At 38.8% G+C, this 63,103-nt stretch overlaps 2 long non-coding RNA genes across 2 annotated transcripts in view; both read left to right on the plus strand.

Moving 5' to 3' along the window:
• LOC137503046 (uncharacterized) overlaps positions 1-21,801 on the plus strand; it is a 31,753-nt gene extending 9,952 nt beyond the window's left edge. Inside the window, exons 2-5 of the long non-coding RNA XR_011019016.1 lie at positions 1,079-1,111; positions 5,531-5,557; positions 20,430-20,450; positions 21,581-21,801. This is a non-coding gene — a long non-coding RNA (uncharacterized lncRNA). The remainder of the gene's footprint in view (positions 1-1,078; positions 1,112-5,530; positions 5,558-20,429; positions 20,451-21,580) is intronic.
• A 19,998-nt stretch (positions 21,802-41,799) lies between these two features.
• On the plus strand, positions 41,800-56,235 carry LOC136885995 (uncharacterized). The gene is made up of 5 exons (XR_010861665.2): positions 41,800-41,885; positions 46,596-46,628; positions 51,621-51,647; positions 54,860-54,886; positions 56,014-56,235. It is a non-coding gene; the product is annotated as an uncharacterized lncRNA (long non-coding RNA).
• Positions 56,236-63,103: the final 6,868 nt, after the last annotated feature.

Raw genomic sequence — 63,103 nt, forward strand, 5'->3', positions numbered from 1 at the left:
ATAGTGTTGTATGTATTATATACAATTTATTTATTTTTTGGCAGAGACTGAAAACATGTATAGTTACATTTCTTCTTCTTCTTCTTCTTCTTCTTCTTCTCAAACTGCTTACCCCCCAGGGTTGGCTTTTCCCTCGGACTCAGCGAGGGATCCCACCTTTACCACCTCAAGGGCAGTGTCCTGGAGCTTCAGACTCTGGGCCGAGGGGATACAACTGGGGAGGATTACCAGTACCTCGCCCAGGCGGCCTAAACTGCTATGCTGAACAGGGGCCTTGCGGGGGATGGGAATATTGGAAGGATAGACAAGGAAGAGGGAAGGAAGCGGCCGTGGCCTTAAGTTAAGTACCATTCCAGCATTTGCCTGGAGAAGTGGGGAACCACGGAAAACCACTTCCAGGATGGCTGAGGTGGAAATCGAACCCACCTCTACTCAGTTGACCTCCCGAGGCTGAGTTGACCCCGTTCCAGCCCTCGTACTACTTTTCAAATTTCGTGCAGAGTCGGGAATCGAACCCCGACCTCCGGTGGTGGCAGCTTATCACACTAACCACTACACCACAGAGGTCGACAAAGTTACACTTACAAAGTAGAACTAGAAAATACATCTTCCTTCTTAACAAAATAATGCTAGAATAATTCAAATGTTCGAAAGGAATTATCGTATCAAATTGTTTTGAATTGCTAGTGATTCCCATGTCACAGCGGACATTCTTCAAATAAAATACTTACAGCACGTATTTATACAAATAGAGCAAGTTAGGAGAAGGAAGGTGGCAATACAGATATAATCTTGTGACGGGTTTTGAACCGCTAGAATATACATATATATATAGATCAAGTTAGGGCAAGAAATGTGGCAAAATGGCACTGTAGTACACATTTCTAAATCTTTCCACCTGTTTTGCTTCCGATCACTTCAGTTCCAGTTTGCTGGTTTGAACAGATTCAGTCTTAATCGCATGTTTTTTCCAGTCAAGTCCTCTCTTTATTTCTTGGTTTGAAAGGGAATTTGTAGTATTTTGTCAGTGGAAAAATATTATAAATACCACAAATATTTCTTTGTTTTGTTATTTCAGGCAGTTGCCACGCAGCAGAGTTATGCAAAGCCGGTAAGTACAGTTCATCCATTATGATAGAAATCGACACAGTTCTCAAACGTTAATACATGGCACACAATGAACGGAGATCAGATGTGAAGCAGAATGTTACCAACACATGAGATCAGCTTATACATACAAATTAAAATGCATACTCAACGTGAATCTACCTCTTTCAGAACTCATAGCGCGGGTTAAGTAGATAATTTATCAAATATGAACTTTGTTCAGAAACGTACTGATCGCATTTCAAGGGGGGAAAACTACGTGTTTAAACATATCCCGTCTGCACCGACCATGTGCAGTCCTTCTGCGTCCAGTTACTAAACATGTCTAGGTGGAGCCCACCAAGTGTAATTCTCCGGCACACTCACTGAGAAACACGTGTTACTCCAATATCCGCCGCTGCCACAACCCACACAAGGCGTGTAATACTCCGGCACACTCACTGAGAAACACGTGTTACTCCAATATCCAAAGCTGCCACAACACACAGGGCGTGTAATACTCCGGCACACTCACTGACAAAAGACCTGTTACTCCAATATTCCCCGCTGCCACAACCCGCAAAGGCGGATCTTCCTCTCCCTCCAGGACGGAAAGCAGACGTCAGAAGTTGTCTGCGCTAATCTCTGAGGCAGAAGACGGGGGATATTTAGACGTATGGCGCTGACTCTTTTGTGGCGGGGAAATGGTACGTTTTCTGGTAAGTGCTCGTGGACAATGCATTATCTGCGCACTTTTTAGCGGTAGATTTACAGCCTAGTGCTGAATCGGTCGACCTCGGCAATCTTCGAGATTCGTACTGACAACCTTTGTAACACAAACTATGAATCGCTTATGCATCGCTGTGCGACATCTGGAGTACACTTTACGTACTGATGCTTGTTATTTTAAGGGATGTAACATCGAAGGTCATCGGCCCACTTTACGTACTAGTACTGTTGTTATTTACACAGCAAAGTCAAACTATAGAATTTACTCTAGGAATACGATTCGTATCGAGAAATGTTGTATAATATTATATAATGTGTGTGTGACACAGTTGTTAGCGTAAGATAACAAAGGTTTAGAAAATTCATATCGATCGGTGATTTGATCGATTCACTTCAGATTTCATTTCCATTCGTTTGGTAGTCCTACCAGCACCGAGAGAGCTCCCTCCTTACTCCTCAAATACGGACACAAATCTGTCGCTAAAAAGTGTGCAGATTATAGTATCTACTCGGTCTTCCTATAAGCCTTTAAAGTGTGTAATAGGAATTTTAGGGCGTACCTGATTTAATTTTAACGAATTTCACACACGATAATCCTGAAAGACATAGAAAACATTTATATGTAGCAGCGATAAGATATGTCTCTTTTAGAGAAAATAAGGCCATTGGTTCTCAGAGCCATTCCCTTAAAGCAAGAATCAACTTTATTCACCTACTTCTTGGAGAATCTGGGGGTTACTTTTGAACTGTGTCCTAACAGCAACGTTATTCTTCTCTAAATCCATATCTCTAATGTTTCCAGTTGCTGTCTCCTGTGTTTCCCCGGTGTGCAGCTTTAATATTCATATGGAAGTACGCTCCAAATGTCTACTTGTTTCAATCTTTAGGTATTTGCCGCCTTGTACATGTTCCCTTGGTTCTGAAGGCTATCTCTTTCTCATATCATGGATACATCCGTTGTGAATGGCGAAGGCGCTTCCAAGATAATAAAGTTCGCTAACGTGATCATTTCAAGCATTGCCGATATTTTTTCTTTTACATGAGTTATATATAACCTCCCTTTAGACTTTACTTTGAGGTTCCTCTTAGAGAGGATTTCACCAAATATTGTCTTCATTGTCTTCGCAGTGTCAGCAACTATTAAAATTTCATTTGCTTATCTTAGGCAAATCTCCTGTTCCCCATTCATTTTATTACTAATTGATTTTCTTTCAACACTGCATTTTTATCAACTTGGTATAGTCGCTCCAAGTTTCATATGATCCTCGCATTTTTATTTTATCAAAAATTAAATTATCATCAAAATATAATTCACCTCCCATGCTGATACCAGCCCAGTGGATACGCACAACAAAGTTTATATTCACAGGTTCATTTGTTCTTGATACAACTTTTACTACAACGTGCACTAATTAACTTACTGAGCAACTATACGCTACAATTACTAGCTGCAGTACAATAATATGGAATGTGCAAAGTTATCTAAATCCCCAGCTAATTTCCGCCAATATTCATCCCTGTTATTTTCCTCGACCCACACCAGCAATCCCATTTATCGGAGATGAATGGCAGAAGAAGAGACAAATCGCATCACCACAATGGTCATTGTAATATTACTGTCGATCTGTTTTATGAGCTCTCGTTATTGTACCCTTTAACATTTCGTTTTCTTTTGACTGTGTTATATTAGGGCATCTAAAGTAAAGGCAGTCCTTCCTTCTTTGACGACTCTCTCTTGTATTATCGTTCACGTGATCGTTCCTTAATCATTTTTCCTATTATTATAATCAATTTCACAATTTCCCTTGCCTGCAGTATATGGACCGATGACCATGCGATTTTACGCCTTAAGATAATCACGACAAATACCATCGCCAATTAACATGACTGAACAATATTTCCACGTTAGCAATACTCGGAGCTGATACGGACTAACCAACAAACGTCTAAATTCATTGAATTATCATAGTTGGTATGTTAAAACTGTATGAGATATAAATGATAGGAACACAATATATCCTCTATAACTTTTGTTACGGTAATAATACCTTTCAATAGGACCAATAGCGTACGCTTTCAAACAATTAAATTTTAGGCACCTTCCCCTAAATTACATATTCACCCGGCGTAAATAAAATTATTCATAGCCTAAACTCTAGTACCTTATTTCCAGACTTTACATGCAAAAATTTCATTAAATTCTATTCTCCCATTTTCTCGTGGTTCGACCTCAATATGGACTTAGAAACAAAAAAAATAAATTCATTAATATCTCTGTTATCATAGCCGGTATTTACGAGACATAAATGATCTGAAATGTAATTGTAGGTAACTGTAGTTAGGACCACTAATAACATCAATATTTGAGAATTACATTTTAGGCATTCCCCTAAATTACCATTTCACTCAACATGAATAACATTATTTGTATCGTAGATTGTAGTACATAATTTTCCGACTTTAGATACCGATTTTCATTACAATTCCCTTCAGCCATTTTCGCATGATATCCGAACATACATACGTACAGACAGACATATGACGGAAAGTTAAAAAGTGCATTTCATTGAAACTGCGTACACGGCCGATACAACAATTCTGATTAATGTACAGAAACTTTATATTTATATGGAATTAAGGTGACTGCCTTCCGGAGCATCCTTGTTTTGGTACGTTTCTTGGATCAGATCTCTTTAGCTTTAATTTTCTGTTGTTTGCACGCATTCAGTACAAATTATTGTCCTTCAAGTGAGATGCTACCGCTTTTAAGTTTTGAAAGAGAATCTTAAAACCTGTGACAATTAAGTTCGGTTAATGAAGTCAGAAGGGTCGATCCGGCAACACATGTGACACACAACGCTGCACCTGCGTAGCAGCAGGTTTTGACCACCTGCTCCCAACGTTATTCAGTTGAGCATCGTGTGTGTGCCGTGTATGACCTGTTTGACCCAGTGCGTGTTTAGTACGTTGGTTCTGAACTGCGAACAGGTACATGAACGACCAAAAGATCATTGTACAGTTTTGTTTTAAACTTGGCAAGATACCGAAAGAAACGCATGCGACCTGGTATGTTTTTATGAAGATCAAGCACTGCCCTTGATGTGTGTGTACGTGTGGTTCGCCCGTTTTCAAGGAGGCTGGGAAAGTGTTTCTGGCAACCCCCGTAGGGGAAAACCGGCGACCGCCGTCAGTGACGATAACATTGAGAAGGTGAGGACATTAATCACGAACGATCAGCGATTAACTATGCGCATGATAGCAGATGCACTGCAGATTAACCGTGATTCCGTGCGGCAAATCGTTACCTTGAAGTTAGGGAAGAGGATAACATGTTCTCGTGTTGTGCGACATCACTTGAGTGACGATCAGAAGCAGGCACGTTTATAGGTTTCACAGGATTACCCACGACTCAAACTCGCGTTGAAAGGAAATAGATTTTTACGATATTCCTTACATCCAACGAATCGTGACGATGCTTTTGAACACCATCCCAAAGGAAGCCTTCTTGCAAAGTTTCCAGGACATGTATCGCCGATCTCAGCAGTGCATAGTTATGGGAGGGGAATATTTCGAAGGACAGTAAGGTCACTGTCGTGCATTGTTCACCTATGTTGATAGTACAGGACTATTCACCGAACTTTATTGTCACAGGTCGTACAACCCAACGTCAGTATGAAATTTAGAAATAAAATGTTTGTTTGTTTTAATGTTTCAGGAAGAGTCTGCGAATCCTGGTGGCAATGTAAGTACAGCGCAACAATTACAATAAAAATCGTACTGTAGACTAAACAGAGTGCTATTCCCGTAAGTTAAGGTATGACGCCCAAGAAACTAGGTTCAGAACTGAAGCATAATGTTGCCAGCGTATTAGAGGGCATTTATTAGACTCATAAATTTTTGGCATTAGAGGAGTATCAAGATAGGCACGTGGCAAATGACACACATGAATCCACACAAAATTCACATTCATTAAATCACAAAGCAATACTATTGCTTAATTAAAAATTAATGGCTGTTAATTAACTTTTTGTCTTTGAAATCACACCTGTACAAATTTTTCATTGATTTTGTCGTCGATTCCTTTCCCCTTGAATTTCCATGCGACAGATTACGAACTGGAATTCAAATTAAAATGACATTTATTGGATAGTAACCTAAATAACATATTAAGTTTCCTTAAGATTCTAAATGCTTTTGATTTTCATCAAAATTTGTTAGCTTTCTCAGAAATAATGTCTCAGTTCATCACAGCATGATGCTTGACTGTATCAGAATTAATAAACAAATCAAATCTTCGATTTTCCACCGAATCATTCCTTAATTTGAAATTTGAAATTTAAATTTATCTATCTGATATTATTAATATGCCTTTGCTGGCAGGACCTAGTGTTTACAGTGCACTATGTCTTCTGGTATAGGCTAGAGTAATTTTGTTACTTTCATAGATGTGTCTCTGTGTTATCCTTGGCTTTGACAATATGCAAGTGACTGGGGTGTGAGCGATATTAGTAATTCCAATCCTTGTGCAGCCAGTCCCTGCTATGAATGGTGTTAAAATGTCGCTCATAGGGTCGGTTGGAGTATGCATTTCAGTGGGCTTTTCAGAATGATATGTAATAGCAACTCTGTCTCGGTGAGGAAAGCAACGGGAAACTACCTCACTCCTCATTTCCCTAGTACGCCTCTTCAGTGATGCCTAGGCCATCTATGACAGCTGATGGCATAGCTTTTGAGGATTCCACCAGCGTTAGCGCTGACGGACTGAACATACATACATATTATTAATGATATAATTTCACTGATTTTCAAAATTGTACATTAAATAAATCGTAGTTAATGGTTAACATCACAACTCATATTTTCAACATTCATGAATTTATAATGTAATCAATTCTTAATTAATTAATTGAATACTATTGCCTATTTCTTATTTGTTAAATTTTATTTCACATGATTATCAATTACATATTCTAATATTTCTTATACTTACGTCAATAGTTAACTATCGGTGTTTATTATCAAAATAATCAATTAAGAATTCATTATTTCAACGAATTATATTAGCCCAGTTTATCTTAATTGATTATTAACCTCTCTAATTTTTTTGACTTGATTATTAATCTTATTTCGGCGAATAACATTTTTATATTAATGGTCATTACCACCAAAATTTAATACAGGCTTCTCATTACCTTCACTTCATTTCATTCTAATAGGAATATCGTCTTAAAATAGCATTGCTTACTATCGATATCCTGGTTTAAATAATACGTGGTTATTAATTTACATTTTCTATTACAACTATATAAGATTTAATTTTTCTCATTTTTCATTGCCTTCACCTTTGTTTTCACTGCACTGTAACACGGTATTCAAATGCTCTCAACCTTACATCTACAAACTCTCCATCAGTGTAGCTATGCAATGTCCATCATTGGAATGCAATCAATTTCTTTTACCTCCCAAAAATTCCTATCTTCAACATGATCTGAAATCTTCCACCATGTCAGAACAAGTGAAGTTGAGAAATTCCACATAAGAACACATGGCAAATGCAACAACTGGTTATCCAAAATCAGCACACTAACAGCATTCATTTTGCTCATAGGTTCGGAAGATGCATGCATTTCAGTGGTCTCGGCGGATTGATCTGTAACAGCAACTTGTGAATCGGCGAAGACAGCAACGGGAAACTACCTCATTCCCCACTTCCCTAGTACCCCTCTGTAGAGATGCCTAGGCCATCTCTGACAGCTGATGGCGGAGCTGTTGAGGATCCAAACAACCGTAGGGCTGACGATCGAACATACAATAGTATTCACACACAGACATGCAAATACGCATATATTAACGGACTATTTACTTGGACACTGGTTTATCTTTTTTATTTATTCATTGATTTATTCTTATTATTCCAATCTGACGATCTTAAAGATGACAATAACTTTTGTATACCTTAGTAGATTATTTAGACAAATCATCTTGTGACTGATTTCTACATATCATTCAGTAGAACTAGTCGTTGAATCCCGAAAACTCTGACATAGGAATTTATGAGGAGAAAATCAATCTCCTTTCCTTGATCATCATACAGTTCTTCGGGATTAAATATCTTAAATTATTTATACTTTTCAAGCAACATACTGTAACAGTAAATTGTCGTACTTTGTCTATGGCGAGCATAAGACCAGACGCAGGACGTGTATGGGTTCTGAATGGAGTGTTTACAGAGGGAGAGAGGTTTCCTTGAAATGATTCTTAAGTTCATTTAAATTTTGAGTTTATTAACAAAGTTCAAAATTCATATCATCTCTGTACAGATGATATACTCGTAAACGTTCTTTCCTCGTCCTGGGCTGGTGATGTACTCGAAATCCGTCTGTTCTCCTCGTACTACCATCAGTCTCCTCTCTGCACCATGGAACCACGATTTCTCCCACGATGGAAATTCTAGAGGTTCTCCAATATCTATTGTACCAGGAAAAGTTTTTGGGTAAAGGGCATGAGTAGGACCTCAGGGAGTGGAACTTGGTTTTGGAGCCGATACAGAGTAGGATAGGCTCGCAGAGCGAATAATAGATGGTTTAAAAAAATTTAAAACAATTTATTAATTCTTCACCCTGCAATATGATTATTGGACTCAAATCTGGCATTGAAATTAAAAGTTTGAACGTAATCTTCCTGAATTCTGTTCATGAAAATTAAATGAATATCACTGATTCCAAAGTCTTTCATATGTGAGTTTATGAGGTATTGAATTTCCACCTAAAGTATTTCGAAACATAAGCACACACTTGTAATTGCAAATTGATATGAGAAATTAAATTTCTGTTAAAAGTTTTCAGTTTTCAGTTTGTAAACCTTGATATATAGCACACTTGAAAAGCCTAAAGTCTTTCTATGAGATATGAAAATTAAATTTGAAAATTAAATTAATCACTTCTGAGAAATTATGAGAACTCTGAAATATTTGTTCACACGCGGCACTGAAGTTTCCACTGTTCAAAACCAATGAGAAAATTTTAGTCAGTTTGTTACTACTCACTTACTGAAAGAAATGTTGCTACAAATGTCGAAGGATGGACATCTGGAATGTTCCGTGTAGAATCAGGATCGGCGATGTTCCCTTAACACACCATGTTGACGTTCCCCGATGAGGTGATGATAGCTGGAACTGGATCGTGTAGAATTTCAGCTCGTTGAGGTGATTTTGCACACACGAAATATTCACTTGGTGCGAGTAGTTATCACTGACACTGTCATTTACTGTTGAACACAGTTGAACTTTAAGACGTTAAATGAATAATCACAGTCCTTTCTGTATGAAATACTACTCAAAGTCGTTACTGAAAACGTCCATAACAACACAGTTCACACTTGAAAAAGGCAAATCATAGTCTATAATCATAGCCTTTGAACACGGTTCATTAAGTCACTAAGTATTATTTTCTGATTAGCTGGTTATTATAACGTCATGTTACCTCAGAAAAAATTCTTAGTATTCACCCAGATTACTATTGTAAGTTCTATATTAATATGGCATGAACACTATGTGAATAAAGAAACACAGTTCGATGCTCGAAAAGAAATGAGTCCTGGTAATTCTACACATTAGGTTCTGTTCATGTTAGAAGTTCAATATCATGTGAAGTAAGCTAAGTCTACACGTAATGATATATTCTGCGAACGTTAAATATTTGGTATTTGCACTTCAATAAATTCACTCGTATTACATTCTCAAATGTCTTTAGAATTAGACCGTAGTCGCGACGTGAGATACTAAAGACAGTGCGACGTCTTTTATAATTTTGTCGGCGATATAACTTCGTGTTCCGGAAATGCGACGGCAAGTACTTTCACCGTGACTGCGCGGACATACTGTACGAGTCGGTCGCTAGTCTGTCTCGCTCACACACACATCTGTGTACTCTTACTTGTACTGCCCTGCTCCGCTTGTTAGCCTTGACATATATTCTGGCGCTGGGAGGGGTGGTTTCTCTTCTCCATGTGACCGTGAGTGCGTAATTTCTTTTAGACTTTAAATTATTATAACTCAACAACCATGGGATGGATTAATTCGAAATTCACAGGGATTAAGTTTTATGACGTCCGCTACAATTCAGCGTTTATCTCATTGAAATTGGTTCAGGCGTTGAAAACTTGCGAAAAGAAAATTATTTTCGAGAAATATCTCTAGGGGAGGTGAGCTTCGAACGACAGGTGACGTCACTTGACTCCGCCTAGTGCACTCGTGGAGTCTGGCACATACTGGAACATTCTTTACTTAGATGTTCGTACGTCGGTCGGATCTTTTATGCTGGAATAACGTTTTTTCGAATGATATGGACCAGGACCTAGGCTTTCCTGGTACACTAAATGACCTCTGGGAGATCTGTACGTCGAGACATTGTTGTAGGAAAAATGATTCATGAATGCATACACTTAAAACTGGGACGTGCTAACACGGAAAGCGGTTTCTGCACAGAAGAAAGGAGACTTAGTAATGGGTTCAAATAAGGTTGAAAACACAAAAAATGACTAACTGAAGAATTATCACACGGTAGAATGTTTACTAAAATCTATCCCGTGTTTTATCATTAATCACTTGAACTGAGTTCTGTGAGACACGACATACGATTTTAACACCTTGGAGATAATTCAACACAGTTGAATGTTAATGGAATCGAACTCATAAACTAAAGAATCACTTGCAATTTAGTGTCATCAAATGTCAATAAAATTGACTAAATAAGTTTGGAAAATGTGACACTTGCAAGAGTCTGAAATTATTACACACGAAAAAAGTCTAACATTCTGTGAAATTTAAACTCAATCACTTGAAAAAAAATGAAAATCTTCCGGAGGTGCACATGACTCTGACGTTCACTCAGCCTACACCAGAAATGAGTACAAGGTTAATTCCTGGGGGAAAAGGAGGCCGGGTGTGAAGCTAACCACTCTACCCCATCAAGTGTCGAGGTTACATTTCACCCCTCCAAGGGCCTTCAGGGGCTGTACGGAGATGACCTTGCTTCGCTTTGCTTTGCACTGCACACATTACTTCATCTAATCAGTGCTACACAAACACACTCTAAATTACCATCACCAAGTAAATATTAAGAGAAAAAGAATACTAGTCTTCTGCAAATTAACAGAAAATATTACTTTTAGAGACAAGATCATACAACAGTGTAGTAAATTTGAAATAGTATGGTACAATTTGTTACTTATTCATAGCAAATGGGTTTCGATTCTCTGTCGGTCTTTCCTTGTGTGAGTTGATCATAAAATTGCTCCAGATACATGGCTGTGTTTGGTTCGTTGCTGAATCTGGTCAATCCGCTTCACAGACTCGGCTGCGTATCCATTTAGTAGGTCATCGGTAAAGCAATGTCCTCACGGTAAGATCCAGTTGTCCAATAAATGCTCCAGTCGATCTGAACATGGTATTCCTGCGATGAGGTTGGTTATATCGAACAGATTTCACAGTTTTAATCACGTTCATAGCTGAAACCGACAATTAATTTGCACATAACAAGAATAAAGTGTGTTATTGAGTGTCGAATGAATAATACTCTAATTATAACTGATGAGTCAAGTGTCAATTCGCTGTATGAATTTTTGTTGCACAATCCTATAGCACATAAGAATATCATATTCACCTAACGCACGTTTATTGTATTACGATGCCTTCATAAGTTAACGTTCCTCGCATAAATATCATAAATATCACGAACATCTTGGCGACGTGGCTGCAGAATGTTCTTCATCAAGAGTTTCCGGCGTGGTAAATATCCACGCCGTAATTAACGTAGAGTATCAGAGTAGAGCCACAGAGTATATATTCATAAGAGTCAGAAAGCAATTCTCATCTGCACACGTCTTTTATTACCTAAAGCGCAGGTAGGCGTGTATACTAATATGCACTATCATTGGTCAGTAAATCAATTCCAAATTACTAATAGTTCATTGCTGGCCTCCTTAGATAGTTCTAGAATAGTACCGGTATAGTTAGTTTCCATGTGGGCACGCTCAAATCGGTCGCGTGATTATTCCTCCCTTGCTTGTGGCGAGCTAGTTTAACAAACGACACTAGCCTTATGTGGGCTTGTGTTATCTCTCCTCGAACACAGTCAAGGTCGAGCTTCAAGCTTTTCGCTTCACGCCTCACTCTCATACGAAAGAATAAATGACTATTAAAATAGTGACTAATGCAAGAAATGTAATATTCTCTTTCTAAATTAACGATGTGGGCCCTATCATTTTAGACGGATACAATACATAACTATTACAATGAGGTGTTATACGGGCGCCAAGAACATTCTTTTCAATATGAATCTGTCTGGAAATGCGCTTTTTTGTTTGCCCTGTTTATTGTTCAGCAAAGAAGGAAGTGTATGGAATTCAGCTGGGTGCACAGACCTTGCTCATTCGAGTGGAAAAATAAATAAACATGAAAATTCTCATGCACAAAAAACGCGAGTATTGAATTCTCTAAGCTAGGCCGTGTCAATATCACCACGCAGCTGGATTTCGCTTGCCGTGAATCGATTAAGAAACATAATGAGCAAGTCGATGCAAATAGGTATATACTGTCTAGATTAATCGACTGTGTTAAGTTTTGTGGAGCTTTCGAACTGTCACTGCGTGGCCACGATGAAAGCGATACTTCTGATAATCCTGGGATTTTCAGCGGACTAGTAAACTTCGTAAGCTCTATTGACAATGCAATGAAAGAGCATTTGGAAAGTGCTACCGTTTTTAAAGGTACTTCCCACACTGTTCAAAATGAACTTCTTGATTGCATGTTGAGCATGTGCAGACATGAAATATCTAATGAGATTCATGCCGCTCATTATTTGGCAGTTATGGCTGATGAAACGACAGATGTTTCTACATTGTAACAAATGGTAATTGTTCATAGATATGAAGTGGGAGGGGTTCCGGTTGAAAGGTACTGGGGTTTTGTCAACCCAAAAGCTCAAGACGCGGAGACTATTTTTGGAATTGTTCATGCAGAATTAGAACGCCAAGTGGGGAGTCACAGACAGAAGGGTATTGGACAATGCTACGACGGAGCGGCAGTATTAAGAGGGGGTAGAAAGGGGTACAGCTAGAATAAGAGAGATTAACCCCCAAGCGTATTACATCCATTGTTATGCTCATCAGTTTAATTTAATTTTACAGAAAGCAGCATCTATAAATAGTTCGTGTAGGCACTTTTTTCCAACTTAACAGCCTTTCCAGCATTCTTTTCTCGATCAGCGCAGAGAACGAAAGTTTTGGTTTCGCCGGTAGAGAAGAGGCTTCCGAAGACTATAAGCACCAGATGGAATTTCTCAGGTCGTTTAGTCCAAACCGTATATGAGAACACGGACAATTTAATAGAATGCCTCGAAGAAATTCGAAATTCATCTCATGTTGACGATGTTACGAAGCGGGAGAGCTTCGGGCTTCTGTACAGTTTGAGAGATACACAATTTATGTTTTGGCTACAATTCTTTCACCGTTTCATGCCACATGCCGACATTCTTTTCAAATTACTACAGCACTGAAATATCGATGCAGTTAAAGTGAAAGAACATATTTCAGAATTCCGAAGGCATGTTGAGAAAGTCAGGGACGGCACCACGGACTTGGACGCTGATATATCCTACAGTGATCAACTCGCTCAAAAGAGGCGAAAAAACTCAGATAGTGCAGTAGCTGCTAAAGAAGTATGTGATGTAATAACTGTTCACATGGAAGAACGATTTTCATTCCGTTCTCACTTACTGGCTCCTAGTCTGGTTGGTGTGCGTGCGTTTGGTGTGTATTCATACTCTTTTCCAGAAAGAGAACTAAATACAGTGGTGCATATGTATCCCTGCCTAAATAAGACACAGTTGAAGACTGAACTAGAAGTATTGTATATGAGAAGTGACTTCCAGAAAGCTGATCGGGCCATTTCCATGTTGCAGTTTCTGCTTGACAATGAACTAGAAAGGGACACATTTCCACAAGTATGCGAATTACTCCGAATTGTTGTCACAACTTCAATGAAGACAGCCGAGCCTGGGATGTGTTTTTCTACTTTGAAACGAATTAAAGCGCTTCTGAAGAACACCATGACTGGAGAACAACGCGCTGGCTATGCTTGCTATTGAGAAGAGATTTGTCAACAACATCAGTGACTTCAATCGTAAAGTGATTGAGAAATTTGCGCGATTGAAGGACAGAAGGATTGCTTTCCTGTACAAATAATCAGCATTTACGTGAGTTGCTAATCTAAATCCTATCATTTAAATAAGCATGATCTAGTGTTGTTGGTTGTATTGCATACTAAATCGTTTAGAGTAGTGGCTATAATTTGCAAAATGAGAATAATTACCATGTGGTACAGTAGAACCCTGACTAACCGAGATAATGTGGAGACTTTTTGGGTCAATTCGGATATAATTATTTTAAAAAATTCCGGTAAATGCGGCACACATTCCTTCTATGCTTCTCGTCATACCCAGCTGAACTTTGTGCTGTTTAAAAACCAGGAATAGTGCTCGCATCCTTCAGTGTTCGCAGTGCAGTAAAGCTATTATGAATTTTACTATTGTTCTACACTAAGAACGTGCCTACCTCTTACCCGGAGGCCCCGGGTTCGATTCCCGGCCAGGTCATGGATTTTAACCCGGATCTGAGGGCGGGTTCGAGGTCCACTCAGCCTACGTAATTACAATTGAGGAGCTATCTGAAGGTGAGATGGCGGTCAAAAAAGCCAAGAATAACGGCCGAGAGGATTCATCGTGCTAACCACACGACACCTCGTAATCTGCAGACCACCGAGCTGAGCAGCAGTCGCTTGGTGGGCCATGGGGTTTGGTTTGGTTCTACACTAACACCCAGGTGAACTTCGTACTGTTCAAAAACCAAGAATAGCGCTCGCATCCTACAATATTCGCAGTGTAGTAAAGTTATTGTGAATTTTACTTTTCTTCTACGCTAACAAATTAGTCTCGTATAAAACTTATCCTCGGTTACAGGAGTTCTACCAAATTATTTGTGAAGAAGGAACCGTACAAGGAACTGTTAGTGAAATGATTTATGTATCTATGTTACTTTTTTGCTGATTTGAGACATGAACAAAAATGTTGTTGTGAACCCCCTAAAAATTCTGTCATGAGCCGCCACTGCTGTCGCATGAGTATCAAAAATATAAAGTAGTATGTGAAAACTGCACAAAAAAAGTCGCCCATTCAATGAGTCTAACTCAATCTAACCCATAAATATAGGAGATACGAGAAGATTTCATAGGACCAACCAATTAGAACACTGAAAGAGGCGTCTGATGGTGAAGTCCGTTTGTAGATATGTCGTACAGTTTCAAAGCAGTAACTCTCCAAATAAAAGTCTGCACTTCTAGAGTGTGTCTGTACACTGACTGTTTTGGCTAAATTTCCGGACAGTTGTCAGTTTCAGTTGTAATAATGACCATCTGCATATTTTTAGCTTTGGTGTCTGTTTGTCTGTGTGTTTGTCTATAACTTGGAAAATACTGAAAATATTTCCACCAAACTTCATATTTAGAATTCACCTGTCCTTGGTATATTTTAGGGCAAATATTTTTTCTAAATCCCTGAACTGACTGGGTTTTATACGAAACCGAAACCGTAATTTTTCACTCCCTCAAAATATACACAATCAAACTTAATGGAAATCTACCTACCTTAATGGAAATTAACTTCTAAACCTTTTTCCTCATGTGCATCATTTCGATACCAGGATTAATAAGTGAGATATCGTTAACGGACCATTTTTCGGTACAAGTCCCACCGGACTTAACTCAAGAGCGGGTGCGTGTAAAGCGTATTTCTACAACTTGAAAACCACTAAAAATATTTGAATCAAACTTTATATTTAGCAGCCACCTGTCCAAAGGTATCTTTTAAAGGTCAATAACATTTCATGTTCCCGGAATAGACTGGCGATTTATAGGGAACCGAAATGGTGATTTTACTCTTCGAAAATATATACAGCACAAGACCAACCTGACGGGAAATCGACCAAAATTAATGGAAATCCATTTCTAAAATTTTTTCATGTGCATTTTTTCGACAAGAGAAATAATAAAGATGTCATGAATGATCGTTTTGCAGGTTAAATGCATCGGAAATAGCCTAAAATGTGCTGTACGTGGAGCAGATTCCTTATCTATCTATATAAACAAAATCGTAACGACTGTGTACATGTACATTGTCTATTTTGGCGAAATTTTCGTACAGCTACCCGTTTAACGGATAATAATGACAATCTGCATATTTTTTGGTTTAGTTTCCTGAAAGTCCTAATTTTTACCCTCCTCGCCCAAAATCCAGATTGCGGCATAATCTGTCAGACGAACAAGAAAGTTTAAATTTGACAAAATTATACGTTTTAGCCTGTAACGGTCGGAAAACTTCCAAGATCTTTAAATTTTTCTCTTTTTATCCCCGAAGAATATCGAAATATGGAGGCAATTTGAATGATGGTTCAGACCTTCGGGAAGTCCTATCACATAACGGATGGCACAGTCCCCGTTCAATTTGGAGTGATCTACAACCTTGGTCTTATGACTTTTTGTCGTATCTGTATCCCTTTTACATTTGATTTTTCTCTATTTCTCGATGTTAAGTAAATTTGGACTTTTCACATGCATAATTCATACTTTCAATCACTTATAGGAAAGATAGAGTCATCAAACTCTACACGAAAATTGGCCCACTCAGTAGCCATAAATGAGCCAAATGCTATGTATGTAGCTGTCACATAATTATGTGAAAAGTAAAGCAATGTGAGATAATCTTACAAAAATGTTACCCTATTCAACGTTTCTAATTTATTCTGACCCATGAATAGATGAGATACTATAGGACCAGCCATTTAGGCCGCTAAATCCGGCGTCTTATGGTACAATCCTTTGTCGATATGACGTACCGTTTTCAGCAGTTAATCTGTAAATGAAGGTCTGCAATGTTGTATTCAATGATGTCGATTTGTAGCGATCGTGAAAGGGTGTGTCTGCTATTGTAATCAGTACTCCCCACACCGACATTCACTCGCAGTAAGAATGGGGTCCTTCTCCAACTCCTGTCTAACTGGCATTAGTAAGGAAGTTCTACCATTGTAATGAATAATTCACTTCTCTATTTGACATGCAGAAGGCAAGGGAGCGTGCAGTTTTATTTAAAACTCTCTAACCCGCTTGTGTTTGGCTGTAGGCCAGGGTGCCCGCCATTATGAACAAATGTGCCCATCTAAAATGTGACTGGCATTAGGCATAGTGGCCTGCTATTTTGATGGGAACTCACCAACTTTATGTGACTGTCAGCAAGTTAGCTGGAAGTAGGAAAAGAGGCCTGTCATTATAATGATAACTGCACAACTCAATTTCGACTGGTAGTAGGAAAGTTGCCTGGCATTATAATAAAAACTCGACTGTAATCTGTCTGGAAGTAGGAAAGGATTCCTCCCCAAATAGATTGTGACCGCGCAGTAGGCAATGGAGCCTGCAATTATAATGCAAACTTCCGAACTCGATTGTGAATGGCAGTAAGCAAGTGAGCCTTCTGTTATCATCACAAATCCGTAACAAACACTTTGCATTGGAAACGACGTATGGGGACCTCCCCATGCTGTTTCTCAGATAACGCTAAGAGACATGCAATTTTAAAACAATCGTATTTACTGCATGCACAGTATTTACTTCGATATTCCAATACATTATAGAATACCGTAGTGAAGCTAGTTATCTTAATAAATGGACTATAATTATGAACGTTTCAATTTTTTGTGGAAATAAGTTGCGATAACATTATCCACCAAATTTATGAAAGTTCAATAACAATATTTGAACATTTCTTGACATAGAGTATTTTACCAATTATCACGATTATAATCTAATTTGTACCTATATGCTGTGGGTAGTGTGTGTAAACAAATTATTCACGTCACTGGAGTAGTTTCAGAGTTTACCCTAGCTTAGAGTGTACTTGCGTCAGAAAATCATTGCATGGAATTAACTGTCATCAAAAATCAACAATAAATTTTAACCAGTAACTAATAACCTAAACCATATTTTACAATGTTAATTCATTGCACATTTGTACCTTTACTTAGTCTGTTATTAATTTCAATCAATCAATCAATACTGATCTGCATTTAGGGCAGTCGCCCAGGTGGAAGATCCTCTATCTGTTGTTTTCGTATCCTTTACTTAAATGATTGCAAAGAAATTGGAAATTGGTAAGTTATTCCTATCCCTAACGCCCCTTCCTATAAACGAATATTTGCCCCAATTTGTCCACTTGCATTCCAACTTTATCTTCATATTATGATCTTTCCTACTTTTAAAGACACCACTAAAACAGATTCGTCTACTGATGTCATTCCATACCATCTCGCCACTGACAGCTGGGAACATATCACTTAGTCAATCAGCTCTTCTCCTTTCTGCTAAGTTTCCCCAGCCCAAATTGTGCAACATTTTTGTAACGCTAATCTTTTGTCGGAAATCACAAACAACAAATCGAGCTGCTTTTCTTTGGATTTTCCTTACTACAACCCCTAAATACCCGCGTAACCAAGTGCAGAGATCTGTACCCTTTATTTATAATCATATTTATGTGATTACCCCAATGAAGATTAAAACTGAGAGGACTTTTCCTATTTGTGAAACTCACAACCTGACTCTTACTCCGTTTATCATCATACCATTGCCTACAGTCCATCTCACAACATTGTCGAGGTCACGTTGCAGTTGCTCACAACCTTGTAACTTATTTATTACTCTGTACAGAATAACATCATCTGCAAAAAGCCTTCTTTATACACATCATTGATATATATATATATATAAGAAAATATAAAGGTCCAATAATACTGCCTCGAGGAATTCCTCTCTGAATCGCTACAGGGACAGACAAAGCTTCGCCTACTCTAATTCTCTGAGTTCTAATTTCTAGAAACTTAGCCACCCATTCAGTCACTCTTTCTTCAAGTCCAATTCGACTCATTTTAACCAGTAGTCTTCCAATACATTGTACATTATGTCCATCACCATTTCCTTTATACACAGCGGTACTACAGCAACTCTCCATTCATTTGGTATAGCTCCTTCCTGCAAACAATAACCAAATACTTACAATCACATGAATAGAACCAGCTGTTGGGTGGTTAGGCCGTGTGCATTTTGCAGAGTTTCGCCCAGACGTGCCATTTGTCTCATCAGCTGAATTGGCACGCCTCTCCAGGACTCTACTTAGCAGTGGCAGACCAAGCGTATGGTCTCGCCGTGTTAGCAAATAGGGATTGCTAACCTGCTAAAGGAGAATTGAATTTTTCCGTTTCCAAAACAATTTTACCCCCCATGGAGTTAGAACATCAAAAATGGCTTTCATGGTCGCATATCTTATAATCACATGAATAAAACCAGCTTTTCGGGTGGTTAGGCAGTGCGCATTTTGCAGAGTTTCGCCCAGATAATCAAATAAATACTTTAGATATGGTACTATATCCGAACCCATTCTCTTTAGTATATCCCCCGAAACCTTATCAATTCCTCTCTGAATCGTTACAGGGACAGACAAAGCTTTCCTACTCTAATTCTCTGAGTTCTAATTTCTAGAAACCTAGCCACCCATTCCAACACTCTTTTTTTCAAGTCCAATTGCACTCATTTTAACCAGTAGTCTTCCTTGATCTACCGTATCAAATGTATTAGACAGGTCAATCGCGATACAGTCCATTTGACCTCCTGAATCCAGGATATCTGCTATATCTTGCTGGAATCCTACAAGTTGAGCTTCAGTGGAATAACCCTTCCTAAACACAAACTGCCTTCTATCAAACCAGTTATTAATTTCGCAAACATGTCTAATATAATCAGAAGGACTGCTTTCCCAAAGCTTACATGCAATGCATATCAAACAGACTGGCCTGTAATTTTTCAGCTTTATGTCCATCACCCTTTCCTTTATACACAGGGGTACTACAGCAACTCTCCGTTCATTTGGAATAGCTCCTTCCTGCAAACAATAATCAAATAAGTACTTTAGATATGGTACTATATCCCAACCCATTGGCTTTGGTATATCCCCCGAAACCTTATCAATTCCAGCTGCTTTTCTAGATTTTAACTTTTGTAACTTACTGTAAATGCCATAATTGATTTTTATGTGATAATTTGTATCAACCTGAAATAATTATTTTGTCCAAATTATGTCCAAAATATTTTCTTCTACTTTACTGTGGTCTTCACAACCATGTGACCTTAATATTTATTCAGAATTATATTTAAGTATCATGAAAATCGAATTCACCTCTCATGTGGATAGAAACAAGGAACATTATATTTATAGGTTCACTTGTTCCTTATATCGTAGAACGAATACTACATTGTGCGCTCATAAACCTATTGTGCGATTATATATATATTGAAAATATAAGGTGACAGTTATCTGGCCTGTCCTCATTTTGTTACTTCAACTACTACTCATCTGCCATTCCATTTATGTTCTACACTTTCATGGTTTGAAAGAGTATTTCCATGCCCGCCGTCAGAACAAATATTTATAACTAAAACACTTCTCTCTTTCTTGTTTCAGATTCCAAATTGTGGTTCCTTTGTAAGTACACTACGCCAATTACAATCATTACCATAAAATACATAGGGTGCCTTTCTTGTAAGTTATGACACCACACCAAAGAAACAAAACTCAGAATGGAAATAGAATGTTACCAATACACCGTTCCTTATAAAATAAAGCTAATCTTTGCATGATAAGCAACGTTACCATATTCGTTCATGTCGCATTATGTTATTAATCATATGCTGTATACAAACACCTTTAAACACAATGTAGATATGCATCTCGTGAGCACAGTGAATTTGCAGACTCAAAGTAAATCTTTACACTTCATAAAAACTTCAGAAAGTATCTTTATGGAATTTAACACACACACACACACACACACACACTGAAACAGGCTTCAGTGGTCCAGCAAGAAAAGATTTTTTCTCTGGAACCAATAGATTTTCCAATAAAGTCTCCTCCTTCAGCGGTCACCTCACACCGCGGTCAGCGGTCAAACACATTTCACAAATTGAGCTGAATTAAGCCGCCGGTCATGACCACCCCGAACACATTGTTCAGTCCTGAGACAGACTATTACAGTCAACCGTTTTCACATCTACCCATCAAAGCAGTATGCAGTTCTCTTTTCTGGTCCATTATAAATACTTTCCTCGGCTTTATCCTACGTTCTCCATAGCCCAGCAATAAACAATGCTGTAAATTGAGCGGGGCCGAATGGGTGCCGTTCTTGATAAAAGTTCTCAAAAGCGAACAAATTTAAAGATAATTTGTTTGGAATAATGTTTGAAAAATTAAGGCCCGTACCTTTCATCGCTAGTACGAAGAGAATACAACCTCGCATCTGAATAAACGTTTGTCATTGTTTGAAACTTGTGTCACTAAAAAGAAACTAGAAAATACTGCAATAGAAACCACACTAAATATAGTCCAGTATAGTTCTAATATACCTAGAGTACAGTATCGGCACACACCGGGGTTTTACTGTAATTTATATCTATTAAACATAATGCTCGTTTTATTGCACGGTAGGCCCTACTATTTATGTATTTCATTATTTCATTAGTTATGAATTAGTTCATTTATTTACTCATTAGTTATTTAATGATTACTGATTTATTTATTTACTTACTTAATAATATTCTCACTGTTCTTCTTTCTAGGGTGATTGGGGATGCGAATAAAACTAAATGGATCCAGTACTCTTGCAAGTATCGAAGTGTCTAAAGAATGATCCACTACTTTCGAAGAACTTTCCTATACCTACTAACATCATGATTTATGTTGATTGTTTGCACTGGAGAAGAGCTTTGCTTGTATAGTTCTTCAGTATAAAAGAAAATTGTGCTTATCTTAACGAAAAATAAACAAGAATTTTAAAATATCTGTGTTCATATAATACCTCTATTTACCTAGTTTACCTAGCACCGCGTAATAAAAAAAGCGCTTGGAAAAATTACTGTGCCTTTAATGTCACCCAGATCCACTGTCTGCCATAGTGGTGCTCAAAAATGTAATTAAACGCCACAAACCTGCAATGAGCTGCAGCTACTACTGAACTCTTCGTTGTCTGCTTATTACATAACATATAATTATATAATGTCTGTACCGGGCGGTACACCTCCACTCCGTTAATTTAAAATGTGCGCCTGTTGGAACTCCTCTGCTGGAGGAGGGCTGAACTTTATCTACGCTGTTAATTCTTTACTTTCTCAAAAGATGTCACCATGTGGAAAAATTTGAGTTTTTGAACTGTGTCATTTTTGATGTGTTTTTGTTTCGCTTGAAGTAAGAAGTGTGAACTTTCTCTTCTAGAGGACACTACTGAAGATCTACAATAGTGCAACCTAGTGCGGAGTCAAAGAACTATTTTGTTGGAGAAAATTTAATTTCAAGAGTTTGTTCTTTGTTAAATTTCTTTCTGTCTTTGTTTAAGTTGGCAATATTTACCCCTTTCTTCCCCTTGTTATGAATGTAACCAATCCCGAATTTCTTTAATTAATTTCTGGCCAATCAGGGGTATCTTCCCCCAACTTGAATCTGTTGCGGGGTCCTATCCAATAAAATATTTGTGGGCGGGTGTTTTCTTTCCCCTAACGCCTAGAACCTTCCACGAGAGGATATAAACTGCTGATTTTTGGGTCTCTGCGCCACTTCTGTTCCATCTTTCAGTGTGTTAAGTACATAGCAGGGGGCGGGAAGCGCCTCTTTCTTCGGCAGCGGTCAACAACAAGGTAATGGCCGATTAATAACTTCTTTCTTTGCTAGCTCAGCAGTTTAACTTTCGGGGCGGGTTCTAAGCGTTCTACCATGTAACCTTTTCCTAAATGTAACTACTCTTTTATATATTCTCTTTTAAAGCTTCATATTGGGATAGAGAGTGCTAACCCTCTCGAGCTCCCACTCATATTGTTGTGAGGTGAACTTAGTTTCTCAACCTATTCTCCGATAACGTAAAACAATGTGTTCTCTTCTTAAGTCACCTCTTTAGAATAGGATTAGCCCTTGTGTTAACGGCCTAGTGCCAAGTAGGTCTTAATCAAAGTGTACTAGGAGTGCCAGTTTGCCTCCTCCCAAATTGTCATTTTAGAGGTCATTTAATTAACCTTCTTTTTCATTCAATAGACCTCAGTAGGTTGGGTATTTTACCCCTGTGTATATGTCCTGAGAGGACAGCTTGAAGGTGAAGTTTGGTGTGGCCTGTGATTGGCTTACACTTTGAGAGCAGATTGCGCTTTTGGAATTCAATTTTTGTATGCCTCGAGGAGGCTTTACTGTGTAATTTGGAGCAAGTGCTCCAGGGTTTGATTGGGGTCTTCTGCCCCTTGGTTAAAATTTGTATATCGGAAAGTTGGGCTAGTTGCTCACGAATTGTGAACTCAGGGCTCGAAGCCCAAATTCTGTAATCTCTGTAATTGTACATTTCAAATTGTGTTTCGGCTACTAAGTACCTGTTCTTTGTTATTACTTAATTTTGAAAAGAAAATATAACCTTGTTAAATTTTACAGTAACTTTGATTCCGTAGTTTGAAACCCATTCACGCCCGCACCTTCTTACACCTCTACCTACCGCTAAAACACGGTAACAATGTCTATAGAATATATCTATTAGGAGGCCATGACTATATCATTACATTTATGAGAAGCTCTGTATTAGTACTATTATAATTCTGTTTTTTCTGAATTGATATAGATTTGATGCTGTTGTTATGAAACTTAAAAGTCATCTGTGTAATATACACTTACTGGTGTCCTGAATTTTATAGTAGTTTTTTGGGAAATATGAAAATTATGGTGCTGTGAAGGATTAGTGACAGTTGCTATGGTTATTATAAACAAGTCCTTTATATTCTTTGAAGATTGAAGTTTCCTTATACGTGAATATTTTAAAATTATGAAATTTTATACACTTTATATGTTTTTATCTATACTATGAAGAACTTGGCATATTAACCTATTTGTTATTCTGTATATTATCCAAAATTAACTTTATGTGGAACACATAACCTCTCCTGGCAATGAAAAGTACAGTGAAATGGACAAACATTGGAAAAAGAAAAATACTTTTAGATGTGCTACCTCGAATGTACAAGGTATCTCACACAAAGATGACAGGCTGGAGGACATTTTAATTGCAGCAATTTCAGAAACAAAAGAAAGCTTCAGGGATCAAAAGAGACAGAAAATTATTTACATTTTTCAGTGGGGTTGACAGAGATACTAGAGCACAAGCGGGTGTACTGCTCATGGTACACAAAAGATTAAGACCAACAATTGATAGCTACACTTTTTGGAATGAAATGATTATCCAATTGACTAAAACTATTCAGGGGTTATCTTACAGTTATAGGGGTATGCGCTCCAGTGGAGGGCAATTCAAACAAAAGTGATGGGTTCTATAATGATCTGCAAAAGATAGTCAATAAAATTAACAAGCAAGATATACTGGGAGATTTCAATGCCAGAGTTGGTAATGAGAAAATTCAGAATCACATCGGAATCCATGGAGAAACAACCCGTAATAACAATGGAACGAAATTAATAGATTTCACTGTCTTCAATCAGTTAAAGATTAGGAACACAATGTTCCCACACAAGGACACCCACAAGTATACGTGGTCTGCACGAAATCAGAAATCGATTATAGATTATATAATTTGTAATGGTAAATTGGCAGATTTAGTCTTGGGTACAAGAGTCTATCGAGGCCCTGAACTGGAAACTGATCACTGTCTATTAGTAGCACCTATTCGCCTGAGGCCTAGATGGTATAAAACAAACAAACAAACAACACAAGAAATTAAAACTTCTTACAAGGTTAACCTATTAAGAGACCCCAGTATAAAATGGCTGTACCAGAACAGACTTAATAATCTTACACAGATGACACCAGTTAGTGACAACGTGCAAATGGAGTGGTCTAATTTGTGTTCAGTTTTAAAGCAGTCTGCTTTTGAGAGTTTGGGAATTAAGAAAAAATGGCAGAGGAAAAAGCGTTTAAGAATCTGGGATGAAGAGATGGAAAAGTTATTTCAGACAAAAGAAATGCTTGTAAATTTTTTTTGTCAACTGGCAAATTAGAAGATAAAATAGAGTATCACCACAAGAGAACAATAGCAAAAAGGGAAGTGCGGAAAAAAGCACAAAAAGATTTGGGAAAACTTTGTTTCACAACTGGAAACTGATATAACAAGATCACAACGACAGACCTACAAAATACTCATGAAACTGAATAATGATGTAAAAGAAGACATACGCATTAATGCAATACCTCTAACGGAGTGGCTCATTTATTTTTGGAACCTTTGGAGAGGTTCAAATATTGAGCCATTTCTTCTGCCAACATCTCTTAACAAGTCTTCGGAAACCATTACACTCGAAGAACTGGAGCTAATACTCAGAAAACTTAGAAATAGAAAAGCATCTGGAGAAGATTCAATAAATGCAGAATTATTCAAGTACTCCAGTGACATCTTCAAGCAAAGATGTCTCAAATTCATCCATTTAATTTGGAATGGCAGCAGGCCACCAGAGAATTGGCAAAAAGCTATAGTTATTCCTCTTCATAACAAGGGCAGTATGAAAGATTGTGGAAATTACAGAGGGATAAGTACACTCAACTCAGGCTACAAAACTTACTCTAATATTGTCAGAGAAAAATTATTCAGGTATTATGAAAATGTGATTGGAAATGAACAACATGGATTTCGAAAGGGGCGCTCATGTGCTAATGCTTACTTTACCTTGAAAATCTTAGTCGAAAAACGCAGGGAATATAACTTGGAAACTCACATAGCATTTGTTGATTTTAAGAAAGTCTTTGACCTAGTTAACAGGAACAGATAATAGCTTAGCAGAAGATAATATCCTACAACACTTAATAGAAAACATATACAATATGTACAATGACAACCTTATTGCAATAATGTTAGGTAATCATCAGACTGAATGGAAACCGATCAGCAGAGGTGTGAGACAAGGTTGTGGACTTCCTCCCTTGTTGTTCATAATCTATATGAACAACATAATACAGGAATGGAGGCATGAAAGGCATGGATCAATCCCAGTAAACATATATCTCACACATCTAGATGCCATACTCTTTGTTGATGATGTTGCATTGGTAGCATCATCAGAAGATGATCTTCAGTGGTCAGTATTAATCTCCAGAAAGTCTCTTCAAAATCCGACATGATCATTTCACCACAAAAGAGCAAAATAATGGCCTTTAAGGGGAAGGACCCTATCCCGAGTAAAATCTGTTTAGATAATAAAATTTGGAAAGTGTCAACGAATTCAATTATCTGGGATACAATTTATCTTACCAAGGGGAAATTGATATCTCTGTAAAAATAACCAAATTTATCAGAACAACAGGAATCATAAATCATATCATGAAGCCATCTCTTGTCCAAAAACACACTCGCTTACGTCTTTATAACACTTTAGCCAGACCAACCCTTTGCTACGGCAGTGAGGCATGGACAATAAGAACTCAAGACATTTCCAGAATTACAGCACGTCAAATGACGTTCATGCGCAGAACAGCAGGCTATACGAAATGGGATCGTATAAGAAATGAAGATGTGCTTAAGGGACTGAATGTGAAATCAGTAATCAATTACGTCTATGATTACCAAGAAAACTGGAAACGTCATGTTCAAAAGATGGAATTTGGAAGACTACCAAAGGAGATCCTACGCTATCAACCAAGAGGACATAGATCTATAGGACGTCCAATGTTGCGATGGAAAGAAAATAAAGACCGTAACGGGCCATATGGCCCAGTACTTGGAAGGATGATGATGATGATTATTATTATGACATAACCTCTCCTGCCCAAAGATGAAAAAACCTGTTACCACAGATGAAGCCCTATCGACAGAGTCACGGCGGTATTACCGTTACATCCTTTATGGAGGAAATGCTGTAATTTCAGCTAGTTCATTAGCTGAGAGATGGCAGCCCCACCAATGGTCTTACTTCCTTCAGGCTAGCAACCCGTCGGAAGGACATTTGATTGCTATCAAGTCTTGCAAAAAGTAAAATACAAGACCGTAACGGGACACATACCCCAATACTTGGAAGGAAGATGATGATGATGATGATGATGATGATGATGATGATGATGATGATTAATATTTATATTTGTGAAAGTATAATGAACAGCTTACCTTAAATTAATCAGTGTATGGGCCCTATACTGAAAGGCTTGCACTTAACTGCTAATTTAGTGTATACTTCGCACGATACAATTAGAGTATTGAATTATTCTGGCGATCATTTCCCTTTTGTGGTTAATGCACGGAGACGAAAGGTTATAGAAATGTAAACGTGTGGACACAGGTTCTTCACGCAAACTCTTGCCAGCTTGCACTGACAATGCTCCCCTTCAAGAAATATTCAGCTACAGATAACAATTTATAGAAGAATTCGCTTGTTTAACAACTCAAAAAATTCGTTTGTGGAACATTAGAAAAAACATTGTTGTCAGGATGGTACGGGATATCTGCACACATAGAGCACGCTACAAATTTCTTATAGCCTTTTGTGAAAAATCCTATTCTCCTCCTTCTTCTTGTTGTAGTGCCTTCTCCATTACTGAAGGTTGGTCACAATCAGGGAAGTCTTTACGATGCTTGCCTGTCCTCGTCAGTCTAGTCGAATCTAGTCCAGTACAATCCCGTGAGCCAAGTGTGCGTCCTTCGATCGCAATCCCTACGTCCAAAAATTTTACCCTGCATAATCAATAGAAACACAGTTAGAGGAAGAACAATATGGCTTTAGACCGAATAGATCAACAAGAGACTAGATATTTACAGTGCGAACGATAATGGAAATACATCTGGAAAGGAACAAGAAAATAATCTCCGTATTTTTAGATTTGGAAAAATCTTATGATACAGCTTAGGAAAATCATGTATGGGAATGACTACTGAAAAGGAATGTACCAACATCATTAATTAACAAGATAAAAATGTTGTATCATGAGAGTAAAAGCAGTGTACAAGTGGCGAGTAAATGACTGAAACATGTTATACAAAAAAAGTTCTCAAGCAAGGAAGTGCACTGCCGCCATTATTGTTTACTATATTGTTGGACGAAATCATAAAACGTGTAAAACAGATTATCAGTAGTGATGGAGTGAATGCTTTGGTATTTGCAGATGATATTGTGATTTGGGGAAAGGGAGAAAAGGAAGTACAAAGGAGACTGGACATTTGGAATGACAATCTGAAGGAGTTTGGAATAGTAATTATTAAAAGAAAGCGAGCTCGATAGCTCAGTCGCTTATGTGTGACCAGTATCTAGTAATGGGAAGATGGTGGGTTCGAACCCCACTGTCGGCAGCCCTGAAGATGGTTTTCCGTAGTTCCCATTTTCACACCAGGCAAATGATGTGGCTGTACCTTCATTAAGGCCACGGCCACTTCCTTCCAATTCCTAGCCCCTTCCTATCCCATAGTCGCCATAAGACGTATCTCTGTCGGTGCGACGTAAAGCAAATAGCAGAAAAAGTAAAAAGAAAACTGTAGTCATGCACTGTGGAAGAGAGCAAAAAGATAAGCCAAGTGAACATGGACGGAGAACGGTTAGAGAATGTAGAACAGTTTACATACCTGGGTAGCACTATTAATGGAAGTAATGAAATAAATCCTGAAACTAATATCAGACTAAGTAACGGTACAACATCTCATCATCAAGTGAGAGAGCTTTTATGTGATGACAAAATACCCAAGAGAACGAAATTAACATTATATAACGAATATTTCGTACAATTGTAACATACAGACTAGAAACGCTGGTAACTAATAAGATACAAGATAGTAAGATCCAAGAAGTAGAAATTAATTTTTTAAGAACATCGGTTAAACGACACGAAAAAATAGAATTCAAAATATTAAAATCAGAGAATAACTAACTATAGAACCGTTAATACAGAACATACAGAAAGCAAGACTGAGATGGTTCGGATATGTAAAAATAATGGGAAAGGAACGGCCATCAACAAGTGAATTGGAAAGGGAACTTAAGGGAAAAAGAGCAATTGGAAGACCAAGATGTATGTGGAAATCATGGAGCAGGAAAAGTGGAAGGACAGAAAGGAGTGGAGGAGGCTTGTTAACCACACGCGGGCTACTGGAGTGGGACATTGATTATGATAATGATGATAATCACTTTTAGCATGTTGTGGTTTTCGTTCCTCATACTATGCCCAACGTAGGCTGTTTCCCTTTACTTAATTGTACACATCAACATTGGCTCCCTCCTCATGCATCTGAATACGACAGCACTGGAGACGTGGTCAGTCCACAAGATCCGTAACATCCTTCGGAACATCCACATCTCGAAGGCATTTACTTTCTTAATGATGTTACATTTTAGAGACATAGCATACATAGCATAGCATACATAGCATCTGACGAGTTATGACGTGCCCCCAACCTGATTTATCTGCCACACAGTAGATTCCTCCTTTACGGGAAGCTAATACGAGCCAATTCTATACGTGCACGCGTCTCTAAATCCGGATCTATGTCCCCAGTATTCCAGCTGCCAAGGTGCATAAATTTTCGCACTAGTTCAACTTGTTCCCCATAAATATTCATAAGATTGTGCATGATACCAGTTCTGGAAATTGCCATCACCATGGTCTTGTCGCTGTTAATTCTGAGTCCAAGTTTACCCTCTTCTGCTAGGATACTGTCTACCCGACGTTGACGACCTTCGATAACAGTGTCATCTACATACCTCAGATTGTTGGTCAGCCCACAGCTAACTGTTTTCCATCTTACGCCACTTGAAGAGCAGCTCGGAAGTTCTGCTCAGAGTACAGATTAAACAGCAGGAGAAATAATACACATCCTTGCCGTACTCCCTGTTTGATAGTAGCAGCGCCTGGCTCGCAGTTTCCGATTCTTTCGCAGGCTGCTTAATGTTCATGCAGCTTCGCAGACTTCGTAGGATTTCGGCTGTTTGACACAATCGAATGCTCGGATTTCGAGCGTGGGTAAGAGAACAAGAAAGTTCAACATTATGGCGACGGCCGTAGAGATTGACACCATGGGAGATTAGGTGGTCAACTGCTGCTGCGCTGGTGAACTGGAGACGGATTAGATAGGTGGGGCCTTGGGTGCTAAAGATGCGAAACGCCCTCCAGATGGGTATGCCTTGACAACGAAGTTGATGGTGAACTTCCGTTGGCGAGATGAGGGGGTCGGCGCCGCGAACGACGCAACTGAACAGTACGGGTGGAGTTGATGTCGATGGCGTTGAGCGGTTGGCGGCTGCTGCAGGTGCGGTTGAAGATGGTGGTAGCACTGTTGATGGCGGGAACGGAGGTTGACGGGCTGTTGCTGGTGACACTGTGGATGGCGGCAACGAAGGTTGACTGGCTGCTGCTGGTGCGGCTGAAGATGGAGTTGGCGTAGACAGTCGGTAGATGCGCTGAGGGTCGGGGAGGAATGTTGACATAACAAGCGATGGATGGGACGATGTAGTAGTGGTGAGGGAATGGGAAGAGTAGGTGTGATAACAGAAGGCTATGGTTGTGGTGATTGTGGTTGTAGACATGGTGTTAAGGTATTAGGGAGGCTAACGTCCAACGAGGAGTCGGCCTATATGCTTTGTTGCCTCGGCGCGAGCCAATAGTATAGATGTGTAGCCACCTGGCCGATCAAAAATAGCAGGAGAGTCTTCGGCGACGAGTTGTGTGTCCACTTGAGAGACGTCGATGAAAGACCTCCGAAGGTGAACTTATCAAATGTCCATTATAAGAGGCACATTATGATAACTGCATACGGGAGATAAAACTCCACAATGGAATTAATGCCCGCCTAGCAATTCCGAATGGAAATTCTTGATTCCCTTGGAGGGAAATAGATATTTTTCCACCAATAGAGAATATCAGTATGAGGATACTTATATCTCAAAGACTAAGATGTTACAGACGTGAAAATCGGTATTTTTGATCTCCTTTAGAAATAAAGAAACCTTTTTTCCTTTTTCGACTTGAAAGAGGACTGTTTCTCACATTAGAGTTCCTTGTCGCATGTTCCAGATTTAGCTCTGCCAGTAGCCTGGACATCTTAGCCCCTAAAGGCAATGCCACAATCGTGGTTTACAAAGAGGTTCTGGGGTAAATGAAATGCAATTTTTCGGTGAGGTTTTATCTTTAGAGATTTCCAGATAATGTCTTAGTGCAGTAAGAGGAACAATTAATTTTTATCAACTTTCCAAATCTTCGCGAGTGAAGTCGCGGGTGACAGCTAGTCTTGAATAAAATATGACCCAATGACAGTTGAATTACTGAATGATTGAGACTGTTTGTTACACAGGTTTGTTTGTCTGGAGTATTAGGATTCATACGTGCTCGAATCCATTTAGGACATACTCTTGAATTAGCTGCGTGTACTATGTCAGCAGCAAACAGCCTCCGATAGTGACACAACTTCATAGTATTTCGCTCAGTAATAAACTGTATCAAAGGTCTCGTATTCACTTGATTTCAAAGCATATAATCATAGGTTCGATGTAATTATTTTAACAGAAAGTTGGACAATGAGTAATGTGAATATAAGTAACCATGCCATGTACAATTTTAATACAATGGGGGGGAGGGGGTAGATAAAAGGTATGATCGTGTTGTATTATTAGTTTAAAATGGTTGACTCTGATGACTTCAAATTTATCACAGAAGTAAAATTAACTATGATTAACTATGATAGCAAGAAAGTAGCTATTACAGGAGTATGTAAATAACAAACTGCAGCTCCTCGGTGAGTTTTATTATTATATTCTTGCGAGATGCCACGTTGAAACTGAACTGATAGAAGGGGACACAAATATAGACGTCGGAAATCCATACGACTGTGAAGGAAATCTCTTAATTTGGCAAGCAAACAATATTCTGTCCTAAATATACCATACCAGCACAGCAACGTTTACAAGTAGAATAATCTGGTCATTTTAATCCTGTCTTGATCATGCTCTGATTAAAAGTAGATTGAGAAATGATGTCATTCTCGCTATCATCTCTTTAAGTAAAATGTTTATCATCATCCTATGATAGTAATCCTCAACATTAAACATGCATTCGTCTCACGTATTATACCAAATTTTCTACGTAACTCTTTCAAAATAGATCATATATTGCTAAAAATAATTTGAGTAAAATAAAATGGGGAGACATGTTTCATAGCAGTGATTTAAATATTGAAATTGATAAATTTTTGAACACGATTAGAAGATTCATGAGCCTGTGCACTCTACAATTGAAATCAAAGCCAGTTGAAGGAACAGAATAGATTTCTTACAGTTTGGTAAAATCTATTCACACAAGAGCCCGACTTGACCAACAATATTTAAAAATTAATTGTACGTAGGTGGATCAAAATGTTAGTTGCACTAACGCGCCTCAGCAGCGCGCTGTGTGTCACAAACGTGGGCACAGCGGAGAAAAAGACAGACACTGCCCATACGCCTGTTAGGCAGGTCGCTGTGGTGTCTCGTCTAGTATTGTGTGAATAGCGGCCAAATACCATGGTGCGTCAACTGGACGTTCACTCCAAATTTGAGGTGCGTGCGGCAATCCGATTCCTATGGGCCAAAAGGAAGAATTGCACGGACATTCATCGTGAAATTAGTGCTGTGTATGGGGAGCTGGCCATTTCCCGGCAAGGTATCGTAAAGTGATGTCAGCAATTCGAAGCCGGACGCACGGATATCACGGACAACCATTGCGAAGGCAGGCCCGCAACGTCCAGGACCCGTGCAATGGTCAACAGTGTGAATGCGATCATTAGACAAAACCGGCACATTAAATTGAGAGAAATCGCGACGCAGCTGAACATGTCGCATGGCAGTGTGTTCGCCATTGTTCACGAGGACCTTGGATATCGTAAGCTGTGTCAAACATGGGTCCCACGTCTTCTCGCCGATGAGCACAAGGGACAACGTTTCCAATCCTCCCTGGCATTTTTGCAACGCTATGCTGCAGACGGCAACGGGTTACTGCGACGAATCGTCACAGGCGATGAAACGAAGAGAACATCAATGGAATGGGTGCACCCCTCATCACCACAATGGAAGAAGGCCAAGGTTCAACCTTCAGTCGGTAAATATATGGCGACAGTGTTCTTTGACATTGAGGGTTTGCTGCACGTAGAATGCATGCCGAAAGGAACGACGATCAACGCGGCGTCGTATTGTCAAACGTTGCACGGGTTGAATAAAGCGATTAAAGAGAAGCGCGGGGGGAAATTGAGCGCCGGTGTGATTTTGTTGCACGATAACGCAACACCTCACAAGGCCCGCCAAACCAGAGAACTGCTGCAGCGTTTCAAGTGGGAGGTCTGGCAACATCCATCCTACAGTCCCGACCTAGCGCCATGTGACTTTCATCGGTTTGGTAAGCTCAAAACCTTAGCCTACAAGGAATACAAAGCCTACCCAATAGCCATCCATAGCTGTCCGCCCTGTGGATGCTATTCTTGCCGCTAGAGGCGCTGCAATTCAACCTCACAAGAATACCTCGATTGGCGGTTTTTCTACACGTTGTATGCTTACTGGTGACGTCTACTACGAAACTTGAATGTTAATACCGATAGAAATAATGAAACTCAATAATGATTTTGTTTTGTCCGAATCCTTGGCTGAATGGTCAGCGTTGAGGCCTTCGGTTCAGAAGGTCCCGGATTCGATTGCCGGCCGGACGGGTGAATATAATCATGTCTAATTAATTCTTCTGGCTCGGGGACTTGTGTTTGTGTTTGTTCCAACACTTTTCCTTTCATATTCAGACAACACACCACACTTCCAACCACCACAGGATCTTGATATAGTGATTACTAGACCTCGGATTTTTAGGTGCTAAAATGTTATTTTAGCTGCCTAAAACAGGCTCTCAAATAGGCTCTACTGTATTTCTGGGCAGCTGCCGTTTATTATTTTACTAGCAAATGTACCCGTGCTTCGCTACGGTACTCTACATTGTATACGGATATCGAAGTAAATTAGTGCACATTAAGTGAATAAGATTTTTAAATTGGGTTTGTCTTGGCTTTATACGAGAATCAGTATTGTGAAAACCACAGACGTTGTTTCCAATGAAAGTGTGATTTGCGGAATTGCGATGATAACGGCAAGTCCACTTGTTTACTGCAATTCACAACGAAGAAAGTAATTTTCATTTAACGGCAGACCCCATTGCCTAGTGCGCGGCCAAAATCGATTTGGGGAGGTTTCATTACAATGGCAGACCCCATTTCCTACTTCCAGATAGATTACAGTTGAGGAACTTTTATTATATTTGCAAGGACCTTCCTTACTGCCAGTCAAAAGTGAGTTGCGTTCTTATCTTTATAATGGCAGACGCATTTTCTAATGCCAGTCAGCTTCCTGCCAGTCACACCGAGTGGGTGAGATTCCATTATAATAGCAGGCCACTATGCCTATCGTCAGTCACATTTTAGATGGGTCAATTTATTTATAATGGAAGACACGCTCCCTAGAGTTCTGCTAGTCGAATCGAGAAGGGAATTATGCATAAAATAGTGCACAAGAGATGTAGGACGACAACATTCTTATTGCCTGTCAAAGTCGATGTGGGAAGGACTGAAAACAATAGCAGAAGTCCTCCTTCCGACAGTCACTATCGATTTGCAATGTATTTAATACCAATGGCAGACAAACCCTTTCTAGATTGCTACAAATCGACGTCAATGAAAGAATATAGTCGTCATACGGAAGTATAAGAATGTTAACCATCATTTACAGAATAACTCCTGCTAAACGGTACATCAAATCGAAAAACGGCTTGTACGATAAGACGAACTTTCTGGCCATATCTTGGGGTCATCAGTTTCCCCCGTACCAAGTTTCAAATTTCTGAGATTTCTGGAAGTGCCTCATTAATTCACGTCTTTTTTTCATTTTTAAATATTTATATGTACATCACTCCAGTCCGACTTGCTTTTATATATATAGATGACGGATAAGCATGAGCACGTTGGAAAGTGCAGACTTCCACTTCGAGATTCATATCCCCTAAACGGCTTATGATATTAGGAAACGGTTTGCGCCATCAGACGCCTCATTTATCGCTCTACATGTTTGTTTCTAAACCATATCCTCGTATCTCGCATATTAAGGGGGTAAATTGAGTTCAAATATTGAATAGGGTGAAATTTGGGTACATTTATAACATTTTACATTACTTTTTGCCTACTTATATATAAGCTAGAATCATGAAATTTGGTCCACATATGTCCGTTAATAGTAAAAATGTGCGCACCCAACGTGATGGTCCTATCATTCTTATAAGTGTGTCAAACAATGAAATATACTTGTAAAATTCACCAAATTTACGAACAATCCAGAAATACGGCCAAATTTAACGTATAAGGGAGAGAGATACGACAAAATGTCACAGGAGCAAAGTTGTAGATCACTCCGAATTGAAGAGACATTGTGCCATACGTTTTGTGATACGACTTACCGTTTAGCCAAATAATAGCTCAAAAGGAATGTCTGCACAGTCATTAAAATTGCCTCTATATTTCGAGATCTTGAGGGGTAAAAAGTGAAAAATTTGAACATCTTGGAATTTTCCCGTCGGTTAGGGACCAAAAGCTATAATTTCACCAAATTTCAATTGTCTACCTCGTCTAGCAGGTTGTGCCGCCATCTTGATTTGGGGGGATGGGGGATAAAAATGAAGAAATTCCCGAAAATTTTTAAGCCCACGAAACCTATAGGTTATCTTTTTGGATATACTATACGACTGTGTTCTTATGCTGAGCCCAAAATTTGAGCCCCCCAGCGTGCCCCCTTCAGGGAATTTTGAGAATTTCCGATTTTTCTAGGGATCCTGGGGTCATCAGTTTCCCCCGTACCAAGTTTCAAATTTCTGAGATTTCTGGAAGTGCCTCATTAATTCACGTCTTTTTTCATTTTTAAATATTTATATGTACATCACTCCAGTCCGACTTGCTTTTATATATATAGATGACGGATAACCATGAGCACGTTGAAAACTGCAGACTTCCACTTCGAGATTCATATCTCCAAAACGGTTTATGATATTAAGAAACGGTTTACGCCATCAGACGCCTCAGTTATCGCTCTACATGTTTGTTTCTAAACCATATCCTCGTATCTCCCATATTAAGGGGGTAACTTGAGTTCAAAGTTTGAATAGGGTGAAATTTGGGTGCATTTTTAACATTTTACATTACTTTTTGCCTACTTATGTATAAGCTAGAATTATTAAATTTGGAACACATATGTCCCTTAATCGTGCCAATGTGCGCACCCAACGTGATGACCCTATCATTATTATAAGTGTGTCAAACAATGAAATATTCTTGGAAAAATCACCAAATTTACGAACAATCCAGAAATACGGCCAAATTCAAAGTATAAGGGAGAGAGATACGACAAAATGTCGCAGGAGCAAAGTTGTAGATCACTCCGAATTGAAGCGACATTGTGCCATACGTTTTGTGATACGACTTACCGTTTAGCCAAAAAATAGCTCAAAAGAATGTCTGCACAGTCATTGAAATTGCCTCCATATTTCGATATCTTTGGGGGTAAAAAGTGAAGAATTTGAACATCTTGGAATTTTCCCGTCAGTTAGGGACCAAAAGCTATAATTTCACCAAATTTCAATTGTCTACCTCGTCTGGCAGGTTGTGTCCCCCCATCTTGATTTGGGGGGATGGGGATAAAAATGAGGAAATTCCCGAAAATTTTTAAGCCCACGAAACCTATAGGTTATCATTTTGGATATACTATACGACTGTGTTCTTATGCTGAGCCCAAAATTTGAGCCCCCCTAACGTGCCCCCTTCAGGGAATTTTGAGAATTTCCGATTTTTCTAGGGATCCTGAGGTCATCAGTTTCCCCCGTACCAAGTTTCAAATTTCTGTGATTTCTGGAAGTGCCTCATTTAATTCACGACTTTTTTCATTTTTAAATATGTATATATACAACGCTCCAGTCCGACTTGCTTTTATATATATAGAAATACCTTGTTGAATTTGCTAAATTGATAATCATTCGTTATGGGGATATATAAAACATGTTCCACTCACCTCTGTGCTTCAAACGTCGTAGAATACAATTTTACCATCCGATGTGAAACGGGTAAATTCTTGTAAATTGAGGATGAATTGGAACCTGACACTTTCGGCTTATTTCACACACTGACCAAATGGGAAAAGGGTGTTGTTAAAATACGTCAATCATATTACAATGGTGTACTGTTTCGTACCGTGCTGTAAACAAGGCTCCAGAAATAAAGTTCCCGAAATTAGTTTCCATGAATTCCCTTGCTAAGAGCCAACTAGGGAATTATGGATTAAAGCAGTAGGCAGGCAAGGTATGGTACAGTAAATACGCAGACCATGTGACGGCAAAAATTAGGTTACTTACAATTATTGCTCCTGTTCTGTTGATAATAATATTATCTTCGATATAAATCTCCTGGCCCGAGAGACGGTGCCACCGTCTAGGAAGCCCGCCTCCCTCTTCAAGGTGAGGAATGAAATCATTTACTAGTTACATGATCCGTCATCATTAGTATATTATTTGGGAAGGTATAAGCAATGCCAGACCCCTTGGGTGCCATGGCAATCGTATTTGGCAGAAATATTGGAGTAGGTACCCCAGGACTTGAAGGCTCTCTCATACTTTAATTATTTCCGTGGTATACTCTACATGAAACTCACACTGAGAATTGCCAGTGTCGAAACTGTGATTTGAACCTTGGAATATTCGAAGAGTGCAGCTGCCCATTCTTATCACGGAGTGTAAGTTAATGTGCTCATCTATGCAAGAGGAAGAGAGGAATAATTGTGGAAAGTAAAGTGACATTATATGTAAGTAGTTCCATTTTACCTTTCAGTTTTTTTGTGAAAAATAACCAGAAAAGGCATGAATGGTCTCCTATAAGCATCTAAATGCTTTTCTTTCAATTTTTCGGAACAAAATAAATAGAATGTATCTTTCCCAACTTTTGCAACCGATAGTTAGTGAACAAATCGCACACGCGGACGGACTGGCAGCAACGAATCCTGGATTAGCAAGAAATTTTCAAACACAACTGATAAGGATCGAAAAGGAAGCCGAAGGAGCACGCACCATGGGTTTCTACAGTATATTGAGTGCTGCAATGGCATATATTGAAGGGTATTTGGTAAGAGTTGTCGAAGACCACATGCCATGTCAAGAGTGTCTTGATAAAATGAGAAGTATCCAGAGTCCACCTCCAGTAACGTCATTAATAAAAATCAAAGACAGAGATGGTCTCAGGTATTCAAAGCCAAGTTTTGTTTCACTGCGCTGATGAAACTGGGTCAAGTAACGGAAGAAATTAAATCGGTAACGCTGGGCAAACATTAACCGAAATACTGTTGCCACATGTTGCTAAAATCCTATTCTACAGTGTGGGAAAAGTGATCATCCTGTGGAACTAGGCAGAATAATTCTGCAGAATGAAAATCAACAAACAAAATTAGGCCTTTACTGCCTTAAAAAAATTAAAGTATTTAACTGAAAGAGTACAAAGACTTCAATAAAGGTTTGTACAAAATTAGTAGACAGCTGTCTCGCTTATTATTCCACAGAAAATTTGCTTAAGGCTTCACGAATTTATAATAAGCTCAACACGTGGTCAAAGTTGAATTCTGATGAATCTCAGTATTTAAAGTGTATAACATTCATTAATAACACCAGTAGAAGCTTTAGTGAAAATCGAAATTGATTCCAAAATTTTTATTATTATTATTATTATTATTATTATTATTATTATTATTATCTTTATTATTATTATTAACAATAATCCCTAACCTTGTCTGTGTAACGTCTTGCTTTATCATCACACAAACGCATTTTCCAACTAGCGTATTTCACTAAGCAATCCTTATGGCAATTATAATTCACATTTTTTTTTAAAAAAATTCTTCAATTAATTATTATTACACATTATCACTAGAATTCAAGTCTATTATGTCACTTGTGAATATTTGATTTTATCTTGCATAGCATTCAAAACTTCAAATTATTTTGAAAATATTTCTGAATTTGAATATAATTGTATTGAAAAATTTCTTATCCACATGTGAGTTAATTGAAAATTAATTTACAAATCGCTTGCCCTTGCGGAAAAATAACGAGACGATCTTTTCCTTAAATCTTAATAAACAGCAAATTAAATTCTATTCTAGTCTTACTTGACACTAATCTTATTAAATATTTCCTTACGGTGCGCAAAATAAATCTTTAAGGGGGCAAACAACGTTGAACAAAATCTGTGCCGATGCCATAAATGCACGACCAGATTGAATCACATTGAATAATCAAAAGACATCTCAAATATTCATATTTACAACACACACACACACACACACACACACACACACACACACACACACACACACACACACACACCACATTCATACAAGGTAACGCGTATTTTTTTATATACATTATTCTACAGCGATTCCTGCCCTTTTAACTTTACCCATTATTTTAAGCATGGTCACATCGATGGTTTCCTGAAGACGAATTCGTGTATAAAAATACTCTTTCTCCAATAGTGGCTAGTGATCGAAATTCGCGATATCGCTTAGGTTGAAATATTCCTCAAACAACGATGGAGATTCATTTATATTTCTGAAATTTATTTGAAGATTCCACAATCATCACTATCACATGGGTTACAAGTCGCAACTATCGCGTTCGTGAGCCTCAATCGCATTATTATTATTATTATTCCTTATTCGTGAAATATAAATACACAACATGTGCTCCACCAATAATAAATTCTCCACTTAATAAATTACTTAATTATCATCCCGCAGGATAGCCGTATTCCAGGCACATCAAGAACTGAGCACATAAAATCTCACATATGAGGAATCTATTATTATTCAAGTGATTATTATATCTATCAATCCTCATGAAATATCGTGAAATTAGATGACTCGATCCTAAAGAATACAAGTGATCTTAAAATGACACTAGGTTCAATCCTATCTCACAAATTTTAAACGTCCCTTCAATCCAGATTAATTCCAATATTACAGGTAAATAACTAAATTTTATCGCGTGGTCAGTGATTTTAGATATAAAACTCCTATGTATGGGAACTCCCTCAAAGATAGACTACACATCTAATCTAATAGGTTCCAAATTTCTGTCACACACACGCATGTAACTCGACTACCATGACACCTCAAGAAAATGAAAATGAAATGCTTCTATCTATAACAGCTAATAGAGCTACGATTTAAAAATCCTCTAGTTTTACAAAGATGAGAAAGAAAATAAACTTTTAGATGGTATTCACGATGTTGGAGCAACAAGTACACCGCTCCACTGCGCAACGCATAATTATAAAATTTCTTCTTCATGAAGGAGTTACAGCGGCGGAAATTTGCCAGAGATTGACTGCACAGCTCGCTGATCAAACATTTCAAGGACACATGTGTTTACCTGGCATAAAAAGCTTAAGGAAGGACGAGAACATGTGGAAAATCAGCAACAGGATCACCGTCCTTGGACCAGCATTACAGATGAAAAAATTCGTGCGGTTGGAGACATTATTGACGCACAATCAATGCTGCTTACTATTGCGAGCTCTTGAACAAGGCGAGGGTTACATATCGCCGCAAAAGTGAAACCAACCGATTCGAAAGGTCAACATCGTCCACGACAATCCTCGGCCCCATACTGCAGCTCTAACTGTCTCCAAGCCACAGGAAACGCACTGGAATACACTTGATCATCCTCCTTACAGCCCTGACTTCTCGCCCTGTGATTCCCATTTGTTCGGACCGCTTAAACAAGGTCCAGGAGGGCAACGATTTGAAGATGACGAGAATATGGAAGACGTCGTGCGAAACTGGCTGGTAACACGATCCTGTTTTTTCTACGGCGAGGGCATCAAAAAGCTGCCCATACGCTGTTATAAATGCATATCCAAAACAACAAAATGTGAAGAAAAATGAATTGTAATTGCCATGTGTTCTCCAATAAATAAATTTAAATAAAAATAATATCCCGTTTATATTTGAATCCATCCCACCCCTCGTAATTGACGACCATCGGAAACGCGCCCTTCTTCCGCTCCATCCAGTTCTGTATCGACTCGGGAATCGATTACAGGAATGAGGGATACCGCACGATGGACATCTCACGTCGACGCGAGTGAGTTTCGTTGTATCACCGGTGGATTTGAACGTAGCGAACAAACAAAAGGACACGCATAATCTGCATCGCCATGTAATGGATATGCTCGGGCTTCACTCCGCGTCTGAGGCGTCAACAAATTTCAATCGTAGCCATCATAAACGGAGCGCCGTGCTCGGTCGTGAACGTACGCGGTTCATCGAGGTGAGTACTTGGGAATGAATGCTATTCCGCACCGTTCGTCGTACAACACACTGATCGCTTTCCCATGCCGGGTTCGAGTTCTGAATAATTCTCTTCCATCCACAACGGAGTGTTTTCTTAGCGAGAAACAATTTGCGTAGAATTTCGCTGTCGTAGAATTTTGCCTTCTTATAGAAGCGTATATATGGCGCTCCTAACAAGTTGTACTTGGACGACGACAACCGGTTGGCGTGGTTTCAAAGGCCTTGGAAAGCTGACGCCACTACTTCCAGATAGAACCCCGTCCAGGGGCATATCTAAGTAAGAAACCTCCACGTGCCAATTAAGCCGAGGAAAAATAATTAACTACATGTTCAAGCAATTTCCTAATCTTTTCTTTTCCTTTCAGCCTTATCGATATATTTGCATGTGCGCCTCTATTTACACTCCACGGACTCGATAACAAGTCTCATGTTGCAATAAACATTCAGGTATATATTAATCAGGGGAGCACCAAGCATTGTCAGAATACGCCTTGTATCAGTATGAGGATCATCGTTGCCTTCTGTGTCCTACTGCTCGTGCTGGTAAGGTTTTTAACTTAGTTCCTTGTTTTTCAATTTTCTGGCCACTTTTCATAATTTTGCACTGTACTAGCTCCAGTACCCAGTTAACTCCCAAGCTAATTTCGGCCAGTATTCAGGCGGGCTGTTTTACTCATCTATAGGAGATGAGTGGCAGCAGAAGAGACAAATCACATCTCAGCAAACAATGGTCAATATAAAAATACTGTTGATTAGTTTTATGATATTTCGATATTTTAACCCTAATTCCATTTCACTAGAGCCAAGAAGGGCCTTGGCCTATCAAGCGACCGCTGTTCAGCCCGAAGGCCTGCACATTACAAGGTGTTGTGTGGTCAGCACGACGAATCATGTTGGCCGTTATTCCTGTCTTTCTAGACCGGGGCCGCCATCTCACCCTCAGATAGCTCCTCAATTCTAATCACGGGAATAACCGGGAATCAACCCAGGGCCACCGGCTAAGAGACAGGCAGACTACAACTATACCATGGGGCCGGCTTTCGATATTTTAGGCCTTCACATTTCGTTTCCTTACGACTCCGTGACATAAGAGCTTCTAATACAAAGCGAATCCGTCCTTCATTCATGACTCCCTCCTTGTCTTGTCTTCTCAAGCGATCGTTCCTTTTACGATTTTTTCTCACTTTGTATAATCATATTCACAATTTTCCTTGTCGATACCGACCGATGACCAAACAGTTTTGCACACAATTGAACAGTATCTCGCTGTTGTCCGGCCCCGTGGTGTAGAGGCAACGCGTCCTGCTCTCACCCGGCGGCCCCGGGCTCGACTCCCGAGCGGGTCAGGAGTTTTTAATTGTAAATGATTAATATCCATGGCCTGGGGACTGGGTGTTTGTGTCGTCCTAAACGGTCATTTCCTCACATTCAACACTTTACACTTCCGCTATTTCCAAATACACGCAGTTTCCTCACATATGGTGCAGGTATGGGCAAAAGATGTTTCTAGCATTAAAAAGAAAGCTCGGTGATGATATAGATTGTCGTACGGTAAAAACAGTATAAGTCATAAATGATCAGAAACTTTATTCTCGATACGATGTTCGATACGACCAATAACAAATGTATTCAAAAGTTAAATTTTATGGACTCTCCCCTAAACTACCATTTTAGCCAGCGAGTATATAATTCTTAATAGCCTACACTGTACTGCCTTATGCCCCGACTTAACATGCCCATTTTCATTAAATACTGTTCTCACATTTTCTCATAGTTCGGCGGTGATATGGACTTAGTGTCTGACTCGTTGGCTGAACGGTCAGCGTGCTGGCCTTCGGTTCAGAGGGTCCCGGGTTCGATTCGCGGCCGGGTAGGGGATTTGAACTTGAACCTTAATTGGTTAATTCCAATGGCACGGGGGCTGGGTGTATCTGTGGTCTTCATCATAATTTCATCCTCATCACGACGCGCAGGTCACCTGCGGGAGTCAAATAGAAAGATCTGCACCTGGCGAGCCGAACCCGTCCTGGGATATCCCGGCACTAAAAGCCATACGTCATTTCATTTCATGGACTGTTATCATAGACAAAACCGTAAAACTGTATAAGACATAAGTGGTCGAAGGTTTTATTTATTTATTTATTTATTTATTTATTTATTTATTTATTTATTTATTTATTTATTTATTTATTTATTTATTTATTTATTTATTTATTTATTTATTTATTTATTTAATTTTTCATAAGTCTGTACAGAGATTCTCCTCCATATTCAACAGACACTATGCGTATGGCTACATGAATGCATGAATGAGTTAATTAATGAATGATTCCATGACTGAATTGTCATGCATGAATGAATGAACACTTCTCGCAGGCACGGATAACCACCAACTGAGGAGAGAGCTTTCGAATCGATGGGTAAATGCATGGGTGGATTTATGACTAAATGCATAAATAACTCTAAAATCTACCTTAGTATGTGACTCCTCATACGGGCGGAAAACCATTCCACATGGAAGGGTCACACCTATAACTACAAGATCTTACCATTTTATGGCTTCACGAATTAATGACGAAAGTTTATTTCTATATAATTAATGTAGTATTTTTCGATAGGATCATTAATAATATAGATATTTGGGAATTACATTTTAGGCCTTTCTCTCAACGATCACTTCACTCAGCCTGAATAAAATTGTTTATGGACTAGATTGTAGAGCCTAATTTCCCGATTATACATAACGATTTTCTTCAAATTCTCTTGAGCCATTTTCTCACGATGCGCGTACATATATCCGTACAGACAGACAGACAGACAGACAGACAGACAGACATGAAGGAAAATTAAAAAGTGCATTTCCTTGTTACTGTGGACACGACCGATACAGAAATAATAACATTCTTTATAAATTCTGAGCAATGTACAAACAAAATGTTATTATACATAATTATAAAGATTCATGAGCTCTACCAGTAGAAATGCTGACGAGTCGATTATTTTCCTTGTTATATGAATTCCTCTAGCGGCTAGTTAACGAGTACTGTCTCACTGCAATGCGATTTTGAGTGTTCAAGCACTGAAGAGCCTGTCGATACTTAGAAAACGATTTAACTCCTACAATCGTGTGTTTTAGTTATGTTCTAAATATGGCTATAACAGTATGAAAGTTTTCAGGTAGGGGTGGTCTTGAGCAGAACTACGCATTAGTGCTGCAATAGCACTTCTGATCAAGTGAGGAAGCAAAGGGAAAATCTCCTATACCTCATCTTGCCTAGAATGCTACTTGAGGATCCCCCAGCTACCAGGCTAATAACCTGACAGACACAAAGCTATCAGCAGCTAGTTTAATTTAATACATTACTTAAAGAGAAGGCATCGAATCTAACGCAGCCGAATCTTGAATAAAATTGCGTTTTGTTATCCCCAAAGAGCCAGGGAAAATGGAGAGAGAGCATCCTCCCCTTATAACCAAAAACGATGCAGTTAGAAATAGATCATATTGAAAAATCCAAATACCGCCTAATACTCCCAATAGTAATGATAGCGGGTGAGTTGGCCTTGCGGTTATGGCTTCGCGGCTGTGAGCTTGCATCCGGGAGGTAGTGGATTCGAACCCCACTGTCGACAACCCTGAAGATGTTTGTCCGCGTTTTCCTATTTTCACACAAGGCAAATGCTGGCGTTATACATTAATTAAGGCCAAGGCCGCTTCCTTCCCGTTCCGATGCTTTTCCTATCCCATCGTCGCCATAAGACTTATCTGTGTCCGTGCGACATAAATAAATTTCAATAATAATATAATAATAATAATAATAATAATAATAATAATAATAATAATAATAGTAATACAGTTACTCCAAACGATGTTGTTGGCTATGTTTCTTGAAGCAGAAGCCTGTTGCGTAGACACAGTCTCGGTCACAAGCATAATGTGACCGAGAAGGGTCGCAGGTAGTTCTCTGGAAAAGAATAAAGACACACACTCCACTGACTTCTACGTCTGAATGTGCTAATGCTCACATACCGATGCCTGATGAGGAACGGAAAGGTGTTTCACTTCATTCATTAGAAGAAAGACTTTGCTGAGAAAAGCAATGACAACTGAGAAGTAAGAACGCGCTGTCTGTGACAGAGAGGCAAGTCCACTCAAAATTCAAAAGAGATATCAAAAGTAACTCTGTTTCGCGTTAATCAAACGTCGCGCTGCACGAACAAGTCAAGCTAGTTGCTAAATAATGCTGGTGTAACTTTAAAGCATCTCAGTCTATCGAAAATAATTATATAACACTAAAACATACCCGTAAGTAATACACACTATTAAAACAAAAATGATATGTTTCGTCCTAGAACAGCATCCTCAAGATATATCAGATCGTATTGTATGTATATACACTATTGTATACGTTGGGCGTCTCTACCTCTCAGTTGTTATTACAGCTGCCTCTGTGGATCAGCGGTAGAGTGTCGGCCTCCGGATCCCAAGATGGCGGGATGAGACTTGCCATTCTTTTAGACATGATACTGTATAGGCGTTTGGGCTTATGCCGTGTCAAAAAACTGTGCTCTGCGTCATCAGAAGAAAATCTCGACTGTCCACGAGAAAGGCTTCTTAAACATAGTTCTCTGCGAAACGAAAAGAATTTCACCTTATTTTCTCGACAGCCATAAGCCCAAACGCCTATACAGTATCATGTCTATAAGTACGGGCCGTGAAAGCTACAATGGCAACATGCCATTCTTAGTTTATTAGTGTGTATTTTTACAAGTTTATTATAGTTTTGTATGTGTTAAATGTATTTATTTTTTGTCACAGACTGAAAACATGTAAAATAACCCTTACAAAGTCGAACAGGAAAATATAGCTTCCTTCTTAACAAAATAATGCTCGAATAATTCAAATGTTCCAAAGGAATTATCGTATCAAAATGTATCGAATTGCAAACACAAAATTGCTAGTGATTCCCATGTCACAGCGGACATTTTCAAATAAAATACTTACAGCACGTATATATACATAGAGAGTAAGTTAGGAGAAGGAAAGTGGCAATGGTACTGTCGTTCATATTTCGAAATCTTTGTACCTCTTTTGCTGCCGGTCACTTCAGTTCCAGTTTGCTGGTTTGAACAGATTCTGTCTTAATCGTCTGTTTTCCAGTCAAGTCCTCTCTTTATTTCTTGGTTTGAATGATTATTTGTAGTATCTTGTCACTGCAAAATTATTACAAATATTTCTTTGTTTTGATGTTTCAGGCAGTTGCCACGCAGCAGAGTTATGCAAAGCCGGTAAGTACAGTTCATCAATTATGACAGAAATAGACACAGTTCTCAAACGTTAGTCTAAGACACACAATGAACGGAGATCAGATGTGAAGCAGAATATTACCAATGCATGAGGTCAGCTTATACATACAAATTGAAAAGCATATACAATGTGAATCTACCTCTGTCAGGACTTATAGCGTTGTTCAGTAGATATTATATTAAATATGAACTACGTCCAGAAACGTACTGATCCCATTTCAAGGAAAAAACCACTGTGTGTTTAAATATATCCCGTCTGCACCATCCATGAGCAGTCCTTCTGCGTCCAGTTACAAGAACATTTCTGCACGGTGACCACCAACTGTACCTGCTTGTAGTACCTCGGCACACTCACTGAGAAACACCTGTTACTAGAAAACCTGACGCTTCCACAACCCACACTGAGCGTGTAATACTCCGGCACACACATTGAGAAAAACCTGTTACTCCCACATCCGCCGCTGCCACAACCCACACAGGGCGTGTAATACTCCGGCACACACATTGAGAAACACCTGTTACTCCCACATCCGCCACAGCCACAGCCCACACAGGGCGTGTAATAATCCGGCACACACATTGAGAAACACCTGTTACTCCCACATCCGCCACAGCCAAAACCCACACAGGGCGTGTAATAATCCAGCACACACATTGAGAAACACCTGTTACTCCCACATCCGCCACAGCCACAACCCACACAGGGCGTGTAATACTCCGGCACACTCATTGAGAAACACCTGTTACTCCCACATCCACCGCTGTCACAACCCACACAGGGGGTGTAATACTCCGGCACACTCACTGGGAAACACCTGTTACTCCAACATTCGCCGCTTCACAACCCACACAGGGCGTGTAATACTCCGGCACATTAACTGAGAAACACCTGTTACTCCAACATTCGCCGCTTCACAACCCACACAGGGCGTGTAATACTACGGCACACTCACTGAGAAACACCTGTTACTCCCACATCCGCCACAGCCACAACCCACACAGGGCGTGTAATACTCCGGCACAGTCACTGAGATACCCCTTTTACTCAAACATCCGCCACAGCAACAACCCACACAGACCGTGTAATACCCCAGCACACTCACTGAGAAACGCCTGTTACTCCAACATTCGCCGCTTCACAACTCACACAGGCCGTGTAATACTCCGGCACACTCATTGAGAAACACCTGTTACTCCAACATTCGCCGCTTCACAACCCACACAGGGCGTGTAATACTCCGGCAGACACACTGAGAAACACCTGTTACTCCAATACCTGACGCTGCCACAACCCACACAGGGTGTATAATACTCCGGCACACTCATTGAGAAACACCTGTTACTCCAACATCCGCCGCTGTCACAACCCACACAGGGTGTATAATTCTCCGGTACACTCATTGAGAAACACCTGTTACTCCAACATTTGCCGCTGTCACAACCCACACAGGGTGTATAATTCTCCGGCACACTCACTGAGAAACACCTGTTACTCCAACATTTGCCGCTGCCACAACCCACACAGGGCGTGTAATACTCCGGCACACTCACTGAGACACCCCTTTTACTCAAACATCCGCCACTGCCACAACTCACACAGGCCGTGTAATAATCCAGCACACTCACTGAGAAACACCTGTTACTCCAACATTTGCCGCTGTTACAACCCACACAGGGGGAACTTCCTCTCCCTCCAGGACGGGAAGCAGACACATGACGTCAGATGTCTGCTCCACTCACTAAGGCAGAAGACGGGGGATTTTTAGACGTGTGGGGCTGATTCTTTGGTAGCGGCGGTGTGGTACGTTTCATGGTAAATGCTCGTGGTCAATGAAGTATCTACTCTGTCTTCCGATAAAACTTTAAATTGTGTAGTAGGAATTTTAGGGCGTACCTCATATAATTTTAAGGAATGCCACTAAGGATATTCCTGAAAGACATAGAGATTATTTATTTGAAGCAGCGATAACAAATGTCTCTTTTACTGAAAATAAGAACATTGGTCCTCAGAGCCGTTCCCTTAAAGCAATAATCAACTTTATTCACCTATTTCTGGGAGAGATGGGTGTTACTTTTGATCTGTGTGCAAATTGCTTCGTTATTCTTCTGTAAATCATTATATCTAATGCTTCAAGTTGCTGTCTTCCATGTTTCTCCGGCGTGCAGCTTTAATATCCATATGGAAGAACGCCCCAAATACTGTATCTACTGTACTTGTTTTAATCTTTAGGTATTTGCCGCCTTGTACATGTTTCCTTGGTTATGGAGGCTTTCTTTTCCTCACATCATGGATACTTCTGCTGTCAATGTCAACGCACTTACGAGATAATTAAGTTCGCTATCCTGTTCATTTCTCTCATTGCCGTTATTTACTTGAGTTACATATAACATTGCTTTAGTGTTTACTTTGAGGTTAGAATTAGGGAGTATTTCACCCAATACTCTCTTCATTGTCTTTGCATTGTCAGCAACTGTTACAATTTAATTTGCTTATCGTAGGCAATCCTCACGTTTCCCATTCATTTTGTAACAAATTGTATTTTCCTCTTCTTGGTTTAGTCCCTCCTGATGTTATAGGATCCTCGCATTTTTATTATTAAATTATCATCAAAATATAAGTCACCTCTCGTGTGGATACCAGCCCAGTGGATACGCACAACAAACTTTATATTTACAGGTTCACTTGTTCTTGATACAACTTATACTACAACGTGCGCTAATTAACTTACTGAGCAACTGTACGCTACAATTACTAGCTGCAAAACAATCATATAGAATTTGCAATGTTATTTAAATCCCCAGCTACTTTCCACCAATATTCAGGCATGTTATTTTACTCGACCCACAGCAGCAATCCCATCTATCGGAGATGAGTGGCAACAGAAGAGACAAATCGCATCACCACAATGGTCAATGTAATATTGCTGTCGATCTGTTTTATGAGCTCTCGTTATTGTACCCTTTAACATTTCGTTTTCTTTCGACTCTGTTGTACTAGGGCATCTAATGTAAAGGCTGTCCTTCCTTCTTTGACGACTCTCTCTTGTATTATTCTTCAAGCGATCGTTCCGTTACTATTTTTCTCATTTTAATAATCATTTTCACATTTTCCCTTGTCTACACTATACGGACCGATGACCATGCGGTTTTACGCCTTAAGATAATCACGACAAAGATCATCGCCAATTAACATGACTGAACAATATTTCCATGTTGGCAATGCTCGGAGCTGATACGGACTAACCAACAAACGTCTAAATTCATTGTATTATCATAGTTGGTATGTTAAAACTGTACGAGATATAAATGATCGGAACATAATATATTCTCTAGAACTTTTGTTACGGTAGTAATACCTTTCAATTGGACCAATAGCATACGTTTTAAAAAATTAAATTTTAGGCACCTTCCCCTAAATTACATTTTCACCCGGCGAAAATAAAATTATTTATAGCCTAAACTCTAGTACCTTATTTCCAGGCTTTACATCCCAAATTTCATTAAATTCTATTCTCCCTTTTTCTCGTGGTTCGTCCTTGATAAGGACTTAGATACAAAAAAATAAATTCATTAATATCTCTGTTATCATAGCCGGTATGTATAATACATAAATGATCAGAAATGTAATTATAGGTAACCGTAGTAAATTAATATTTACTGATAGGCCCACTAATAACATAAATATTTGAGAATTACATTTTAGGCATTTACCTAAATTACCATTTCACTCAGCATGAATAACATTACTTTTATCGTATATTGCAGTGCATAATTTCCCGACTTTAGATACCGATTTTCATTACAATTCCCTTCACCCATTTTCGCATGATATCGGAACATACATACATACGTACAGACAGACATATGACGGAAAATTAAAAAGTGCTTTTCCTTGTTAATGCGTACACGGTCGTTACAGCAATTCTGATTAATGTACAGAAACAGCTTTTATTTTATATTTATAAGGAATTAAGGTGACAGCCTTCCGGAGTATCCTTGTTTTGGTACGTTCTTTGCATCAGATATTTTTAGTTTCAGCTTTCTGTTGTTTGCACGCAGTCAGTACAAATCATCTGTCCTTCAAGCCCGAAGCTATCATTTTGATGTTTTGAAAAAAATCTTACAACCTGTGACAATAAAATTCGGCGAAGGGGAAGTCAGAACGGTCGATTCGGCAACACTGGAGACACACAACGCTGCACCTGCGTAGCAGCAAGTTTTGATCACCTGCTCACAACGTTGTTCCTTTGAGCCTCATGTGTGCCGTGTATGACCTGTTTGACACAGTGTGTGTTTAGTGCGTTGGTTCTGAACTGCGAACAGGGACATGAACGACCAAAAGATTAATGTACAGTATAGTTTTAAGTTTGGCAAGGCACCGAAAGAAACGCATGCGATGCTGGTACGTATTTATGAAGATAAGCACGGTCCTTGAAGTGTGTGTACAAATGGTTCGCCCGTTTTCGAGGAGGCCGGGAAAGTGTTTCTGACAACCCCCGTAGCGGAAGACCGGCGACCGCCGTCAGTGACGAAAACATTGAGAAGGTGAGGATATTAATCACGAAGATCGGCGATTAACTATGCTGTCGTCTTGTACCACATCACTTGACTGACGATGAGAAGCAGGCACGTTTAGAGGCTTCACAGGCTATCTTCCTATTCCCACGACTCAAACTCGCTTTGAAAATAAACAGATTTGACGATATTCCTGACATCCGACAAAATGTGACGAGGCTTTTGAACACCATCCCGAAGGGAGCCTTCTTGCAACGTTTCCAGGACATGTATCGCTGATCTCAGCAGTGCATACTTATGGGAGGGGACTATTTCGAAGGACAGTAAGGTCACTGCCGTGCATTGTTCATCTATGTTGATAGTACAGGACTATTCACCGAACTTTATTGTCACAGGTCGTACAACCCAACGTCAGTATGAAAATTAGAAATAAAATGTTTGTTTGTTTTAATGTTTCAGGAAAAGTCCGAGAATTCTGACGGCAACGTAAGTACAGTGCAACAATTACAATAAAAATCGTACTATATAGTAAACAGAGCGCCATTCCCATAAGTTAAGGTTTGACACCCAAAAAACTAGCTTCAGAACTGAACCACAATATTGCCAATACATTATAGGGCATTTATTAGAGTCATAAATTTTTGGCACTAGACGTGTATAAGGATAGGGACGTGGCAAATGCCACACATGAATACACACAAAATTTACATTTATTAAATAACAAAGCAATACCATTGCTTAATTACAAATTAATGGATGTTAATTAACTTTTTGTCTTTGAAATCACACGTGTACACATTTTTCATTTATGTTGTCGACGATTTATTTCCCCTGAAGTTCCATGCGAGAGATTTACGAACTGGAATTCAAAATAAAATGACATTTACTGGATAATAACACAAATAACAGATTAAATTTTCTTAAGATTCTAAATGCTTCTGATTTTATCAAAATTCGTTATCATTCTCAGAAATAATGTTTCAATTCCTTACAGCCTAATGCCTGACTGTATCAGAACTAATAAACTAATTAGATGAATACGTTTGAGTGGTGTCTTTAAAAGTAGGAATATGTGGAATTTCTCAACTTCGCATGTTCTGACAATGTGCAAGATTTCAGATCATGTTGAAGATAGGAATTTTTGACAGAGGAAAGAATTTATTGCATTCCAATGATGAACAATGCATTGCTACACTGATGGAGAGTTTAGAGATGTAAGGTTTAGATCAATCATTTGAATACCATGTTACACTGTAGTGAAAACAAAGGTGAAGGCAATGAAAAATTAGAAAAAATCAAACTTCTGTGATCGCAAAGGAAAATTTAAATTAATAACCACGTGTTATTTAAACCTGGACATCGGTATTAAGCAATGATAATTTGAGAAGATATTCCTATCAGAATAAAATGAAGTGAAGGTAATGAGAAGCCTGTATTAAATTTTGGTGGCGATGATTTTTAACATACATTTTTATTCATCGAAATAAGTTTAATAATCAAGCCAAGAATATTAGAGAGATTAATAATCAATTAAGATAAATTAGGCTGATACAATTTGTTGAACTAATAATTCTTAACTGTTTATTGTGATAATAAACACCGATAATTAACTATTGACGAAAATATAATAAATATTATACTGTTTAATTGATAATCATATAATTAAAACTAATAAGAAATTGGCATTAGTTATTAATTAATTAAAAATTAATTTACAGACTATATTAAAAATCCATGAATGTTCTAAAAATGAGTGATGATGTTAATCGTTAACGACGATTTATTAAATGAGCAATTTTGAAAATATGTGAACTTATATCATTAATAGTATGTATGCATGTTCAGTCCGTCAGAGCTAACGCTGGTTGGATCCTCAACAGCTACGCCATCAGCAGTCATAGATGGCCTAGGCATCACTTAAGAGGCATAATAGGGAAATGAGGAGTGAGGTCGTTTCCCGTTGCTTTGCTCACCGAGCCAGAGTTGCTATTACATATCAGTCTGCAGAGCCCACTGAAATATATACACCAACCGACCTTATGAGCAACATTTTCACACCATACATAGCCAAAGTTTACAACATTTTTGTAACGCTACTCTTTTGTCGGAAATCACCCAGAACAAATCGAACTGCTTTTCTTTGCATTTTTTCCAGTTCTGGAATCAAGTAACCCCGGCGAGATCCCATACACTTGAACCGTACTCTAGTTGGGGTCTTACCAGAGACTTATATGCCCTCTCCTTTACATCCTTACAACAACTCCTAAATACCCTCATAACCCAGTGCAGAGATCTGTAACCTTTATTAACAATCATATTTATGTGATCACACCAATGGAGATCTTTCCTTATACTAAAACCTAGGTACTTACAATGATTCCCAAAGGGAACTTCCACCCCATCAATGTGGTAATTACAATTGAAAACTCACAAATTGACTTTTAATCCCGTTTATCATCATACCATTGCCCACTGTCCTTCCCACAACATAATCGACGTCATTTTGCAGTTGCTCACAATCTTGTAACTTATTTATTAATCTGTACAGAATAACATGAATCTGCAAAAAGCCTTATATCTGATCCTACTCTGATTCCATTGATTTATATGTATAAGAAAACATGAAGGTCCAAAAAATAGCCTAGAAGAACTCCCATCTTAATTATTAGAGGTTCAAATAAAGCTTCGCCTACTCTAAATCTCTGAGATCTATTTACTAGAAATAGCCACCCATTCAGTCACTTTTTATCAAGTCCAATTACATTCAGTTTTGCCAGTAGTCTCCCATGATATACCCTATCATATGCCTTAGATATGTCAATCGCGATACAGTCCATTTGACCTCCTGAATCCAGAATATCTGCTATACCTTACTGGAATCCTGCAAGTTGAGCTTCAGTGGAATAACATTTCCTAAACCCAGACTGTCTTCTATCAAACCAGTTATTAATTTCGCACACATGTCTAATATAATCAGAAAGAATGCTTTCCCAAAGCTACGTGCAATACATGTCAAACTGACTGGCCTGTAATTTTCAGCTTTATGTCTTTCACCCTTTCCTTTATTCACAGGGGCTACCATGGCAACTCTCCATTCATTTGGTATAGTTCCTTCATGCAAACAATAACCAAATAAGTACTTATATATGGTATATATCCCAACCCATTGTCTGCAGTATATCTCCCGAAAACTTATCAATTCCAGCTGCTTTTCTAGTTTTCAACTTTTGTATCTTACTGTAAATGACATAATTAATTTTAATGTGATAATTTGTATCGACATAAATTAATTCCTTTGTCCAACTTATGTCCAAAATATTTGCTTCTGTTTTACTGCGGTCTTCACAGCCATGTGTCCTTAATATGTATTTAGAATTATATTTAAGTATCATCAAAATCTAATTTACCTCTCATTCGGATACAAACAACAAACATTATATTATAGGTCCACTTGTTCCTTATACAACGTATACAACAAAATGCCCTCATTAACGTATTGTGCGATCATATACTGTATATACGTATATATTGAAAATATAAGGTGACAGATTTCTGGCCTGTCCTTATTTTTTTCTATAGCTACTAGTCATTTGCCATTCCATGCATGTGCTACATTGTTTTGGTTTGAAAGGGTATTTTCATGCCCTCCGTCAGAACAAAAATGTATAAATAAAACACTTCTCTCTTTCTTGTTTCAGATACCAGAGGGTCTTTTCTATGTACCGGTAAGTACAGTACTCTAACATCATATCATAACATGTATAGAGTGCCTTTCTTGTAAGTTATGACACCACACCCAAGAAACAAGACTCAGAATCTAAATAGAATATTACAAGTACTCTGTTCCTTATAAAATAAAGCTATTTTTTTCATGCTAAGCAATGTTACCATATTCGTCCATGTCGCTTTGTGTTGTATATGCTGTATACAAACACCTTTAAACACAATGTAGATATGCATCTCGTGAGCACAGAGAATTTGGAGACTCAAAGTAAATCTTTATAATTGATAACTACTTCAGAAATTATATTCATAGAATTTAACACACACACTGAAACAGACTTCAATGGTACAGCGAAAAGATTTTTTCACTGGAATCAATATATTTTTCAATAAAGTCTCCTCCTTCAGCGGTCACCTCACACCGCGGTCAGTGGTCAGAGACATTTCGCAAAATGAGCTGAATTAAGCCGCCGTTCATGACCGCCCCGAACACATTGTTCAGTCCTGAGACAGACTATTACAGTCAACTGTTTTCACATCTACCCATCAAATCAGTATGCAGTTCTCTTTTCTGGTCCATTATAAATACTTTTCTCGGGTTTATCGTACGTTCTTCATAGCTCAGCAATAAACAATTCTGTAAATTGAGCGGGACCGAGTAGGTGCCGTTCTTGAAAAAAGTCCTCAAAAGCGAACAAATTTAAATATAATTTTGGTTGGAATAATATTTGAAAAAATTAAGGCCTCTACCTTTTATCGCTAGTACGAAGAGAATACAACCTCACATCTGAATAAACGTTTGTCATTTTCTGAAACTTGTGCCACTAAAAAGAAACTAGAAAATACTGCAATAGAAACCACACTAAATATTGTCCAGTATAGCTCTAATATACCTAGTAGAGTACTGTACTCTCCTTGTTCAGTATCGGCACACACCGGGGTTTTACTGTAATTTATATCTATTAAACATAATGTTTTTTTTTATTGTACGGTAGGCCCTACAATTTATGTATTCAGTTATTTCATTAGTTATTAATTAGTTCATTTATTTACTCATTACTTATTAATGATTACTGATTTATTTATTTATTCACTTATTTAATAATATTCTCACTGTTCTTCTTTCTAGGGTGGGTATTCACCCAACTAAATCTAAATGGATCAAGTACTCTTGCAAGTATCGATGTGTCTAAAGAATGAACTACTACTTTCGAAGAACTTTCCTATACCTACCAACATCATGATTCATGTTGATTGTTCCCACTGGAGAAGAGCTTTCTTTGTATAGCTCTTCAGTATAAAAGAAAATTGTGCTTATCTTAAGAAGAAATAAACAGGAATTTAAAAATTATCTATGTTCAAATAATACCCCTATTTACCTTGTTTACCTAACACCACGTGATAAAGCAAGTGCTTGGAAAAATTACTGTGCCGTTATTGTCACCCAGATCCACTGTCTGCCATTGCGGTGCTCAGAAATGTAATTAAACGCCACAAACCTACAATGAGCTGCAGCTACCACTGAACTCTTCGTTGTCTGCTTATTACATAATATATATAATTAATGTTTATATTTGTAAAAATATAATGAACAGATTACCTTAAAATAATCAGTATATGGTCCCTATACTGAAAAGCTTGCACTTAATTAGAGTCATGAATTATTCTGGCGATCATTTCGCTTTTGTGTTTAATGCACGGAGACGAAATGTTATAGACATGTAAACGTGTGGACACAGATTATTCGCACAAGTTCTTGCCAGCTTACAGTGTCTATGATCCCCTTCAAGAAATATTCAGTTACAGATAACAATTTATGTAAGTATTCGCTTGTTTAACAACTCGAAATATTCGTTTCTGGAACATTATGAAAAGCATTGTTGTTCTGCACACATAGAGGACTCTAGAAATTTCTCACAGCCTGTTGTGAGAAATGCCATTCTCCTTCTTCTTCTTGTAGTGCCTTCTCCATTACTGAGGGTTGTCCGCAATCAGTGAAGTCTGTACGATGTTCGGCTGTCCTCATCAGTCTAGTCGAATCTAGTCCAGGACAATCTCGAACGTTCCTCAGACAAGTGTGTTTCCGTCGATCGCGATCCCCACGTTCATCCGTTTTACCCTGCATAATCTATATAAACACAGTTAGAGGAAGAACAATATGGCTTTAGACCGAATAGATCAACAATAGACTTGATATTTACAGTGCGAACGATAATGGAAAAGTATCTGGAGAGGAACAACGAAATCATCTTCTTATCTTTGGATTTAGAAAAAGCTTATGATACAGTTAAGAGAAAACATGTATGGGAATGCCTACTGAAAAGGAGTTGTATCATGAGAGTAAAAGCAGTGTACAAGCGGTGAGTGATGACTCTGAAACAGTTTATACAATAAAAGTTCTCAAGCAAGGAAGTGCACTGCCGCCATTATTGTTTATGATATTGTTGGACGAAATCATAAATCGTTAAACAGAGTATCAGTAGTGATGAAGTGAATGCTTTGGTGTTCGCAGATGATGTGGGGATTTGGTGAAAGGGAGAAAAGGAAGTACAAAGGAGACTGAACATTTGGAATGACAATCTGAAGGAGTTTGGAATGGTAATTACAAAAAAATGCGAGTTCGATAGCTCAGTCGCTTATGTGTGACCAGTATCCAGTAATGGGAAGATGGTGTGTTCGAGCCCCACTGTCGGCAGCCCCGAAGATGGTTTTCCGTACTTCACATTTTCACACCAGGCAAATGACTTGGATAGATAGATAGACATGATTTATTTTAACTGGCAAACTTAGGGACACGTGTCCCTATCTTACACTTAACCAGTGAAATACATAATTAACATAAAAATATATAACATACTGAATAAATGAAAAAAGAGACTGAAACAAATTACTACGGTACTCTGCTATCCTGCTGTACATAAAAATAACTACTATAATACACAAATATAAATTAACATTTTGCTTCCTGCGAAGAAATTAACATACAACACAGAACGAATTACAATTTCAATAATAATAATAATAATAATAATAATAATAATAATAAAAGTAAAAGTGAACTTGTATCCTCTTCCCGAGGTGGTGCAGCTCTTTTCAGGCACACCCCCATTGGAGGTGAGCTGCATGTACCATTTCAACCACATACCAGCACTCCTCCCATTCTTAAATTCCTGGCAGTACCGGGAATCAAACCCGGGCCCCCGAGGACGGCAGCTAATAACACTAACCGTTACGCTACGGAGGCGGACATAATGATAATAATAATAATAATAATAATAATAATAATAATAATAATAATAATAATAATATAGATAAACCTACTAATATTTACAATTAATTTGTCCAATTCCAGAAGTATATCACATTGACGAATGTTCAGTTTTCATGTGTTTACTGTGGGTGAAAAACATTGCAAAATGGGGATAGGGATAAGGATAACTATGCAGGAAAACCACAGCTGAGTACTTTCTAACACTACTGATGCATAATAATAATAAGAAGAACAAGAAGAAGAGGAAGAAGTAGAAGAAGAAGAAGAAGAAGGACCCTAGGGAGAAGAAGAAGAAGAAGAAGAAGAAGAAGAAGAAGAAGACTGTCGGACTACGAGCTCGTTTCATAGAGATATTTTGAACACATACTTTTAAATCTTCCGTGGTTTGATATCCCTCTGACCTGCGGAAGGAAGTTCCATTCACGGCTGGCCACAACAGTGAAGGAATTGTTGTAGGTTGAGGATTTATGCTTAGGAATAGCGAGCAGTGTCGAGCTCAGCGCTCTGGTGTTTTTATCATGGTGTTCAGAAAGGCTATGAAATCGTTAATACAGGTAAGATGGGGATTGTAAGGTAAGGATTCGGTGCAATTAAGTCAGGGTATGCAGCTTGCGTCTGTCTTCAAGGCGTAGCCATCCGAGTTCGACGTAAGACTGGGTAACATGATATGAAAATTTCAGATTACATATAAATCTTACACAGGCATTCTGTGCACGTTGTAGTTTATCTCGAAGCTCGGTTTTCACATCTTTGTAAACTACGTCACAATAATCGAATATTGGAAGAACAGGGTTTCAACTAGTTTCTTCTTTAAACTGAACGGAAAAGTAAATTTGAAATTGTTTAATGTGTGCAACGTAGCAAAAACTCGTCTACTCACAGATATTACCTGATCCGTCCACGAGAGGTGCTGGTCAATGGTTACTCCGAGTTTTTTTACGCTCTTGCAAAAGGGCAAAACTTGATTTTGAAGTTGTACGTCGGGGATGGACATGCGGAAATTGTCGGAAATAAGTCTTGGGTGGGCAATTACTATAGTTTGGGACTTTTTTGGGTTCAAAATACGTCCATGCTGGTAAGACCATTTACTTATGGCCTCTAGATCCATGTTAATTTTCTCGATTGCTGTCAAAACGTCTGTTGGTTTTGCATGGATGTACAATTGTACGTCGTCAGCATAGATGTGACGTTTACAATGTGTCAGCTGATTAGCTAGGTCGTTGACATAGACAGAAAATAGCAAAGGAGCAAGGGTTGACCCTTGTGGGACACCTCTTTTTACATATTGCCACGAAGAAAATGCACCTTGATTGGTGACACGTTGTTGACTTTCGTGTAAATAAGCTCCCAACCATCTCAGAGTACTGTAGGAGAACCCTAGGTGATAAAGTTTGGATAGGAGCAACTCATGGTCTACAGAGTCAAATGCTTTGCTGAAGTCCAATAATACTAGGATAGTCAGTTTTGGCTCGTCAATAGCCTGTCTTATATCGTCAGTCACGCTTAGTAAGGCAGTACATGTACTGTGATTGCGTCGGAAACCTGACTGGTGTGGGTCTAATATGTCGTGGTCGTTGAGATAGTTGGTGATTTGATTATGCACTATGTGTTCGAGTCCCTTGGCTGCTATTGACAGTAAATTTATAGGTCTGTAGTCACTGTTTAGTCTGGGAGATTTTATCTTTTGTAAAGGATGCACCAGGGCCATTTTCCAGACAGTTGGAAATATACAATTTTGAAGGGAGAAATTGTATATGAATGTCAATACTGGAATAATAGCGTCGATAATTTTCTTTAGCATTATAATACATATATTGTCCACCCCTGTGGATTTAGTTTTGATTCGCATGATAGCCGCTTTCACTTGAAGGGGTGAGACATAACTAAAATAAAATTTGTCTCTGCCTACGGGTGGTGTGTTGTAATTTGCACACAAAAGATTTTCTTTTGCTTCTTCGTTTAATTGTACATGGGAGGATACGAAGTGATTATTCAATTCATCAAGAGAAACTTCCAAATCGTCTACCTTGTCCGGTTTATTTAGTCCAAAATGGCGGATTGACTTCCATAAAGTAGCGGGTCTTACGTCAGGTTTTATAAGGTCATGGGCGTACCGTAGTCGAGCGTTTCTTACTGTCTGAGTCGTTTTATTACGTAGTCGTTTGTAACAGATAAAGTTTTCCTCTGTCGGGTAATGTTTATATTTCCTATGAGCTGCATCCCGCTTAGCCATCATTGCTCTAACATCATCATTTAGCCACGGGGAGAGTCTTTTACAGACGCGTGCTGTTCGTATAGGGGCATGTTTGTCAAAAATTTGTAGTATCATTTTATTGAAAGTGGTGACCAAGTCGTCAATATTAGTTTTATGAGTTATCTCCTGCAACGGCATCGAAAAAGCGTCTTCCAATAATTTTTCGTTGTTAATAGGCTATAGTCTCGGTAAGTCACGTACTTAGGTTTATGTTAAGGCATTGCAGTGCGTAAGACATAAAGATGGTGTCATGGGCTGACAGTCCGGGAGCAGATGTCTGGCCGTGATGTAATACTCTGTCAGGGTTGTTCGTTACTATTAGGTCCAGTAGTGTGTGTGAAGTTTTAGTGTGGTGAGTGGGAGAAAGTGGGAGGACCGCCATGCTGCATGCCTGAAACGTATTCAATAGATGGGTGGCTTCGGAAGAATCTGGATCTAGAAGATTTGTATTAAAATCTCCCATCATTATAAAATGTTGGTACATAGGTAACAGTCTGTTAATATCAGTCTCTAAGTCATTCAGACGGCGAGTTTTAGGCGGTTTGTATACTACACCTACCAAGCATTTAACAGTAGCGACCTGTATCTCTATGAACATGTACTCAGGTTTACGCTCGTACTGTTGAGGCGACTGACAGATAATTTGAGGTTTCAAGCGCGAAGAGACAAAAGCACAGACCCCACCTCCCCCTTTGCCAAGTCTGTCATTCCTCAGAAGGCAGTAGCCAGGTAATTCAAGATTCTTAGCTTGATGTTTGACTTTCAACCAACTTTCACTGCATAAGATAATATCAAAGGACAGTGGAATGAAAGTCGCTTTTAGTTCATCTATACGAGTTTGAGAAACTAAACTCTGGGCATTAAGGTGACATATGTGAAGTGCGCTTTTATGTCTATTTAGAGCTGACTGGAGAATGTGTGTTGTAGCTTCAAGGGGTGGGGTTCGGGTCAATGGACTAGCAGGTAGACAGGTTGAAAGGCTGAGCGGGGAAGGGGAAGTGTGACAAGGAAAAGTATTGCAATGGTCAGAGGGATTACTGCTGTTAGTGGTATGCATTGCCAATTGCTAAAATGAAAACTAACTAGAAGTAGAACACAGCATGCGAATAGATCCAATGAATAATCAGCAATTTACGTATTTTAGATAGCAAAATTGTCTATAATAATCATAATAATAATAATAATAGTAGTAACGTGCAACAGCAGATTACGCGTACAGAATAACTCGAGTAGGAGCTTATTCTACGTAGTGTAGATGTTAGACCTATGTAGACGTAAATACGGGGGCCTGATTTAAATTTGATCCAGTTAGGAAAGTGATTAAAGAGTAAGTCAATCGACAGATGGTAGGATAAGAAGACAGATAAGCTAATCGATATTTAGATCAATTAATACGGTAAATGGATGGATAGATAGATAGACAGATGAAAGATAGATAGATAGATAGATATATAGATAGATAGATAGATAGATAGATAGATAGATAGATAGATAGATAGATAGATAGATAGATAGATAGATAGATAAATAGATTGAGTTTCTTAAACTAAATAAAAAGATAGCTATTCGGCTGTGACTTACGGTAAAGGATGGGAAGTAGACTCACATTGTCAAGTGATAAAGCAGCACTGCAACAGAACCTTATGCCATAGGATGTTCCTTTAACTGGCAAACTCTTAATTTCATCCCGTCCGCCTTCTTGATTATGATGTCTCCTGAATCAGTCCAAGTGTTTGTAAGTCCAAAACGCTCGATTGCTGTCTTCAAGATGGACATTCTGACAGCCGTAAGATCTTCACGGATTGTTGTAGATGATCCTTTCAGTTTCCTTTTCTTCGTGAAAACGTCCTGCCGTGAGCGATAAGACACAAATTTCACTAGGATAGGTCGTGTTTTTCCTGGAGATCGAGATCCTACTCTGTGACACCTATCGATGTCATTAAGTCTCACATCTGCACCTACTGCTTTGCACACGCTGAGCACTAGTTCATCGCAGTTTTCGTTCGAACTTTCAGGAATGCCGACAATTCTTACATTATTTCTCCTGCTATATTGCTCCAATGAATCACACTTAGCGTCCATATCCTCCTTCAGTTTGCGGATTTCCGCCTCCATCTTATCAAGTTTTTCAGTTAACTCTGACAACGCTTCGATATTAAATTTTAAACTTTTTTCAAGTTCTTTTATGACCACTTCTGTTATGCGGGTCGAAATGGCCTGCACAATTTTTTCAAGGAAGCTGTCCGAGTTAATGAAGTCGTCCAGCGCGCACTTCACGAGGCGGTCTACGTTGGCAGCACTGGTAATGGCTGGGCGTCCAACTCCGTTGTTTCGGCGACCCATTTTCTTTACAATGCGAATTTGGAAGAAAAGAAGATCAATACCAACAAAACGTATGTGTATATTGATTGGTAAATAAAAATATTACACTTCCGCAAATTTTTGTCACTTTCACTGCTGTATAACACCTTCAAATCACTTGATTACTGTGGAGCCTCACTCACTCACGTCCATCACCAAGCAATGTGGCGCCACTGAGGCAACGGCAACTTCCTTCCAATTCCTAGCCCCTTCCTATCCCATCGTCGCCATAAGACGTATCTGTGTCGGTGCGACGTAAAGCAAATAGCAGAAAAAGCAAAAAGAAAACTGTAGTCATGCACTGTGGAAAAGAGAAAAAAGGCAAGCCAAGTG

This window comes from Anabrus simplex, chromosome X (assembly GCF_040414725.1).
Source record: "Anabrus simplex isolate iqAnaSimp1 chromosome X, ASM4041472v1, whole genome shotgun sequence".
NCBI lineage: Eukaryota > Metazoa > Arthropoda > Insecta > Orthoptera > Tettigoniidae > Anabrus > Anabrus simplex.